At 41.3% G+C, this 71,267-nt stretch overlaps 3 protein-coding genes across 6 annotated transcripts; 2 read left to right on the top strand and 1 right to left on the bottom strand.

Moving 5' to 3' along the window:
* The first annotated feature begins 30,013 nt into the window (after positions 1-30,013).
* On the top strand, positions 30,014-38,742 carry LOC139649366 (scavenger receptor cysteine-rich domain-containing group B protein). The gene is made up of 11 exons (XM_071525749.1): positions 30,014-30,149; positions 31,669-31,701; positions 32,621-32,659; positions 33,312-33,626; positions 33,753-33,797; positions 35,564-35,878; positions 36,436-36,513; positions 36,862-36,930; positions 37,123-37,437; positions 38,230-38,304; positions 38,426-38,742. The coding sequence occupies exons 1-11, from the start codon at positions 30,014-30,016 to the stop codon at positions 38,740-38,742; spliced, it is 1,737 nt and encodes a 578-aa protein (XP_071381850.1).
* A 4,358-nt stretch (positions 38,743-43,100) lies between these two features.
* LOC139649362 (14-3-3 protein gamma-1) lies at positions 43,101-57,422 on the top strand. Of its 2 annotated transcripts, XM_071525744.1 has the most exons (3): positions 43,101-43,187; positions 43,326-43,328; positions 55,389-57,422. In XM_071525744.1, exons 1-3 carry the CDS (start codon positions 43,101-43,103, stop codon positions 56,043-56,045), a joined length of 747 nt encoding a protein of 248 aa, XP_071381845.1. In that variant the 3' UTR covers positions 56,046-57,422. The 2 variants fall into 2 exon arrangements, with proteins under 2 accessions (XP_071381845.1, XP_071381844.1); XM_071525743.1 differs by lacking the exon at positions 43,326-43,328.
* Positions 57,423-65,379: 7,957 nt separating this feature from the next.
* hspb1 (heat shock protein, alpha-crystallin-related, 1) lies at positions 65,380-69,926 on the bottom strand. Of its 3 annotated transcripts, none has more exons than XM_071525747.1 (4): positions 69,589-69,926; positions 69,411-69,555; positions 66,976-67,039; positions 65,380-66,272 (listed from the first exon to the last, which is right to left on the bottom strand). In XM_071525747.1, exons 1-4 carry the CDS (start codon positions 69,850-69,852, stop codon positions 66,116-66,118), a joined length of 630 nt encoding a protein of 209 aa, XP_071381848.1. In that variant the 5' UTR covers positions 69,853-69,926; the 3' UTR covers positions 65,380-66,115. The 3 variants fall into 3 exon arrangements, with proteins under 3 accessions (XP_071381848.1, XP_071381849.1, XP_071381847.1); XM_071525748.1 differs by having other exon boundaries at positions 69,411-69,610; positions 69,689-69,926; XM_071525746.1 differs by having other exon boundaries at positions 69,411-69,926.
* Positions 69,927-71,267: the final 1,341 nt, after the last annotated feature.

The raw sequence follows: 71,267 nt of genomic DNA, 5'->3' as shown, positions 1-71,267 counted from the left end.
CCATCCACTGCATTAAGATTTGAGATGAGTCATGGTGTCTTCTCATAAAGCAATAACTCATCTGTCACGCCAGCAGTGATTTCATGCTTGGTGCAAGTTAACAAATCATTGTGAAACCAATCAGTTAAACTCATACAGAAATTAAAGAACATGATGGTTAACTCCATCTGTGGTTGTTCTCATGGTTGCTATGTTTTAGCATCTCTAATGCATGGTAGGTATAATATTAATTATGGCAACTCATCCCAACAGCCTACAGATCTTGTCTCTATGTGAATTGTCTCAGGCTTTCCCCTCACAAAGCCTTTACAATGTTGGTCTTCCGACACAGTAATTAAAATCCATACTAGCCTAGCAAGCTGCTACCTCATCATCTCATAGTCCACAAATAAAAAACATCACATTTTCCCAAGCCTCCAAGGGGCTTAATAAGGTGTTAGACATGCAGAGGACATCTGGCCTTTTAAAAGTCAAAAGATGGAGAGCACGAGGGGTCGCCAAATTATTCCATTTAGTGCAATGTCAGCAGAAAATGGATAGAAGGGAGACAGAATGTAGTGGAGATGATTTGTCCCTCCCCCTACCCTCCACAGGCTGAACCCTGACAGCTTCAAAAGGATATGAGCCTTAATCTTGTCAAAGAGAATTGCATATGCACACAAGCCGCTCAACCCCCCACTATCACAGCAACAACTTAATTTGTGGTCTAGCATAACAGAAATGCTTCAAAATGGCTGGATGGAATGTGCTTTATCACTTAAAAACATATCAGTCATCATGAAGGGGAGAAGAGGCAGCATTCAGCTTTATTTAGGCAGGCAGACACATTCAAGTGCGCACACTCTGCCCTCATCCTCCTACACACAACCCTGCTAAGCTTACACCCTTTCAATGTAATATTCAAATGTTTTATTCACGGTTTCATGATGAAATCCCTTGCATACAGAATATTTACTTTTTCTCCCACAAAATTATTCTTAAATTAGTTTTTTTAGTTCCTTAATTTGTCAGTAGGGAATCATGAGCAGCAAAGTTAAATTAAAGAGAGACTGTACAATGGAATAACATTTAGTTATTTTGATTGCATCCATTTAGTGAATTAAAAGTCTCACATGACTTGGGTTAAACAGCCTTTGGTGATCGCAGCTTTGATGAAAACATCCGGAGTGACAAAAAACTGACAGACAAATATGGGCACACCATTCAACCAATTTCATTCTACGGACTGGGCCGACCTCCACAAGCTACAATTCATTCAGCCAGAAATGGAAGTGCATAAAATGGATTGAATAAATACATCCCACCAGCCCACAACAACCTCGTCACTTCTCTTGGTGTTGCCAAAACCACTCCTTCTACTCCGTCACTGTCATCATCGAAATGTTATCCAGCCAACACCTTGTCTCGCACTGCTCACCATGTTAAAGACTAATGCTCAGACTGAAAAAACCCACGGCTGTTTCCTGTGTAATCCTGATGAGAAACCAACAGTGGGAATCCCCACATGCAACAGCGTATCGCCGCAAATCATTATTATTTACAGAGGTGATTTAATTTACAGTTTGTATGCTATCTTGTTTACAATGGCTTCATTGTGTTGAGGTATTTGTTTCTTAAAGGTTAACACAACTTAATCTAAAAATTCATGTACTGTAGGTTCTTCCTATTGTCTAGGCCAGCCCAGTCAATATTCTTTAACATGTACCACTCTCTCTCCAAGCCAGAAACCAGAGAACAAAGACTGGAACCTGGGCTATCATGAAGATATAGGGGTACTGTACATTTCCTGGTTTGGAACTGATAATAATGCTTACCAAGAATATAACTTGTTTAGGTGTTAAAAAACAAACCATATATTGAACAAAACTAACATTCACCATCTAGAGATCAACTGAAGAGTTTACATCCTGTCGAGGTCACAGGTTCAAGTCTTTGTTCTCTGCGTTGTTCATGTTAAAAAATATTGATTGGACTGTCCTTGAAGATAGGAATCACAATAAATTGCTAAACTGAGCGGTATTCCCCTTAAGGGCAACAATCAAAAGATCACCTCAAAAAATATGAGGGGACATCAAGGTTGACCTTGAAAATATATCCCACTATACAGATAATACAGCAATATTGTCTAGAGGTGAGGCATGGCTATGAGGCATATACATTTAACATATTCAGAGCAGTGGGGAGGACCGGGCTTGGCCATTAATCTGAAGGTTAGTTTGCAGACTACAGACTGAGCCATTAACAAGACACACAGACACTGTCTAGGAGAGGACAGGAAAGGGTCAGAAGACAGTCAGTGCATCCCTGGCTGATAACAATAGCACACTGTTTGAACACTATTATAAAACACTACTGCAATTTTCCAATACAAACCTATAACCTATCACATTCAATAATTGTAGATCTGGGGGAGGTGCTTCAGTAATACAAGGCCCTAGTGACCTTTCCTGACATTCAGTGGGTCCACAAAATTAGTGTCCGTTTCCTCCCCCAGGCTAAAGCATTTCCCATTGTGAGGGGGAACACAGGTAATCATGGGTTTAATCTCACCAGCGTTTCGGGAGTAGGTCCAAATGCTGCAGAAATGTCATAGAGGGCAGAGAGCCCTTGGAGGATGCTGAAGACGTGGCTGTCTGGCTGCAGGCCTGTGAATACTAACATGAGGAGGGACTTCTAGAGACCCTCTGTATGATATAGCTAATGATTGGGTTAAAGCCTTTAATGAGGCAAACACTGCGGGTTAGGGTTAGGTAACCCTAACCCTGCAAAACGGAGCACAATAAAGAGAAGTCGACAACCTCAGCTGACGGCAGGGCTTCAATACAAAGTATTCCCCACCATGTATGCAGATAAAGGCCTCAACGACTTGTGGACCATGGTCTTCACATTTAATTTGGTGTCATAATTCAACTTTATGAGAGCATTATCAGGAGGCATGATGGTGGAAGGAAAATGGAATACAATAAATGGATACTTTAAGGACATTCACTTGCTGGATGAAGGTTAAGGGCCAAATGTGATGGGTAGAGATAGATTTATTCAATGGAGGTTGGGTTTGAGATGTTCAAGACAAAGAACAGGGGGTAGAAGAAATGTATTGTCTTGCCTTTGCTATGTTAAAGATGTGAAAATGGCAAGAGCTTCTTGGCTGTGGGAGAATACATACTCAAGGACTCATCCACCCTTTCCCCATGATTATTTTGTTGTACAGTTCTCCATTCTGTCTCTCTTAAAGACATCTGTCCAAAATCCGCTCTGACCATGCATATAGTCAGGACTTGTCTACGGTAAAGAAAATATTTAGTAGGGTGAAACAGAATATTAAAATAAACAAATAAACAAATAACACGATTAAGAGTCTAACAGCCCTGCAATGTTGAATTTTGCATCTCGGATCTCCCGCTTGAGAGTCTGCAGCCTAACTCCCTGCGGGCCACGTGACCCATAAAGTGGTGAACGGAGTGACCAACCGACCAAAGCCGCTCTCAGTGGTAGCTAGCAAACTACTCTTCTTAGCATTTCAATTAGCTCTGTCACAGCATGTCAATGCTATAGTAGATCTTGAGCAACGTTTAGGTGCAAAAATTTGCTCATTTAAGTGCCTAAACTATAGGATTAGGCACTAATGTGTGTGTATCCCAGATTTGTGGTGTGGCTGTGATGCTCAGTTTCTTCTGAGCAACATCGCTTTAATTCTAGCATTGCATGAGCTTTACTACAATGAACAAAATCTCACAAAATCTCACAATAGGGCATACCTAAATTAGGCAAAGTCCCTAATGAATGAGTTAATCAGGCCAAGTCAACTTTTGCTGAATCTTCATCTTAATACTATCTACAATAGGTCTACATCATTATAGGAAATTGGATCAAAGTATAAATAATAATCAAAACTCAAACAGGCTACAGAACCTAGCAAATAATCCAATCTCTCTGGACATGATTCAGGACAATGGGCAGAATTTTGCCTAATTTGGTGAAGTGCAATATCAGAAAGCTAAAACACACAAACAACAACCTTGCCATGCAGTGCTTACTCACCACTGATCTTTCCACACTCACAGTGGGCAGACTCTTGTGACCCCCCTGTGACCCTGTGTTCCATTACCAGACAGGGCCAGCAGCCCCCTCTAGACAGACACATGGTGATGTTTGGATGTATGGGGAGAGACCAAACACTCTGGAGATGAACCTAGCACTCCTCTGATGAATTATTCATCAACCATAACATCCTAGACGGCCACTGAAATACACCATCACACACATGCACACACACATACAAGTAGCAACTTGTGGTTTACAGGAGCCATAAAGAACAAGAAATAAGAATTAGACTTCCACTGAGGTTATTTAGACTGAACTTTGTCTGAATGGCTCAATTTTTAATTATTATAGTTTCAATAAGTAAACATGTCATTATGCCAATCAGTGCAATTCGTAAGGATAGCTGGATTTGTATAGCAAATTTCAGGTCATGCCATGTCCCCCGCACACCCTCATCCCACCTTGCATGACCTGCAAAATGGTGAACATGTAGGCCTAGTATGTATATAAATACTGAATTCAACAGAATATTAGAAAAAACAAAGAGAACCCTCTAAATCACTACAAAAACACCTCTGGGTACGAGAATATAGAACAGTTCACTACAAAATATCACAAACAACATGACTTCAATAATGATCTAATTCATCTTCCATCATCTCTATTCAAGTAGGGCTTTGCACAGTCTCATAACTTCTAATTTCATAACCATTATTTAGTGTTGTTATTTAGGTTTCATGATTTGCCAAGAAATCAAAAGATCTGTAATAGTCATGGCACTATAATGAAGAAATTAAATCATTGAGCCAAGTGAACTGTATTAATACAGTAATACATCTGCTTATCACCATCAAGTGTTTCTTTACTTCACTCCCTCAGTGGCAGCAGAGCAACATGTGATCAAAGTGGATGCCACGCAGCTGACAGACTCCAACAGAGATGCTAAAAATACACCCTCTTTGTCGGAGTTTGTGTCTCACTTCAGAAATTAAGGGCAGATTTTTGGTAAAATCTGACTATCAAGTCTTATATACTGACACGCTCCACTTTCCATTCTCCCATAGGTACAAACTGGGTCAGTGCTGAGCTGTAGGGCTGGCGTCACAGTCATGCGCTTGCTAAACACCCAACACTCTGCATTTAGCAATAGGTCAATATCAAAGGGAGCCCAGACACAAACACACAAAGCAGAGAGTAACTCGAAAATACCATGATCCACCAACTCTCCACTGCTAGGAGTGGTCTTTCACCTTGAATATTACACTGACAAGGCTGTACTTAGAATGTAATACCAACATATTGCAACAAAGTGTCATAACTTTGATTTGGGAATCAAGAACTGATTTAAATCTGGAAGCATATACCAAAATTTGTTGTAAATGTGGGAATAATAACAGGATGCAAAAACATGACTTTCGACTCTTTTGCAATTGCACTTGTCACAGAGCTGCTTTAAGCAGCATAATGTAGCTCTCTAGAATTTTTGCTGAGCTTGAGTCATATCATAATTTTCATGGTATGGCAAGTGACACGATAACAAGATGTCAAAGCATAGCTGTATTTACAAGTTAGATGAAACCCTGGCTGACCACAGATTGAGTGACAAGCACTCTGAAGTTTGGCTTAGTTTTACATGGTAGAAAATGCCATTGCTAAATGCAATGGTAAAGGCATACATTTTCTCAGAGCCAGAGCAAGTTTTCCACAAAAATACATATTCATTGCAAGTCATAAGACCTGGCCATAGATTCTGTTTTCCAAACTCTGAAGCTAAAGCTGTGGGGGGAAAAGGTAGCATGACTCCTAGCTAGGGCTGAACAATTAATCGAAATTTTATCGAAATCGCAATATGGCATACTGCAATTTTCAAATCGCAGGAGGCGCAATATTTGTTAAAGGCAAAATGTGTGTCAAAATACCATTTTAAATTAAATATTGTCATGCTGCAGAGATGTTCTGGCCTACACATCATATTCTACAGACTTAAGAAAACATCTTTGTTTGGTACAGATCCCCACAAAAATCACACCATAATCATTTTAATACGTTTTTCAATGAAAATGAGAATAATGATGTAAAAATTATCATTCCCTCTAATATCGCAAATCATATCACAATTGCAATATCAGTCAAAATAATCGCAATTAGATATTTTTTCAAAATCGTTCAGCCCTACTCCTAGCCACTGAAGAGAATGAAACACCACTACCACTGTTAAGGTGTGATGTAGAAGTATGTTTTTAATAAAGCTAGGGAGAAACCAAAGCTGGGACGTTTGTGCCTTTTATAGTAGACCACTGAACAAAAATATTGATTTCAAAGGATCTCTGAAACTGTGCCAGTTTGGCCCAGGCTTCATCATTTCCTGGGCTGTGGCTGAGGGATCACAGCTAAATACAGGGTCAATCAGATAACATGATTGTCTTCAGCAGGGTGGCTGAGGAGAGAGCAGGTTCTGTACGACCACTCATCTCTTTAAGCTCTGTTCAGAACTCATACTGTGTACAGCCAACAATCATCAGAGAGGCAGCCATATGGCGTCCAGACAGGTGTTGGGAGTGCAGACCACAGCGGACCACACAGTTAACTAGCTAATTAGCCTTCAGAGGAATCGTGCTTCTCTTTCCATGAAGTGAAAAGATTGGCACTTACAAATGCTTTTTCTAAGTTGTACTCACAGACTAATATAGTTTTTCCATATCTGTTCTCAACTAAGGATGCAAGTAACCCTAATCCTAACCTAAGATTCAGGGGAACTGCCTGTATTAAAAACAGAAATTACCGTTAAAAAAAGTAGCTGGCTCAAAAGGACTAAGTACTTGGCTATCTGGCCGGCAGCCAACACTTGTGTGTAACACTCCTTGCAGGCAGGATTGCTGTCCATTGTACCATTGTTATTTATGTCTCCCTTACCTTTATTCTTTAGTTAGCCAAAGAAGTATCTCAATTATTAATCAAATCAAGCAAGCTTGACTTCTTTTGTTAATATGCAAATACACCTTTGGCACATGATTGGACTGGGTGATCAGGACAAGACTATAGCACAAGGCTATACGTATGTTGTTATATTGCCAGGATAATATATTGGTGAGTTAATTTTTTCAGCATTTGCCATATCACAAAACAGACTTAAGGTGTGGATTGTGTTTATAGTGTTTTTTAAAAGATAATTTTCATGGCATTTCTGCTTGTGCGTCAAATCTCCACACTTCATTTTTGTGCTAGTGGAGGAGAAATGAGTTTTCTTCTTGTTGCATCTCACCTTATCCAACAGAGCGTCCAATTGTGGAAACAAATGTGAAACTTAACAGTCACTGCTTGCATGTGTTTCTTATGCTCGACAGTAACGTCACTCTTTTTAGGTGTCAGAGCTGTGTAAAATTGCCCCGCCAGCTCAACTGTGAATTAATTGATCAGTAACCCACAACAGGTCATGGTATATTGAAGCTACATCACAGTTAAGGTGAGGTCTGCAGATATGCGCACAGTCATCAATCTTTTAGCAAATCATGATTAGTCATCGTCAGCAAATCATAATTATTCTAATTTGTTACACCAAGCACATTAAAATAATTAAATCATTACGCAATGTATAGATTCACTAAAATAAAATGTATTTATTCAATTAAATCAAGGTCTCAGAATGCATGAAAAGACACCAAAATAGAGGTGCAGAAAACTATGGGAGACCATGCCACTGGACCCCACTAGCAGGTTACATTTTCTCTTTGGCTGACTACTCAATGTGCTTGTGGAAAACACTGCTACATGACCTGCAGAATAGTGCCCGACTGTAGGAAATACATCCATCCTGGTAAGTCTATCTCAAAAGCTTCACAGACCTTTTATATGGAACATACAGGTTTGTTTTGCATGCAGGTTTATAGTTGAGAAACTTGTTAATTAAGTGGTTTTCCATGCTTGGCTCCAGGTATTTAATTACACAACTCATAGCTCTGTCATAGTCGAATCTCATTAACTAGGCTTCTCGGTCATAAACCACTGCTCAGCCTCTCCTTTTAACCACCGCAGAATAAAGTTTGCTGAATGAATGTGAAACCGTTCTGTGATGTTGTCAGCAGTTTTAAACTGAGGTTCCCTGGAGATTGCAATCATGTCAATCTTTATCACGACAATAAACCATATCATCTGCCAAAGTGAACAGGACACAGACACACAAACCCAATAGCATTAGCAGTGCTGTTAGTGCCCTCCCTGTGTGTCTGGTGAAACAAAATTTAACAGCTTCAAATGAATACCGTGTTAGACTGGTACAACAAACCTGGGATATCTTTATGCTCTTTGGGCCAGGACACAAAGGTTCATGTAGAACCAGAGGACCATCAACATCACTTCACACAATAAAACCAGCCATCTCCACACACACTCCAAATACAAGCCAGCCATTTCACATGGGGGTTGGGTGGGCATAATGTCATTTTCATGCTACACTAGTATTACCCACCTTCCTCCTACAATAGCTGCTCTTCTTCTTTCATCCATGTTTTCCTCTTGTTGATACCATTCCTGCTGCATCTCCCTGTCTATTCTCCCCCTTCCTCAGGGTTCACCTGAGATAAGATGATGCCCATTGTGTGAGCAGTGTCATAAATCAGTTTGCATATGCTTGACTAATACCACCACTGGACCAGAGAGATTCATGGCATGCTCTTTAATAATGCATCCCACACACACAAACATGCACACACGCGCACACGCACGCACACACACACACACACACACACACACACACACACACACACTAATTATGGGTGGAACTGGTGATGAGGAAATAAAAAGACAGTTACCCCCACTGAACAGCATATAAATAATAATCTCCAAGACTGACAGCCCCCTGTTGAATAACACAACAGCCCACCCCCACTGGCCTGAAATGGCCAGATAATAATTTCTAATGCATCATTTAAATGCTCCCTTTCAGCTCCTGCGGCCACAGATCTACTCCCATGTTGTGCGTTGACAGTTTATTAGGGGTTCTACTAAAACCTGATTGTGCTGTTTATGGGGGGTAGTGGGGTGTGGTGGGGGTTTTGGGGGACAGCCAGTGGCAGAAATGATACTACCTTGTATGCTGAAATGAAGAAATGATGTCTCAACCAAGGATACATGGCCAACTCATTGAGAGAAAAGAGGACAACTGTACAACAGTAGCGGCCCTCCTTCAGTAGCTAACAAAGAAAATCTATCTAATCCCAACAACTTTTGTTCCATCCATGGCCTTGACAGAAACCTGAATTTTAAATTGATTTACCACGAAACTCTTAATGATTACAAACGATATACAAAAAGGAAATAGAATTCGGACATGGACAGAAATAGCCAAACATTTTTAATAAAGTTAATTTTGCCATTTCCTTCCAAGCAGTGCATGATCTAAGCTTCACCTGATGTCAACACCAATTGTAGCTGAGAGGTAAACATAATCTGATGGTAAAAAAAGACATGAAATGCTACAGAGCAGGGGTTTATGTGGAAGAATGCATGACAATGTTTTTCCTCAAAAGGCAAAAGCTGTGGCAGGAGACTGGCAGCTGAGCCTGGCCAAGGTTGATTCAGCTGCCTTCTGTTCAATTTACAGGATGTTGACACTGTATCTCCCGTTTCCCCAAACAAGGCAACATCTGCAAACTTTGCTGTTTGTCTGATAAATGTAATCTAACATTGCAGGGAAATCCTTAAAATTTAAATCAATGTTATTTCTGCCTATATATACTTAGATTTTTTATGTCAATTGCTGTTGTTGCCCAAATCTAATTTTAATAACATCAGATACTTTTTGACAGATCTGTATTTTGTTGGCTACATGGAAGAATTAAAGGATTCTAGTGGTTCCTTAATCATCATGTCTCTCATTTTACAAGCTGTACAAACACGCACCAGTTACATGAAAATCTCATCTCATCCCTATTGATATTCAATTGGCTACCATTAAACGGATCTTCTGCCATCCCCCTTAGGCTATGCAGAGGTGTGAAATTTGGGACAAGGTCACTATGGCTGAGCATAGTACCTGCCAACTCACAGTTTGCATTAGAGCTGCTACAGCAGTGCCCCAGATAAAACATCATGAAAATTTGCTGCATACCCAAGTCCAGGTAACTGAACAATAATCCAACAGAGATGACCAATGACCCCCGGCTTAAAATTGTAACAGTACAAAACTTTCAGGTACTTTTAGATATCTTTGCCTCTACAATCCATAGAATATGAAGAACCAGACAACTTATTCCACTTTAGACCCTGTAATGTGAATAGTGTTATAAATCTACAACCATCGTTTGAGTAATGTGTTCAAAATCTCACAATCAAAAATGCTAATGTTTCTGAGCAATCTTCACATTGTTTTGAAATCAGATTATTGTGATTCTGTAACTGTTATTCTCCAAAATTAGTGGGAGTTTATACATGAAATTAAATGAAAACCACTAGTGCAATTGCAAATAACCTTAGTAGGGCATCTCTGGAATGTCCCCAGGCCCTGTACATTTTCATAATCTGTCAACTAGCAGAATTGGTACCGGCAGACACTACAAAATGCTAGACGTACCTTTCTTATCCCTTCCACTTCAAAACCATTGAGGTTCGCATAAAGAGAGTGGTGCCTCTTGCCCAACATTGACGTTGGAGTGAGATTAGTGGTGGCTGGGGCTGCCTTGTCCAGGAGTCCATGGTGGCCGTCCTGCTCCTGTTGTGGTCCCAGGGCTTCAGCCTCCTCACGGCTCTCCATCTCTCTGTCTGCCGATGCAGGCTCAGGCTGCTCAGGCCGAGTGCACAGGTCATACATCACTCTCTGTCAAAGTCAAATAGCGCAGTTGGGATCAATATGACCAAATGAGGTGTCCAGCCAAGACCAAGCCATCGCTGGCTTTTCATTTGTTGAAGGAGAATTACACGGATCGGCTGAGCCAGGCTCACTTCAAAATGAGAAAGATGTCACTGTCCTCTTTTCCTTACCCGTTCTCCAACAGTTCACAAGACAGAGTAATTTGTTAGGACTAAGGTGAAGTGTCTGAGACCAAAGCAAAGCATTGTAATTGCCATGGTTGTCAGTAACCAAATACCAAGCCTCATAAACTTGTAAATCCCAGTCGAGGAGGAATTCAAAGTGACGAAAATAGCACTACTGGTGGTCTTGTTCCTTGCATGAAATATTCCTTACAACAAAATGGAATGTGCCATATCCAAGACAAAACCAGTTAGAGATAACCCAGGAGTTGGGAAGTACCCCCTCCCTCCCTCTTCTGTGACGTTTTCCGAAAAGAGGACAATCAGCTCCAGAGGGATTTTACATATTTTTGGCCTTGGCTTCTGACAGTAATTCTATGAACGTCAGCGTCCTTGTAGCGTTCTTCGGCATACTGTGATTAGTATTAATCACAACAGTGTAGCATGCAGATTCAGAGCCCTACTTACTACATTGGCAGAGCCTGTGTCTTCATGCCTTCCCACTCTGTCGTCTTCTAGAGTGGAATGGATTTGTCATAGCTAGATGTCCAGAGAAAGACAGACCAGTCCACTTCTTATTCTGAGTGACACTGAAACACTGCATGTAGGCCTGATATAGCCAACAAGAACAGACGAGAGAGAGAGAGAAATAGCGAGAGAATGATCTCACTAACAGGTCTCCACTCCAGTCCCCATTCTCTCATGAAGGCTGAGATGTGGGTGGTGTGTCGCGGGTCTTCAGCTGTGCGTTTGTCCTGATTGATGCCGCTGTCTCAAAAAGCATTTCTTCCAGATGCAATATGACTGGATGAGCTGCCTATTCCCATCTCCGTTACAGCGCCATAAAGGTGAAGAAAGAGGACGAAGGGAAAAAATGTGTGTGTGTGTATGTAAGACGGTGAGCGTTGGTGAGAGGAGGGGGTAGGGAGGATTGCTTCCATCGTCCTATCACAAAAAGGCAGGCTCTGAGACGGGGCCCAATCATGACTGCGACTAGAGCTCGTTTCCATGGAGATGACGCTGGAATGATGTTGGTTGCCTATTGATTGTTCAAGAGGCAGTCCACACTGCAACACAGGCAGGCTGCAGGAGGCAGGCAGAGAGAGTGTGTCCAGACTAATTCTATGTTTTTCTCCAGTTGTATATTAGAACAACAAACAGACACAAATACAATGATTGAGGAGGTGATGGGTGTTAGTGATGTTTTAGTAATATAACCTGCCATGGCTGCTTTTTGTCGGTGTACATAGGGCACTATAATGCTACAGTTGCATTGTATTTGTAAACATGGAGATAAAAAACATATAAAGCACTAGGCCTGATGCGGCAACAGATTATTTGGACACACTTTGTTACACTACACTATGGCAGTATACAAATGAACAGTGAGCCTAACTCTCCCTCTGATCCCACAAGATTCATATCTGCTAAGAGACCTTTCAGCTACTCCAGCTAATTGCCAATCAACTGGGCAAGCCAAAATGAATATATGGAAGCCTTAGGGATATTATCACATAGACATCCACAGTTGGTAAAATAGAGTTACAGATGTATTTTGGGTATCATTCTAAATAACTCTTAACTAGGTAAAATGTCTTAACCAGTTTAATACTGTATACTGTACTGTAGTTTTGCTTTCTGAAGCTTCATTGGACTGAGCTGCCTTGATTAACTGCAAAAATTCTTGTTTCCAGTTCCCTTTAAGGTGATTTTTACCCTCTCCACTAAAGAGAGGAGCAATGTTTGCAGTATGTTGAGGCTCAAAATTCAAAATCCATGGCAGAGCACAGCAAAGTTAAATATATATATATATTTTGCTACAGTTCCTTCTACCAGTGCAGTCAAACCTGGCACTGTCACATTTCAACATTGTCTCACACTGAAAAGAAGTGACATCCATTTTTCCCTAAACTGTCTATTATCCCAATTTAAATGCATGAGAGAGACACACAGCCCACAGTATCGTTGTGCAAAAGGGTCGATTTTGACAATGAGGTAAAAAAAAAAAAAACAGTCTCCACCATATAGAGCAAGCCCATGCATATCTCTCACAGCAATGAGCTACTTATTCACCCCTCAAACTGGATTTTGCCATTTCTATGCATTTAAACTTTAATTACAGTGTGTTCACAAGACCATGACCTTAGTATTGAATGAAACCAACCCCGACATGTACTCCACTGAATCCTATTTATATTCTGCTTCAGCTTCTTAATTTAACGCCTTGACTGGGATGAAAGGTGCTGATAGCAGAACAACCAGCAAAGTAAAGAATGTGTGAGAGAGGAACAGCTGCTACACAAGAACGCCACCAGCATAAATCACATGTTGTAAACAACACACATACAGTAAATACAAAAAATGTGTATTGAGCATAAAACAATTACACTTTATATTCTAGCAGCTTAACTTAATGCATGCCAAATAGCATATGCTCTGCACAGCCCGGAGCCTTAGCCAGGCCCATCATGGCTCAGTGGTATTGACAGGCTGTCACACTGACATGCGCTTTGACAGAGTCTGCCTGTCTGCCTGCCATGAGATTGAAGAGTATGCTCACAGTGAAATTTATTTGACGTGAAATTCTCTCCAAAAAAAATAGGAGAGGGAGGGAAAGGGGCTTCTCTGAAACTTGACTTGAAGTTTAGCAGTCAGATAACTAACTTTCAATAGCTGTCAGCTGACAGTGTTGTGTTACCATGGCATCGGCACACCTGTCAGATGAAGCGATAGCGGATTGCTCTAAAATATAATGGGAAATCTTTCTACTCAGTTACAAGTAATTCACTTTTTCTACAACACTTAGTGTCTGCAATCTGAGGGAAATCCTGACACACTGAGCTGTACATTGTTTCTTCATCACCTGCTGTGTTGTGTCGCACCCCCCTCTATTATTAATAATTCCTCTATTCCGCTTCATTCCATGTCTCCTAAATCTCTTTGGTTTTCTCTCTCTCTCATTTGTGTCCTCAGAGTTGAGCAGCTTGTCAAAGCTCGAGCACAGTTAAGGCCCAATCCATAACTGACATGCGGTGTCCCCTGTTTAACTCTGTCAAACCACAAATGGCTTTGTTTACACAGTGATTTACTGAATTGAGGAAATTGTTCGCACTCTTAAAATTGATTGACTAAGCTCATGACATAAGGACAAACAGAATGTCACACTTAAACCTGAGTTTTGCATTGTGAGATTGAAGGTTTGTTTACAATGTTGTTTGTAAATATTGAAACAGACCTGCATTTTAAGTTATGGTGGTTAAGAAAATTGCAAAAGCTTATTTTCCATCTACAAGTCAAATCTTTCAAGAACATGTGAAAGTAGGGGAATAATCAATAAATGAAGGACTGTATAATCATTGGCCACAAATTAAGTTAAGCCATCATTTTTGGAAAAATCATTATGATAACCTTGTCTCTGATAATGAATTGTATATCTGCAAATTTTCAGGTGTAGAATGCCCTTTAAGATAAAAAATTCCTAAATGGCATGAATCAATCCATTCATCATGCCCTTATTTTGGAATGGATGTCATCTTTTGTTTCAACATACAAAACACTGAGTGCATCCAGATGCCAGTTACTGTGAAGTCAAGGGTGATGCCATGGAAGTGCTGTGCATAAGAAACATGAAACACCCATGAGGCTGGGCACTGCTGTTTGGATACTGTTCAAACTTTGATTAATTATTCAATTTCCTCTCCATGAAAACTTGATCCAAAATGTGAGAGAAGGAAACACATTGACCCACTTCTGCCACCCGTCTCCCCAAAACAACAGGCATAACAGATCCACCCACACATGCTGCCCCTCCCCCTGCCAACATGTGGCAGACTTCACCTTCTTTCACAGCCTTGCTACCCATGACAACCGAAATTCACAAAGACACAGCTGTATTTCAGAGCATACAAATCATATTAAAGATGTCTCACATCATATAGTTAGCAACAAATAAGGCTGTAAAAATGACCACAGAGTTTGGTTCTCCTTTTCTGCATTAGCATGTAGTCTGTGTGTGCAATTTGATATAAACCTCTCCTCATGAATATGAATAATAGCTGTTGTTTTGTTCTCCATCTTGCTGCTGTTTTCCACCCTCAACTATCACCCTTTTACAAAGTTGTAGTGCCAGAGAATACTGATGCTTCACTCCTTTCTGGAAGGGTGGGGAATTGTCGTTTGGCTCAAATAGGGGGGACATGTTTGACAGTTACACAATGTCTTTGCTTGAGTGGGCCTACTTGGGATGCCTACATAAAAATACTGATTACATGTACGCTCACACTAACAGGAACATGGCAACAATAGATGTAAAAATTTTAAATATGGCTATTGGCCTATAAATGTAAAATTTGTTATTTTATTGACAAGAGCTGACAGTGGTCACAACATGGCCATAGTCATCATCTGGTGATGCCTTTGACCCCATTGTTACCAAGGTCTGTCTGGACTGGGCATGGGTACTGGTTTTTAATACGCTAACTTCTGTGAAGCTGCCGGCGTTGTGCGTGCTCAATCAATATCATATTTGTCTGCTTTATTTTTTTTTGTTCATATGATCATAGGCCTAGTTAGCCTGCCAGCTTCTGTGACATTAACTTCCTGTGTGATTATCAGCTTAATGTTTAGATAATCATAAGCCTAGGTTTACATCTATATGTAATGAATGTTTCAGAGGAAATTATGAGGCTTTTCAGGAAATGCTTGTCAAGCTGACATTTGAAGTTGACGGACAAGCCAAACCCCACTGCAGTACAAATCACATTTTCATATTTTACTAATTATTAATAATTTAGAGCTATATTAAGCATATATATTCAGCATGGAGTAACGGCAGTAGTGTTGCACTATCAGTGACAGACATTTTGCTGAACTGCTTAGCTACCACAGAGCTACATTAAGAGAGTCTGAAAAACCTTGCAAAACCTTTGAGTGCATTTTGTCTTTTGTTCGGGGCAGAGAAACTTTTTACAAATTGTAGTTTGATATTTTTTTGTTATTTTATATTATTTTGTTAATCTGATTTTGTTCTTCCATAAATTTATATAGGCCTAAATACAAACAGCATCTTGTGTGCTTACTATTAGTGCTAATATTAGTGTCAAAATTCTATGCTTCAGCCATTATACCATAGGACTGAATCACCCTTATCCTGTTATGACACTTGTCACCTCAAGGTGCATCTGAACTCTCAAGGATTGTGTGAGCCTGTGTGGGTTACAGAAATATTGGCAGTTGTTCTCATTTAAGGCAATATCATATTTGAATTCCGTTTGGGAGTAAATTATTCCTTTAAATCACTTGGGTTACGCTGCAAGTTAGGGCCCAAGGTTTATCATATAAATAAGATGTCAGGCAATCCAGCCTGACTACCTGCTTTTACATGCCACAGACAGTGAAAGGGAGAGGTTATGATGTGATCTGAAACTTTGATCTGGTTAAAAATGATTAGCCTACCAACAAATGTACAGGATAGGTTATAAAAATATAGGCTCAATTATTTTACTGCTAAGAGTCATTGAGGGTTTCACGGTCTGTGTAAGTGTGTGAAGCTACCAAAGCAGAATTGAAATAGACACTTTATACAAGAAAATGTTCTCTCCCACATTCCAAACTTGCTGCAAGCATGAATACACAGTGCACATTAATACTTTTTTTATGAAGGAAAAAAAAAACTTCTCCAAACCAGCGCATGCCTATGCCTCATTTAATGCAACAGGGCTATTCATTTTAGGATCAATTTTTCCATTAATGATCCGTACCCACATTATAACCTATTAATTATTAAACAAACTTATATAGTAGGAAGAACTAGTAGCTTGTACATAAGGGTTCAGACCTCCATCTGCCCCAAGGCAAGAAAAACACTTCAACACTAAAACGTTTTTTGTTGTATGGGACCCATGGGAGTTCTGCAAACAAGCAGCTCTCTTAGCTAAGTGCAATCTGCAACATGACTTGTGCTCAAAATCAGAAATATACTTTATACTTTTACTTTATTAATGCTTAGCAAACTCTGAATCATGGTGCATTTTTTCCACTGCTGCTATCTGGCTACTTTGAAGACGGAACCCAACACTGGACTGAACCTTACTTTCTGAATTAACAACTAGTGAAAAGGTTGAAGAGTAAATGCTCGTAGTACAGTAATTACACACCCATTAGACAAATTTCAAGTAAAGTGTAACCATGTGAGGAATTTGGAAATATGAAGCAGCTTACCTCCTCCATGTTTTTGTCCAAGCATTTGGAGCAAGATGACCTGACCGACCCAGAAGACTCAGAGGGCTGGAGGTCCCAGTCTGCATGAGGAGCGCTCTGAGGGTGGCAAGTTTCCGGGGAGCTGCTCCGACAGGTGTCCCCTACCACAGCAGTGGAGCAGTGGTCAGCTGCAAAGATGTCCCTCCCTAAAGGCTGTGTTTGCCGCTCTTGCCTGGCTTTCTTGCTAGGCGAGTGGGAGGCACTCAGGGATCTCTGTGACGAGGCCCTGGAGTAGGTCAGAGGTGGCCCAGTTTGACAGACACTTTTAAATCTGTGGCTGGGATGCCCTGCTCTCTGCCTCCCCTGCAACAGTCTCCCATGGGCCTCTAGCAGGTGGCAGAGAAAGAAGGCCTTCTCCAGCTCCAATTCCTGTCTGTGATGCAGCTTGTAGACTGCCTGCTCACCATTTATCTTCTCATACAGCGTCAGCAGCTGCTCCAGCTTTTGATAAGTTTCTCCGCCGCCCAGACCAACAGCCTCTTTCCCTGTGGTCTCAACCTTACTGTATTGTCCACCGTCTTTAATGTTCACCTGCTTAGCCAGCCGACCCTGGGGTTTTCCGGGATGCCCGACGGTGTCCTTTTGGCATTCATGCCTGGCAGTCAGCTCCCTCAAGGCCCTCTGCTGTTCCCTCTCTGCCTCTTCCCGCAGGTGCCTAAGCTCCACACAGAAGTGCCGGCGGGCCTGCTGTCTTCGGCCCTTCTCTGCCTCCAAATCAGCACGCAGCCTCTCTAGCTCTCGTCCATGGTCCGTCTGGCCCTGGCATGGTTTCTTGGATGAAAGTGCCAGAGGGTTAGCCTGGTCTTTCCTCATGATGCCATATTCACAGCACACCAGACAAGGAAGAGGGGACGCCTATTCACTTTCTAAAGAAAGGCCATGCAGCAGGACTGAGAAGAATGATTATTGGGCTCATGAAGTGCAGATGGGTGATGGGTGATTATCAAACATGCAGCATGCAAATATCACACCAGGTCACTGAAAAGAGATGAGACAATGGAGGATGTCAGAGCATTGGAGGTTTAGAGTAGGGCTGAACAATTAATCGAAATTTTATCGAAATCGCAATATGGCATACTGCAATTTTCAAATCGCAGGAGGCGCAATATTTGTTAAAGGTGAAAGGTGTGTCAAAATATCATTTTAAATTAAATATTGTCATGCTGCAGAGATGTGCTGGCCTACACATCATATTCTACAGACTTCAGAAAACATCTTTTTTTGGTACAGAATACAGATCCCTGCAAAAATCACACCATAATCATTTTAATACGTTTTTCAATGAAAATTAGAATAATGATGTAAAAATTATCATTCCCTCTAATATCGCAAATCATATCGCAATTGCAATATCAGTCAAAATAATCGCAATTTTTCAAAATCGTTCAGCCCTAGTTTAGATTAATGTTCAGGTATTTTAAAAAGTTTTAGAATGTAGAAACAAGAAATTCAATGATGGTAGCATGGTGAATGTATAGGTGATGATTACGATATTACTTCTCCCTGATAGAAGGATTCAGATCAAAAACAGGGCAGTAATCTGATTAAAAGGTTTAGGATAGGTAGCACAATTAAGGAACTAATGTATATGAATGAAATCTTGCAAAGAATTAATAAAAGGAGAAACAATACGCCTCTCAAAACTCTCTCATCATGCAAGACGGGGCAGGAATCTGTATCAGCCTGGCAAATGTGTTTTCTCTTGTAAGTCCAACAAGTAGGCCAGTTGATTGTTTATCTGAATGCCTTTTCACGCCAAACAAGGTGGTCATGCAATGGCTCATTACAGATACTTAAACAAGTTACCGACATATTTTCTACATTCATACTGTCAAAACCTGGCTTAATGAAGAGATGTCCACATTCACGAAAATTTGTGGCAGACCAGACTAGGTTGACACCCTTTAGTTACCCAGACCAGAACAAATAAACTTATTATCCATCATCATTTTGCTCAATAGGACACTTGATCGACAGAGCTTAGGTTTACATACAAGCATGGTCATTTATAAAGAACGATGGTCGGCTGAGGATGCAACAAGTTAGCTTACTGGTCAACTTCCATTGAAACGCGCAACAACGCGGTACCGTTAGCTAACATTAATGATGAAGCGAAGCTGATTCACCTTAACGCAAGTATTTTAACCTAACGTAGCAGACACATGTCCGAGGAAATACTAGCTGAACTCAACTGTGTCCATGTGTATATTTTTAACGAACGCTGGTGTAGCGTTCATGTTACCGTGAGGATGCACTAGGTCAGTGGCTAATTAACTAGCTTACGTTGGCAAACAAAGTATTATTCAGAAGCTGGTCAAGTAATGTCAACATAGCTAATTAGTAAGTGCACATGGACCGCTTGTAATGGCATTGTAATAAGCCAGGGTGTATCAACTAATACGCCCTGCTAGCCAACGTTAGCTTAAGTTTAGCCATAACTTGTATCAGACTCACCTCTCAGAGTTAATATTATGAAACTTTTCATCAAATTAGCTTACGTTATCTTCTTCTAGCCAGTGTATTTTCGTCGACAGCACAATTAGCTAGCAACACTGACACTGGTAGCGGTAAAATGACCATATAACCATGCAAGACGGGGTTTGTTTATCTTTCACAGTCACCCGTGTCAAACTGCATGTAGAAAACACGACGGCGTCTCAGCGTCATTGGAGCAACTGTCCTGTCCAAGAATAGTGATGCCTTCCCGTGCTCCTTGTAAGCTAGTACGCCCGAAATTTAAAATCGTAAATACGACTTGTCGCACATTTAAATGCCTTTCGTCAGAAATGATTACAAAATGGATCCTGCAACAAAAACCGTTTTTTGGTTACTTCTTTTGTTTTGGAAATCAAGCGACAGTCCTAATTTGTGCTGCAGCGGCAGAATAAAGAGGACAAATTATGTAGCCTATCAGTCATGTAATTGAAGTTCTAAATAATTTAGTAGCCAAAAGTTGTTGTAGGCTATACATCACTTTTACCATCAGTTATTGACACGGCTTCCACGCCTTCTGCCCCGAAAAGCTCACACCTCAAGTACCATAGAAAGTTCCACCTTTCCAGGGGTGTCCAGTCGTATTGACCGACTTATTGGCTTGTTCAAGTGCGCTTCTCTGGTAATTACAATATTTCCGACAGAACGAGAAGGCAACATAATAATTGAGCCCGACCAACTGGTGTGGGATGGATGACCACTAGTGGCTATTGGCTGCTAGTGCTGAGTTACCCATTTACAGTGGCAGAAAATGGTAGGTTAGTTTAATAATATAATCAGCTGAGGGAGTTGAGAGACATTTTATTTAATTTCATTTCATTTTATTTTATTTTATTTATTTCAGTTTTTGTTTATTTGTTGCTTTTAATTTTACATCAACTAGACACATGGCATCCAAGAGGCTCGTCCTCCATGAGTTCTGTGCCTAATATGAATAAAATGTAATAATTTTACGAAAGCAAAGTGTTAAACTGTTGAATTTGAATTATTGTGACTGGTTCTCAGTTAGTCTTAGAGAGACTGCTTTCTTCTTGTTACAAACACATGCTTGTGCTCTGTGGCTTATGTACACTGGACATATGTACATAAAGGACATATGTACATATGTCCTCTGGGAGAAGAAACCAATGTTATAAAACCAATATACCTTCTCTGGAGGAAGAACCCAATCTTATAAAACCAGTAGACCTGTATCTCCTCTGGAAGACGAATCCAATCTTCCACTGAATTGCAATGTTAACACTGAACTTTCTGTCAACAACTGTTTTGATTTGTCATCTCTCCCCTATCGCTTTACTTGCTCTATGTGGTGTCAGATGTCTGCACAGGGTTTGATGACAAGAAGAATAACTGTACTGCTCTCTTTTGTCTGTTTCATAGCAGTGTCATGCTTCCCTTGCTGGCTTCTTGCCCTGATTTGTCATTGCCACACTCAGAGGCAGTCACATTATTTCTAGCCGCTTCACCATGTTCATGTGATCAGATGGCAGAGGTCTTCAAGTTTCTCTGCAGTGTGGTGAACCTTAATATCCTACCTTCCCCTTAACCAGGAAACAAAACCCTGTTTATGCTTCGCTCATAGTGACATTTTAACACATCTCATCAGTTGGATTGTCAGTGGGACAAAGACAGACAATGTAAAGAAATCACAATATTTTTTTCCTCTTTTATGGTATTGTGTTTGGTTGGAAAAACCAAAAATACTATTGAGATGTATTGAACGAGGCTGATATCAACTTTGTTAGCAAAAAGGCAGAATTGTTATAATTCTGGTAATAGGAAAATACTGTTGAAAACATATGAAATACATCCTTAAGATAAAGCAATTTAGCCCCATAGAAACTTTAGCACACTAGAATTTATTTATTTATTTTTTCCTAATATTATATATGCAAATATAAACATTTCTTTCTTTAAAAATGCTCCTGATATTGTTTTGATTAGCAAGCTTTCATTCTTATTGCTGATATTGACTATGTTAGATGATAGATCTGAGGTCTGTTGCAGCATCCATTAAATGCACCTGCCAGCCCATGCAACTGAATGGTGTCCAAATGTTGACATTTTCTTTCAATGTACAATAATTATTTAAATAATAAATTGTGCAATTTAAATCAGTAGCCTAACTAAATTTTCCAAGTGGGAAAAATAATATTTGTTCTCACACTTTAAATCAAACCTAATAATTTCAGTATTTGTACAAAACAAGTGTCCATTCCTCAAGGTCATTATCTACTATCTTGAGGATCATCAAAAATAGACTTCAGAGGTTTCAGTAATTCTAAGAAATTGTTTTCTGACATTTTACAATTGACCCCACATCATGGGATCAGTTGTAACATCCACATTATGTGGCTTAAAGTTGCACCTGAGCACCTTTCATTTGTGAGGACTCTGCAACTAGTTAGTAGATAGATGTAATTGTATCATGTTTAGAATGGGCATGTCTAGAGTTAAAAGTGTATTCTGGTGTTCCATGCATTTTATGGTCCCCAGTTTGATTATGAAATACTGGGCACAAAAGCTAAAACACATGTTGCTTAAGTCTATGTCAACCTCTCATTATTATCAGTGGAGTGGCTCCACAACATTTAAAAAATATATATGATTATTATTATTAGTAGTAGTAGTAGTAGTAGTAGTAGTAGTAGTAGTAGTGTTGTGTCACAGTATGCTCACCTCCTCAGACATTTAGTATATGATTACCACTACCTGGGATCATCCTAATGTTCTGTTCTGTACTTTTTTTTTCACGTGAGGATATAGTGAGCAGGAATGCACTGTATAACATGATACCTGGGACCTTGATAAAATGCTTCCTGAGATTTCATTATTTGGCAAAGGCAGTGATATTGAAATGTATAAATCCCCTAAGGTATGCTACATACCTTTTCAATATCATGTTGCCAAAATCCACCAAGGGGACAGAGCGTACCGTTTGTGACCACTGGGTGGCGTTTGTGTCAACAGCAACAGGGAATAGGCCATTTGATCTATCTTCTGGCAACAATAATCACTTATGCAAGTGTATTAGTTAACAGCGTCTCTCGGGTTTGTGTGTGTGTGTGTGTGAGGGAGAAAGAGACAGAGGTAGACAGAGAGAGAGAGCTTCAGCATACCCGTCTCTGTTATCAGGGTGTCCTTGGGCCGCTCCCTCTCTCATTCCCATCTCTGCCTGTTCACGTGTGGCAGACTGTTGGCAAGAGGCAGAAACAGAGCAGAGAGGGAGAGAAACTGGGCTGCAAGACTCCCTGTTTCCCCTGCTGAATCCCAGTCACCATTTAATGCATAATTCTGCACAGTAAATGCTGTATTCACTATCCCCAGTAATGATATGTGAGCAGATAGAGAAGTATGAAGAAACTAGAATTACATTTCAAGAAATCTCTGCAAAGAAATAAGTGTTTTTCTCTGTTACCATGTTCTGCACTGTACATCTGCCTTGACCTGTATATACAGTATTTCTCTACATAGCTGAACCATTGCACATTTCTGTACTTCCATCTGCCCTGCTTGCAAAGTCATGATCTGTGGCCATGCACATGACTTGTACATATTCCTGTACATGTCTTTCTGGACACATCTCTCTATGAATCCTAATACCATCTACAAATACTAACAGTGCACATTGGAATGTCCAGACTCATTTCTGTGCATGTACTTTTATGTGTGAATTTACTGTTAGGTGATTGTTAAATCTGGTAATGTGAATATCTTACAGTATACATTTGTCTGTCTGGAACACTTCTGTATAGACATTTTTCCATCTCTACACCTGATAATGTGAATAGCGAGCGATGCATACTTGCTCAAACCTGTAAATTTGTTAACAAAGACAATGTCTATTCATTTTGTTATTGTATTATTCTCATTATGTTCAATTGCTGTAATTACCTGTTGTATTATCTTTCATACTCTATTCTTATCCTATTCTGTGCTGATGCGTTGACCCACCTCCCCCACGGGAATCATCTGGTTTCTAATCTACTGGGAGAATAAAGTGGCATTTTGTGGTGATTTAAATTTACTGGCAGCATAAAGTGCTTTGTTTGACATCAACATTGAATCTGCATGATGTATCACCCACCGTAATTTGTATTGAAATAAAATTCCAAGCAGATCCCCTAGAAGTTGCTCTCATTCACAAGAGCCAAATGACCAGAGGGAGGTATAGTGCTGTCGTACGGTCTTTTCTTTCCAAGACATTTGAGTCTGTCTTTTTTATTTTGATTCATTGTACACCTTGTCATGCATGGGCACTGTGCTGCAGTATTTGCATGGCAAGAAGCATTTCAAACGAAATCCTGTGCAACACTGCTTTTCATTGCCATTTTTAATAAATACAATATCTTCAAGGGTAAACTATGACCAAATTTATTTTTTAGTACAGGCAGCAATCTGTGTCTATATATATATATATATATATATATATATATTCAAATGAATTACTTAACAGTCTTGGTATGTATGATAATGGAAAACTGTGTCATAGTTGTCACCACCTAGGATACAGAATACTCCTTGTCACCATGACCCATTTAGAACTGTTCTCCAAGACAAAGGTGGCAGGATGTCGCACAGCATTATTTGTGTCAAGTTCAAATTCAAGTCCCACATAACTTTGTGAACAGAGATACTGAAATAACTCATATTTCTGTGACAGTGGGACACCATGACATAACTCAGGGTGGTCTTTATGCTGCTACTCCTAACCCCTTCACTACTGTACATGTCTCTGAGTTATGTAAGATATTCTCTGTGGACACGCACAACGGCTGACCTCACCAAACCAATGAATCACTAGATTGCACTATGTTTTCGCACGAACAAAGGCATTTAAGACTGTGCACAAAAAGTGTACCCTAGAAGGTTCATAATTCATCATTCAGAAAGGTCCATTTGCTGGGATTGTGTGTCTCTGCCCTGGACACTAAAGTGAGAAAAAAGAATCATGGCTCCCTTGGCTCTTTTCTTCCTTAAGGCCTTTTGTTTGCAGTAGCTTGAAGTTTCCTCTTTCATCACAGACCTATTACAGACCAACGCAAGCTTTGCTTGGCACCCAAGAAAACTTTGATTGCATTGCGTTTGTTTGTGATGTATATGTATCAAGCAGGTTACCAAGCTAGACTGGAAGCTGATTAATGGACCTTGGGTTTGAATACTTTGTCCATCAACGCGGTAAGCAGCTCAACCAAAGAATGATTTTCTCCTTTCAAGTTGTTTCATTTGAGTATCAAAAGAGGTCTAGAGGCTTACAACTATTCAGCATTTCACAAGAAAAAAGCAAAAATTAGAGATAAATCTGAAAAAATAGATATCATGATAAATTTGTATAGCCAAAGGGTCCCAACCCCCAGGTTGAGGACCACCGATGATTGATCTGTATGGAGGTTGTACTGTTCAAGAGAGAAAGTGTCTGTCAGCGATCCCATTTCAAGGCCTTTAGTAGTGGCCTGGGACGTTGACCCTGCTCAGCCACAGGGCCGGATCAGGCACCATCTAATCACTGGTGACCATCTCCCCATCATTGTATGTCTTATCACAGCTGGGAATCCGAGTAATATCTGTCTGAGTGCGTCCAGTGACATGTGAACCCTCCAACACATGCTTGGCTGTCACAAAATGGAAGAGGGATGTCTGCAATAGATAACACATGGACTCTATCTGCTGCCTAGGTGGCTGTTGTCTATTATGAGGCAGAAAGGAGATACTGGTAACACTGCAGATGAAGTCAAAGCATTATTTCCTAAACATCAAAATCATTACCATGGTTACTGTGAGTCCTATAGGCCTATAGCTGTTTAAATCCATCACCTTTTTCATGTTGTATTAGGAGGAAAAAGCATGAAGAAAAAAAACAGAGGCAGCACACTCCCAGGGTTTATAATTTATTGGCACTTTGGGGGCAGAAAACAATGTGCAGAACCTTTTTTCCTCATATTTTGTATTCTGTCCTGTATCTGTTGTTGAGGATCAAGTGTGCTGGTTTCTCCTCTTTCATTTTGTATTGGCACAGCACAGTAAACAGAGCCTGGTGAGTGTGGTATGCAGTAAGTATGCAATGCTTATTTATTATTCCTAGAGATACATTTATTATGCGCATCCTTCCTGAAATTCCACTAACCCTAACCCCTACGTTTTGACAGTGCAAGTTTTTCTCAATTTGTGCATCTACATTTTCCAGATATTGAATCATCCTGAAGATTTTTGTGGAGCCATACAGATACATTCACAGCTGTGAGCCTCCCAGTACCACCACAGTCTTCTAGTGTTGGTCACTGAGCAGCTCTACTAGCTCTTTAGTAAAGAAAAAAGTGTAAAGACACCAAAAGCTAAAAGAATTCTGAAAATGGAGCCATGCAGGCTACTGGAGGTGTGGCGGCGAAATCCAAAATGTTGGCGAGAAAATGTGCAACCTTGCGCTGTGCGGGGGGTGTTTTCTCCAGCCCGTCCTGGAGGTTCGGGGGATTAGCTTGGTGTAACAGAATCCCTGTATTTTGTCTCATCCAATGATTCGGGTGACACCACAGGAAGGAGCCCTGAATTGGCCCTTGAAAACCCTGACAATGGGCATGAGCAGCCAGCACGTTTCTCCACAGCTCAGGAAGGATTAGTGTTTTGAAGGCAATCGCTATTAGTGTGCTACACAATTCAGAGAGGCCCTAGGCTTTTTCTTGAGAGGAGACATGCAATTGAAAGAACTGTATCGCATCTCACATGTCTGAAATGTTACTACTTTGAGGCGCATTAAGCCTCTTTACTCCCTCTGTAGCTGAATAGAGAAGCTAGCGGGTGTTGGAAAATGGACGACAAAAGCCGTAATAGCCTACTAATAGTAATACTTCTTTCAGAGGATGTACAGTTGAGATTATGTTGGGAAACCATCATGATAAAACAATCTTCAAGTAAACCAGAGAATTGATATATTGTTCACTCAGCAGCTCAAAGGTTTCGGAGGTGCTGGAGGGACACATAAAGGTCAAGCACCGGACATCGACCCCACCGGTTGTGCTTTTATGTCCTCTGACAAGGATATAAAAAGCACTCAGCCATGATATTAGTGCCTGCTTTCTCTTCTCTTTTCAGTTCCGATGCTGTGGATCCTGTAGCAGTAGTTTATGCCTGTCTAAGTAAGGACCAGAGGATTTTTTAAAGTGGAAATACTCCAAGAAAATTTGATTTACTCAAAGGCCTGATTCCTGAGAACTTGCACAATCTTTTGCACAATCTTTTGCTTTAGAGTGGATCTGTGTGGGAGAGTCCTACACACACACACACACACACACACACAAACACACACACACACACACACACACACACAGGACCTCAGCCGCTGCCCTGTCTCCCTCTGTGAGTGTGTATAGAGATGAGCAGGACCGCACCTTCTGTGAGCACTACCTGAAACTGGAGATGCTGGGGTACCTGTGAAGGGTTAGCTTTCATTGTCTCTTTTTTTTTGCTCTTCCCCCTCCTGCCTCTTTTAAGCATAGACAGTTACAGGGCGTTAGGATATTAACATACAATGCTCTTGTCTTTATTGTTTTACGTAATCTCTGTCACTGAAGCCAGGTACTTATAGTCACGGAGGGTTAAGGAGATGAAAGACCTGGTACACGTAGCGCTGGATTAATGCTTTTTCCTCCCGCTATTTCTACACAAAGTTTCTGTTTTCTGTGTGACTTTTGGAATTAAGCTGCCTGCCATCTGAGATCCAAGGACAATTTGGTTTTTTGAGGCTCTTTTTGGGAGGAAACCTATTTTATAATTTTTTACTGTGGGAGAGAGACACTTACAACAGGTATGTATTTTCTTTAAGTTGTTTTTGCTTTGTGCTGATGTGTTTATCATACTCGACTATGCGTATTGTCCTTTTAAACATTAATTTGGCAATATTACAAGTCAGTGACTGGAAAACTTCTTTGAATTCAGCCTCTCTGTGTCTCATTGAAATTCGCTTGTGTGCAACTGTGTATTCATAAAAATGTGATAAGGCTCAACTTTCAGGGTCAGGGATTGTTCTTACTGTACTGTGATGTTGCACTATAGATATTCATATTTACTGTTACAGATTCCACCAGGGAATATATAAGGAAATGTCTTTAGTTTTCAGCATTCTGTTTATAAATGTCTCTCTTCTGTTATACTCGTCATATTCCACAATAAGGAAATAAAGTGGAATGGAATAACACAATGCTCAGATCCACATGCTGACAAATGCAATGAATCTCTATTTAAATGGCTCAAAATCCTTCCCTTTTAAGCGAGTGACAGCGTTATTCTCCGGTTTATCTCGGACATTAAGGGGTATTTTTGTGGGGCCGAGATCTTTCAGCTATTTCTCAGCAGAGGGAAGAGAGAAGGGAGGGGAAGCACAGCCGACACAAAAGGCAACATTATTCCCCAGCGGATCTGCGCTACATCCCACTATGAATGGAGTATTGAAAAACATAACATTGGGAACTAGATTATTTTTCATCCCTCATAACTGAGCCATTTGTCCCGGAGTTTGGAGTGGTTTGTTGGTGCAGTCTGCAGATGAGACAGCCGTGGCTCTAGAGCGCTGTGCTGGTGTTAAAATCCCCACCTCCCAATTGGATATACAATGACTTCTCTGTGGGCCTCTGGCTCTCTGCTCCCCACCTATTAAGTCAATGCAAAGGCCGTCAAAACAAGCAGTGAAACAGGATGAACACTGTATTGTCCAGAGGTTTTTTTGTTGTGTTTGGCTGCTGTTTAGTGTTGTTGTGCCATTAGTGGCTCCCATGACCTCTCTGGTATTCTACTATGGAGGCCATGTGAAAGTGCATTAAATTGGACAAGCTGCAGAGAACTGTACATATACAGTACAGAGGAAGGTGGATTTTAACCCCCCCCCCCCCCCCCCGCCTCCTGCTCTCCAAAGGAGACGAGAGGCGCCCCTGCGGTGTCATCAGGTGCCTAAGCGTTTTGGAGGGTTCTAGTGACAGATTGCAGGAAGCCGTGTTTATGCCTGACGACGGGGACCACGGAAAGCAGAAATGTCTTTTTGTGCCCCCTGGGCTCGGAATGTCCACTATCTCCAGGGGCCAATATCAAATTCTCCCCTCATCATCCCCTAATACACATTCCAGTGTAAGGTCAGGGGGGATTCTGCATGAGCAAGGAGACAAAACAGCCCAAAGCCTGGTCCCACACACTGTTCTCTTAATGATAACATGCTAAGATCACACTCTTGACACTTTTGCTTCAGGTTACATTTAAGAGCACAGGTGAAATTGGAAATTCATTCAGTAGGTACTTCTTATCCCTCCAGGTACAGTGACTGAAATGGTTGTATTGTATTTAAAATGGGCTGTATTGAGTTTTCTTGTATGCATGTATGCTAAAACGCAATACTGTATGTTCTATTTTTCCTATCTGTATCATACTATAACTTTCTCTTGCAGTCCTGGACAAGCGTGTCTTTCGTCCCAGTTTCTCACTCAAGAATTCATTCAGTGTCTGATTACAGCACTATCCTCTGATTATTGAGTGATTGCAAATGGATCCCAATATCCTGTGTCTAAAGGAAAGCCCCTTGATTATCCAACACCATAACGCAGGTGCCCACCTCTGCATGGGACACGAGCCCGCCCCAATCTGACTTTGATGGTGGGAAATATGTGAACTCATCTTTGTTCCTCGCTGCCGTTAGCTTATCAGTGTAACAGACCTTGCCCTGATTCTGTTGTTGCGGCCGCTCTTACCTGCTGCCAGGATGATGCATGGCGGCCATTTTGTTCCAACATGCTCGCTGAAGAACAAAACAGTAATGTAACTCAACTCTGTGCCTGGTATTTAAGTGGCAGTGGTTGCCCAGATCTGTGAAAATGGTCTTTAGAAATGCCACTGCATGGCTTCCTTACATCCCTTCCTTCCCTTCCTTTCAACATCATCACTTCCATGCACTGATTTCAGCCATCACATGATCTCTGGAAACGACCACAAACTTCCCTAGCCTGACCTTGGACTATCATCAATACCTACTACCACAACAGCAGTTTGGCTGCAGGGTCCATCAGAGAAAACAATCCAATACTACAATTAGAGTAGCAACCAGAATGAAATGAGTGATTATTGTTTCGCAGTGGGAGACTAGTGGGGAGCGCAACTCTACTAAATTTAGGATTCTATCCACACAAAAGGGTTACAGCTCAGGACTTCAGGAAACCTGGTAGGGGGACAGAAAGAGAGAGGGAGACTGAGAGTGTGTGTGTGTGTGTGTTGCAGGAGGATGGTCAGTCAGGCAGCCATGCGAGGCCAGCGTGCGACGGAGAGCGAGCGTAGGTGCTGGAACCCGGCCGTCTGGCTCCTGCTGCCCCTGCTGGGGTCCCTCTTCTTGGTGGCCATCAGCGTGCTGCTGCGACTCGGTGAGTGGGTGGGGGTGAGGGGTGAGTGGGTGGGGGTGAGGGGTGAGGGGTGCCATGTGGGGTTCTTCCAAAGCTACAACATCTCAAAGCCACTCCCTCCAAGCTGCCTGACCGTCGGAGTTGGGCTTTTCAGCTTCTGCCATACAGCATAGTCGGCTAGATATGATTTTACACATTTATATTAGATATAGACTTTCATTCCAAAGATGAGATATGCACCATTTGAGAAATGTGACACATATTCTTATGAAATGATTGGTGGCATTAAAGCAACCTCACTCTGGAATACTATACTTAAGACCTTCGCTCATATTTGTATTTGTATTAACAAATATATTATTGAAATAGCGAGCAATATACATCATGATTTTTTTTTTTCAAAAATGGCTATAGCAAAACTCTTCAATCGTATTTGTGATACATTTCCATTTGTACATAGATGGACTTTGGTGGAAGTGCTAAATGGCATGTATCAGATAGAGACTGTTTGCTTTATTATTCCCTAAACTGGTGTTTTTTAGAGACTGGCTCAGGACACAAAGGTAGGATGTTTCATGGATTAAGAAATTGTTATCTAAAGCTACTATGTTGTTATCATTCCTGGTTATACCCCTCCCAATTCCCGGTTTTTTTAAAGTCACAATGAAACCGCATTTTGAGAGCATCTTGCTTCCTTCATGTGATGTATTTTCTGTTGAAACAGGATCCTGGGGTTGGCATAAAGTTTTCAAAGGATCATTCAAAACTTAAAACCAATGGGATATCAGTTAGGGAAAGAAAGGTATCATTGCTCATTGTTGTGATGGTTTTATTGGTTGGATTATGTAAACTTCCTGGTACCCAGTGAAGTCACCAGGAAGTTTTCCAGGAAGGTTGTCATTGTCATTTTTTGGCATATAAATAAATGAAATATAAATAGATGTATGGTATAATACACAATAGAACAAGCTAAAAAGTCAATTACAGTGTGACTTTAAGGTTGGTTGAATAAAATATTATGGGCTTGTAACTCAGTACCCTAAAACAAAAGGGTACATCTTTCTGGCTCGCCTACTTGATAGCCCACTAAATCAGCGCTGGGTTCCATGATATTTTGAAAAGGTGGTGGAAGAGGAAAAGTTAGAAGACCACTGCCCTAGACTGATGAGAAAAGAGAATGTGACACATGAGCTGTTTTTTTGTTTGTCAGTGTGTTACCACGTGTGTGAGGCCTTAATAAAGCTGAAGAACCGGGCGTACCTGCAAGTCAACTCCCTGTAGATGAGCGCCTTTGTGTCTGCAGCCACTGTCTGCCCAGTGTTTACCAGTCGTAGCTGGCCAAAAGCCCTGCAGCTGTTTTTTAAGGGAGTTAGGATCAATTCCACTAGTTTAGACATTATGGATCCCCAACCCACAAATAGAGCATGTTAACTGTAATTCAAATGCGCTGATGCACATTTATGTTATTTTGTCTCTTGACAGATATCCAACAGATATCCAAATGTGTGTCTGACTAATATTTGTTGTATTCTGATTTCAGGAGACGTGAAAATAAACAGGCGGGCTGTACCCAGTGAGTATTATTCAAGTTAATCACATTTCATTTTTCTGACCCTCTTTGGAAAATAATTGTTTTTATACAACCTGTTTCTGCCCTGAATACAGCAGAGTTGGAAATAACCTGCATGTGACACCCTAAACAGCTGAATTACTAACCCACATAGCTAACATAGGTATTTTTATACATATACTGTACATTTGGTTTCAATGCCACAAGTTACAATGGGAGAAGCCTGTTTATTGACCTACATTGGGTGTGATGCTTAGAAAAGTCCCTCTGGTGTCTTTGTGAGTGGTTGAAACCCAACACCACAGTCTCCAGGCATTAGAATGTCCTCTATACTAGGCTGCAAATGTCTTCTACTGTGTCTTCATGGACTTTCAGGGCAACATGTGCTGCATCAAGATATTCACATCTCAGGAATGTCTGATTAAGCGGTAACACCCAGATCACAGCCTAGTCCTGCGTGGCCTGGTTGAATCGATCTAGCTTCTGCATGAATAAATATTTTGTCATTGTTCCCATTCACAGAGCAGTTTGCTTTTAATTAATTTGCTTGACGTGGAATAAAAGATAAACATCAAATTAAAAGTGCTTTCGTTCAGAGCACAGTTTGATTGGAGCTTGTATCCGCCTTGGCATGAATACGATTTTATCTTGTTTCTTACTTTTGTCCTTCACTTTCAAAATAAAACCCCCAAAAGAAATCATAGGAATGGGCGAACACATACTGTAGTTCTGTTGTAACTCCCCTGCTGGTGCAGTACGTGGTCTAAATAGGCTTTCTGTTGCGTTTCAAGCTGGGTCTAGGGTTACAGGAAAATAGATATAGTAGATATAAAGTACATGTACTATGGAAGGCCAAGAACCGCCTTTCAACAAATAATTTGACCAAACTCTCTCTCATATTCCCTCCTCCCTCCTGTTTCAGCCAATAGCATGCAAACCTCCGAAGAGACGCAATACCAAGGTAAGCGTGAGCCTCCACCTCCACCTCCACCTCCACCACACCAGCACAGACACTCACGTTCAGCAAAACATGTCTGCATCCAGGCCAGGCCGTGAAAGCCTATCTTTCCAGTGGCTGGCTGTGCGACAGGGAAAGAGAGAGTAAAGATGGTAGATCAGAGCCTGGGGCTTTCTAAACAAGGCCACTTCCCCGGCTCTCCAGTTCCCTAATCCCCTCAATTACTTATTTGCCTTGCACTCCCCCCCCTCTCTCTCCATCTACCTACCTCAGGTCCAAGGAGTCATGTGGCTCATTCTGTCCTATTTTGTGCCTTAAGTTGGTAAGGATTAGACCTATTCCAAACGGATTTTTCTCGCTATTAACTATCATTATTTTAGAGCCACACTAATCTGTCTTCTCATTCCATTATTTTCCAGACAATAACACATGCTACTCTAATGTTCCTCGGACAGTAGACCTTTTATACGCCTTGGACTTTGATTTTTTTGTACTGTGGCACATTCACAACCAAACAAACCAAAAAGGCTATAACTTTACAGAGAGAAAAATGAATACCCTCAGTTCACCAAAAGACAGAGGAAGGAAATTTTGCAAAGAGATTCCTGATTAAATGTGTGCAGCCATGGCAGATATTATGTTTATCTCTCCAAAGTGCAACTGGTGAACGGACGTAACAGGTGTGAGGGCCGCGTGGAGGTGCGCTACAATGATTCGTGGGGTACGGTGTGTGACGACAACTGGGACATGGTGGATGCCAACGTGGTTTGTCGGCAACTGGACTGCGGACTGGCTGTGGCCGTGGGCAGCAGCTCTCAGTTCGGACAAGGCTCGGGTCCCATCCTGCTGGATAATGTGGACTGTAAAGGAGGGGAGACAGACCTCAGCCAGTGCGGCAGTCAGGGCTGGGGCATCCACAACTGCTACCACTACGAGGACGTGGCCGTCACTTGTAAAGGTGAAGCGCTTCGTTTAAGGAAGTGGTGAATCATTTCTCCATGAATAATAGTGAAAAGCAAAGACAGGAAAGTTGCTCAAATTTCTGTTTCCTTTTCATTTGTCTTCTGCCGGGCAGACACATCCGTGGAGCCAAAAGGTCAGGACGAGCCCACCACACCATCCCGTAGGAAATCAGGTTTACGTAAGTGGCCTGCTTTTATCTAAATGAGACTGGTCTTCAGCCAACCTGAGAGGTCACAGAGCTGGATTTATCTTTAAAATTAAGTGCAAAAGCAAATGGCAAGAATCCAGATTCAAAGAGACTTGTGCCAGTTAGACATTTCAAGAACTCACTTAAGATTTTATTAAAAGCACATAGGATATATTGAAATATACCCTATGTGCTGATCCTATGTGCTGGCAACTGATACATTTGACGTGATAAATAAACTAAGAGTTCATTTCTGAAGAATTAGTACACATTTAATGGCCATAATTTATGAAACCACAGTAGAACTTATCCCAAATTTAAGCATTGAGATGATCATAAGACACTTGTCATGTTTGACCTGTGAAACTTTCTTATAATTTGAACACAAGAGACAGCATCAAACAGTATTCTGGAGAAAACAAAACATTACCCTCCAATAAATACATATGAAAGTATTCGTCCAGCTCCTCAAATGGAATCATGCAGGCAGGCTGATTTGCATATAAGTTTGAGGACAGATGTCATATTGTCTCTCTGCTATATCAGTGGATCAGAGCAACACTCATTACTCATCTGCACTTCTTTCTCATTCCAATGCATATGAGATGCAAAAAAACCCAAAACAAACAACAACACTCAGTGTGAAATAACATCATAGAGGCATAATTTGTTTGGAGGAATTAAACATTAAGCCAGCTTTTCTGCATTTTAATTTCTGTAAGCTATGATTTGTGAAACTCTATGAATAAAATAATAAAAAAAAACATCCATCTAATAGACAGGTGGCACAACAGCTGTTACTACAAACTGCAGTGGCAGGTTTCATTAAATAATGAATGCTGGCTTATTTTGTCAGTCTGTGGGTCTAAGAGAAAACCTCTTCAAATAAGCACACACATTCAGAGCAGACACGAGAACGATCTCGCTGGTACGATCAAGGTCATTAATGAAGGACATTTTTTTACGGGGGAGAATGAGTAGATTAGATTTAAAATTGAACATAAGCTCTCTTCATAAATCAGGGCCATCGTATTTCAGTTTCACTCACTCGCTCCAAAACTGTGCTGGACATCAAAGGCTTTTTGGCTCAGTCGAAAGTATCCTGGATACCTTTAAAGAAACACTACAGGACACCTCAAAGGCCTCCCAAATTCCAGGCCATGCTTATTGTTTGCTGGGTCTGCCTTTGTTGTGGTCGCCCTATTGTTTTCACTCTTAAATCCCAAGAGGGTCACAAGACACCTGGCATGGGCCGCATTTAGTGGAAATGTGACGTATCTGCCTGGTTCTCCAGAGGCCGTCCTGAGTCCCACCGGGAGTGCAGCGAATCCTCATAGATCCATGGTTTCCTTAGGTTGGGAGAGCTATTGTAGATTATGGATACATGAGAACGTCTATTGTCTCTAATAGGTGTTTTTGTTCAGCCCATGGCATGAGATGACAACATCTGTGCTTAGTGCAATACTAGCTCTTCTTCCGCTCAATCTCCACTTTCCTGCTTCTTTCTCTCTGTTTTCTCTGGAACTGTATTGTATAAATTCACACCCTTTCTCTCTCGCTCTCTCTCCCTCTCTCACACACACACACACACGCACACACACCCTTGCAGCTAACATTTATTCTGATACCCCCATTTTAAAGTTGACACTGACACCAATTCTTACGTAAAACCTATTTGAAAATGTGTTACCCTTCACTGTATGTAAAGAAAGATATATTCCACATGAATTCCTATAAATCCCTCCCTCTTGGTTTAGGAGATGGCACCATCCGTCTGGTGGCTGGACTGGACAGCTGCCAGGGTCGGGTAGAGATCTACTACCAGGGGCGCTGGGGGACAGTGTGCGATGACGAATGGACTGAAAAGGATGCCGAGGTGGTGTGCCAGCAGATGGGCTGCGGCCACGCCGTCTCGGCCCTCAGCAGCTCCTACTTTGGCTACGGAACAGGCCGCATTCTACTGGACAACGTCAACTGCAACGGCAACGAGCAGCAGCTGTCTAGATGCTATAGCCTGGGCTGGGGCGTCCACAACTGTGGCCACCATGAGGACGCTGGGGTCATCTGCACTGGTACGCTGCTCTCAGTCGTGCAATCTACATCTACACAAGTAGTAGTGATATAAACCGGATCATACAAACAAACAACAAAAAGACTGCATGACAACCCGTTATTATCGTGACTGTTATTACAGCTATTTGTTAATTTCTTCTTCTATTATAATGATGATACTATTATTATTATTATTATTATTATTATTATTATTATTATTATTAATATCATTATTATTATTATTATTATTATTATTATTATTATTAATATCATTATTATTATTATTATTATTATTATTATCATTATTATTGTTAGTAGTAGTAGTAGTAGTTCTAGTAGTAGTATTAGTAATAGTAGAAACAATGGTAATAGTAGTTGTAAAGTACTAGTAGTAGAAGTAGCAGAAGAAGGGATAGTAGTAAGAGTGGAAGTAATAGCAGTGGAAGTAGTGATACTAGTAGTAGTAATAGAAGTAATGGTAGTGGTAATAGTAGTAGTAGTAGTAGTAGTAGTAGTAGTATTAGTAGTAATAGTACATATATCAAGTCATTGTCATTCCTACCCTCTTCAGGTTCAGGCTCCACTACTGCGACTCCTCAGAACACTCATACAAACAGCAAGGGGAGAAGTTTCTTCTTCACAGGCACCACTGCAGGTAAGAAACCAGCCACACCATTAACATGACTGCCTGGTCAGCAGTAATGGGAGATGTTAACTAGTAAGCAAACAAGTCCCCTGGCTGACTGCCCATCTGATATATGCACCTTATTTGTTAGGATTTTTGTTCACATTTGTAATGAAATCTGCACTTCTGCCCCATGGCCAACAGGGAGTGCTATTTACTCCCCATTGTCTCAGAATGTATCACACTGCAGCGCCACTGAAACATGGTGGTGAAAGTATGCAACAGCCTAACCCCACCATGATTATTATTAGTACAGTTTGGCAGTTTGGTTTATTGGGTGATAAGGTTATTCTATCATGTATTACATTTCCCCTCCAGCAATAGACGGAACAGTTCCAATCACCGAGCATACAACAACTGTCGCCACAACTTCTCCGACAACAAGAGGTAACAATGCAAGCTGATTTTTACTTGGTACACAAACCCAGACATTTTTCCTTTTCAAATGCACCATCAACACTGACTCACCTACTTATAATATAACATTTTATTCAACCATCAGAATTGAGTTTGAAAAAAGGTTCCCTCCTCTCCTCTAAAATCACTACAATCTACGTCTCTGTCTGTGTTCCCGCGCAGACCAGCATACCATCCGTGTGGTGAACGGTAACAGCAGCTGCCAGGGTCGTGTAGAGATCCTCTTCAGTACCGTGTGGGGGACGGTGTGTGACGATGAATGGGACATGCTCAACGCCCATGTGGTGTGTAAGCAGCTTGGCTGCGGCCCGGCTATCTCGGCCAAGGCCCTGGCCTACTTCGGCTACGGTTCGGGCCCCATCCTGCTGGACAACATCGACTGCACAGGCGATGAAAGAGAGCTCAGTGAATGCTTCCACCTGGGCTGGGGTCAGCACAACTGCGGCCACCATGAGGATGCCGGAGTTATCTGCTCACGTAAGACTGGGCCTCTCAAGCAGGAAGTGGCGCTACATCTCTTAGGTGTTAGGCATACATTTGAGGACATGCACATGTACAGTAAATAGAGCATAAGTGCACTTGTACATAATATGTATCTATATAACTAGATGCTCACACACATATACACATCCACCTTAGTCATCCCTCCCACAGCAAGCCCATAGTTACTATTCCTCCAGCCATCTATGCCCGCCCTGCTGGGCTGTCTCTTTGCCATGTATGAGTGTAGTACTCTGAGGAACAGACAGCCCAGAGAGCATAAAAAATAGAGTGGAGGAGTCAAGGCTCATCAGCATCACTGGATGCCCGCAGGCCAAATTTCAATTCTTTAAGGCTAAATCAAACACACACAGGAGAGAGAAAAAGAATCTTCCCCTTTACATACATAGCACATTATTTGTTTAAGTTTGATAGGGAAATATATGGTTATGCCTCTGATTTTTAATCAGTGCACACCAATAATACTGATTTAAGCAGGAATGAGGATTGGCAAGTGGGACATAATCTATGCATAACAGTGGGGGCTATAAGCATAAAAGCTATGATTAAAAATATTTTACACACATAATTGTGTGGTAAAATTGCTCGACAACTTTGCTACAAAATATTGTCTATGTGTCATGGCATTAAAAGAACAAAGCAATAGGCTCTGTATTGATTACTAAGTAATGATGAGGAAGAGAGCTTTGCTAATGTTTTTGTGAACTGATATTTCCTAAGTACTCCAGAGCGCTGAAGCATTACTCTGTTTCCCTCTGCTTCCTCTAGCCTTCCAAAACATCCGTGGACATGGAGGCTTTGGGATAACAGACATGGCTCCCACCACCAAAGAACACACTCAAGGTAGGTCCCAGACTGTCACACCTATCTTCAGCTAGGGTGTAGGAGCAGCAGTTCATTATGTTTTCCTCTGGATTGGGTCCCAAAACATGAATATTTGTAAGACTCTTCTTTCTTTGTGCAGGAGAATTGAGGCTGATGGACGGCCAGCACCGCTGCGAGGGCCGGGTGGAGATTTTCCAGGAGTCCGAATGGGGCACAGTGTGCGATGACGCTTGGAACCTCCTGGACGCCCAGGTGGTGTGCCGCCAGCTGGGCTGCGGAGAGGCCACGGCGGCCCGGGAAGAATCCTTCTTTGGCCCCGGCACGGGTAAGATCCTGATGGACAATCTCAAGTGCACTGGCGCAGAGGCCTCGCTCCTCGAGTGCTCCCATATATCCCGGGACGTGCACAACTGTAACCACTCCGAGGACGCGGGCGTCACCTGCTCGCTGTCGTGATTTCAGCAGAACCGCACTCCCATCTCCAGGAAGTGGGGGTTTCAACCCGGGACTTGTATACATTATGTAAATAACAGCTCACACATTGCCGAAGGAATACTCCACCAACAACAACAAAGAAAACAACTAATATAACAATATATGATTACATACTATAGCTATCTATTCCTATTAAGCACTTTATAAATAAATATATATGATATAAAGTACAATGTACACAGTTTTCTATTTGATAAACAATGAAAACCAAAGCTTTTAACTGTCTCTCTCTGTCTCCTTTTTTTTTTTTTCCCCAAAATGCTAAAATATTTACCGTCCATGCCTGCCACGTGGTAGTGAATTCTCTGATGATTAAGTAAGGTATGCTGGAGGAAGTCCATCAATTATTCATAGTGTAGATAAAAGGAGTCATCCCACTAGCCTCTACTCACCAGCACAAACTGCCCAGCCAGAGGAAGCTAGGCCTAGGCACAAACACATGTCACACACTCTTTGCCTGCTACTAAAAACAGATGGACGGACAAGGCATGAGACCTGTAGCTGGTTGCAAATTGATTTTTTTTTTTTTTTTATTTATTACTGAATAAAACTAGAGGTGGCCCTGATCATGGAGACCTCCAATCTGCCAGAAAATTGGCTAACATTGCATAGAACAACATCAGCACCTTTCTGTATCTGGAATATTCACTTCTGCCTGCAGCTATTCTTCCATCCACGGAGCACAACCTCTGATTCAGTTCCTGCATTGAATTTTATTGTTTAATATTGGCTTAATTATGAGCGTGACTCCTCTACCAGACTGCTATTTCAAAACGTAGGTTGAATGATCTAAGTTTTTACTGCCTTAATATAAAAATCAGTGCTATCTTAATTTGCAGTTTGGGCCTCGCAATTGTAATGTTTTAGGAATTTGTTTTAGTTGTGTTTACTTCCCAGTGTATATCTTATTTGATCTCTGTGTGAGGGAAATGGAGTGTACACATGTATCTATGTAAATGCATATATGTGTTTGTATGTTTATCTCAACATTTCAAGCTAACAGTCTGTAATGCACGGGGGATTATAATAATATAAAGTTAAACTAATCAGGGTTGACACCTGATATTCTTCTGTTCTGATTTTTTTTTTAAATGGGGGTTATGGGGATGGGAGCAAGCAAATCATATTTTGAATGAAATACTCAATTACTTGGTATGGTTTTGCCACTCATGGCACAACAATTCTCAGGTTTGAAACAATGCTTTTGTCTTACTACTGTCTTTATGAGGCCAGATATAATGTGTGTATTACTGACCCCAGAGCTCTGGAGTGTGCTAGAATGGTGCCAATTCTATGGAAACAATAAAAATAGTACAATATCACAAGGATCCCGTAGATCTTCATTCATCCTCCTGTTGAAATCGATGTTAAACAATGTTACTGTGAGCTGTTAATATATTTAACTGGGAATAAATTTCACTCCAATGCAAAAGTTGGCATAATTCATTTCTGATTCCTGGTGGCAGGTTTCTTGAATGTTGTCTCTGTGTGTCTTTGTGTGTGATATGAACTGCTTTGTGTGACTGACATGCACATCCCTCAACTAAGTTCATTTGCTTGTGTTTTGATGATTTTGACCCTTGAAACAGATGAATGTAGGTGTGCAAATTCAGAAGGCATAATTCTATTGAAAATACCTCATCTGCTTGACAGCGAGGATTTGGCTAACGTGCAGCTTGCCAACGGTGTGCTCAAAGTGACAGGTAGCCCATGGACCCTGGATACTAGCTCAATGCTCCAGTGGGCTTCAGGCCGTTGTCATTGAGGGTCTGCAGGACTCTGAGAGCAAAGCTGCTGACAGGTCTTGCATGGATTACCAGACGACCCGGCAGCAGCCATTTGGTGGGCCCTGTTATCGGAGCCAACAAAATCACTCATCCCCAGACAGCTGCTCACTGTGGCTGACATGATGGGCCAGCGCTGCCACCTGCAATGAGAGGCTGCTGCTGTACTACAAAACAGTATTTCTCAGATGCTGTAGAAACACTGAGGAGTCTTAAAAGCTGTGTTTAAATACACCAAGGTATACCTGGTTTGATCTAAATCAGCCATGGAATGATTTCAATTGGCCAACAATATTGCCAGGCCAAGTCATCAGAGTGGCCTACAATAAGGAAAGAAATTGAGAAGACAGAAGGGGAAGACAAGTCTGGTAGAATTTAAAGTCCATATGCGGTTTATGGCAACTAATCATCACAGTGCCTGACATGACTAAATCTATTTGTTGAAAGAGTAACAGGTATATATGCAAGGCTACACACTCTGGTGAAAATTAGCCCTACAAAGAGCCAACAACAGGATGCAAATTCAATTACAGGCAGAACAATAACAAGCTAAGAGATACAGTGCAGGACTAATAACTTTTGGGTGAGTGCAATTTTCCAAGGTAGGCTACATAATCCAGACTGTATCCCGACTCTTCTCTTCTGTGGTTCTTTGGTGATGGAATAAGTTACCAAACTCCATTCGATCCGCAGAGTCCCTCTCAATCTTTAAGGCTAAAGACACAGCTCTTTAGCGATCACCATGGACTGTGTAATTGCTAAAAATAAATAAATAAATAAATAAATAAATACATAAATATTTATATTATCTGCCTCTATGCACTGCCTCGTGGCACCTATGTCCTGTCAGACTAGAACTTAGCTTTATGGCGCTTACTCTCACTTGTTCACTTGTTACTGGCACTTGTTCTCTCCTGACTAGATCCTTGCTTGTGTTGGATTAAAATTTCATGTGTACATCGCTTTGGATAAAAGCGTCTGCCAAATGGGAAATTGTAATTGTAATAATCTAAAGATATAATGTGGTTATCAATACCGAGAAGTTATCAGTTAGGCTATCAGTACCAAGTGGATATTTGTGTCCTTGTGGAGAAGGTTCTTCCAAGTTGTCTTGGGGAGAACTAACTTCTGAAGAACATAAGCATCTCCACCGTTAGAGATGAGCTGTGTGCTTGAGGTCACGCCATCAATTAAGGCACACAGGTGTTCATTTTCCCAGCTGTTTGGACCGGCTCTGCATACAGACTATAAGGCTCGCTGTTTATTTGTGGCAGCTAGTTTGGACGTGATGCATCACTCTCTTAATGAATTTTGGGGCTTCCCATTTGTTCTCCTCGGCCAAGTCACCATCCATGCGTCCTTGATATTTTGAGGTTGACAAATAAACTTCTGGGGCCTTTATCCATCCTCCATCCTCAATGTTCTTTTGTTTTGGAACATTTAGGTATGATGTCAAACTTGTCATGGAGAATATAAACGCTACTGGGAAACACTTATAGGTTGTTGTTTATTATTAGGTTGTTTGTTTTAAATTTACCCGTGTGTAGGCCTATAGCTATTTGAGATTTGGCTAATAATAAGAGCGGTTCGCAAACATAATGCATGATTGCTTGAGAGTTTCTCTTCAAAGATCCAAATAAAACCTGTTAGGTCATTTAAACAATAAGCTTTCACAAAACTGCAGTAACACACCATTATGCTAATAAAGAAAGAACACAAATGTTTTATAAGTCTTTGATTTTTAATCAATGATAGTTAAATAACAAGAATAACTGTCATGCTGTTCTTCCGCTGAGCAATATAGTTCTCGACCAGTAGCTAAAGAGCATGTACCGGTATGAGTGGTGATTTTCGGTCAGCGCATTAATATTTAAATTGGCTGCTCTGCGGTCACAGGTGTGCGTTTATCAGCAATTTTACAACGGCTTTGAAGGTGACTCAGCCAATCAGAACTGAGGACTATCCGTTTTATCAATAAAATATCCGTTTTATCATTTCCTACTGAATAATAGCCTAAATATTATCTATCAAATAGACACAGCTGTATTGAACATTTGCGTTCGTTCCTATGTAAATACAGCAGTGTGTTGCAGTTTAAAAGCAAAAAGGCCCTGGATGCAGTGCTTTAGTGCTTTCCAGTGCTTCTGGTTTTAGCAACGCCTCTTAGCTGTTCTGAAATCACTGTAAATCACGGCCTCTCGTGGTTTATTGCTTAAATAACTGTAAAATTTCAAGTCGACCCCCCCACCCCCCAAAAAAAGCCCTGACTGTGGGGCAATAGGCTATACTGTCTTTTTGTGGGCTCCCAACAAGAGTCGTTACATCACTCTGAGAAGACACGCCTTTTTGGGTGGTGACACAACCGAGGGAAAGTGCTCGGAGGGGGAGGGGTGTCCCGTCGGCAGGCGCAGACAGCAGGCAGCAGCTGCAGCAAGAAGACCCGGTACCATTACACTGCATTATAAAAAAAAAAAAATACATATTACGATTTTAGCTCGAAATATATAGGATAGAAACACACAGCCGACATCTAAAATGGTAGACCGTGAGCAACTGGTGCAGAAAGCCAGGCTGGCCGAGCAGGCAGAGAGATATGATGATATGGCAGCTGCCATGAAATCGGTAAGTAGGCTTCCTCTGTAATGATCTTTCTCCTCTGGATCACTTTTGATCATGATAGCCTCATCAATATGTGCGTATGTCATTGTGAGAAATGTGTGAAGTAACGGGGCATATGGCAGTAACACACTGACAAGGGAGTGTGTCTGCATGGGAGAGCACATAGGCTATTTAATCGCATAAGCCACACAAAATTGGTGTATGAAAGTTATGATTAAAGATCACAATTATGAGAAACACACCGTTTTGAGCATGATAAGGGATTGACATTATGCGATTTCGGCAACATCATTTTGAACACAGCAAGGCCCGTAAAGCCTATGTTAACATTTGGCCCTTTTCTTTGGATTTCAAACGTCATTTGTTTTAACTTTTGGTATCTCCGAGGTAAATGTCTGTCTAGAAACACCGACTCGCAGTAAAATAAAGCGTTTTATTTGCTGTGTGCTGCGGTGGACTGTGGTTGTCTGAGGGGCAAAATGCGGACTGTTTGATCTTGGGGCGGTGCCTTTTGCCAGGCTCCGTTTTAAACGGTCAGGCTGCATGGCTGTAAAACGATTGAGGGGAATAAAGTGCAGAATCAATAGTGACAACGATAAGACATGCTTTGATCATTTATCTGAATCGAGTGAGGGGAAAATACGAAAGACTGGTAAAACCGTCACGTCAAATGATGCGCATACTGGCGGAGCAGAGGACGAGGCAAGTGGTACCATGATGAAAGTGACATCGTAGGCAGTGGTGTTGGTCATGTTCCGGTTTACATGATGCTGAGCACGAAACAATAAGTCGTCGACTTCATGTAAAATGCCCGTTTTCTTTAGCTCGGTGTGGGGGAAACAATGAGGTAATGCCTCCTCACATCTACATCGTTGGCGCATCGGGAAAAGCAACGTTGGCTGAAGGTTGATCGCAATCGATTTGCGCAGCATCAGCCTCTAAAATATGAACCGTTCACCTCTCAGACGTGGGTGTTGCTGGATGCAACCCTTTCCAGAATGTCCCGTGGTTGTCATACTGCAGTAAACGGCGCGTTTTCTGCAAAGTGTAGCATGATGGACTGGTGTATTAATCGATGCCGTGTAGCAACCGCATCCTTGCGTCCTCGACCTCTTACAGCAGGTTCCCACACAGAGGCGTGTCGCAGCATCTGCCAAGATGCAGTATAGGCCCACCCGTAGTGCACCATTTCATAGCCAGCATTTTAGCACACATTCATATAGGGCTGCATCTCACAATAACATCACTATCTGGACAAGATCATAGAAGGCAACCCAAATTGACGGGGGAATTTAAGGAATGCTGTGTTGTCTGTCTAGGCCCAAGACTCCCTTATTGAAAAAAAAATCACCATAATATTCCTGTAGGGACTCATAGTGTGCCTGTGGTATTCAATAGTGAGTTTCTAGTGACATCACTATAATATTTCTATAGAGACTAATAGTTTTGCTGTGATATTTGTATAGTATCCTTCTAAAATGTATGGTAGGATTACTATAGTTGTTTTTCGTAAGGGTCATATCTGCATGCTTGGGTCAAAAAGGCCAATCCCACCAGCAGTAGCCACACCATGTGAGCCCAAGCTGTGTGGGGAAGTGGCAGTGTTTAATGATGGAGGGAGCAGGAGGAATACTCTCTGTCTACAGCAAATTCACCTCCAAGAGTCAACAAGTAAGGCGTGGAGGTCTGGAGGCCTGTCGGCGTGTTTAAAGGCCACGGCGGGCGCTGCTCTCTAGGACCGGGCTGTGCTGGTAATGTCAGAGGGGCCCGGCTCCACCCCTCGCATTTATGCCGAGTCAGAGAGGGCTGCCCCTCACCCAGCCAGTCTCTCTGCAGCAGTGGGCAGCGGGGTGTGTCTGCTGCCTCGCCCATCAGTGGAGGGGAATCCCTTGCCACTGCAGACATGGTAACCGCCCGCTGGCAACTGAACCAAATCACCAGGATGACAGTAAACGAGACTGCACTCATCCACAAAAAGAATTGTAAGAATTCAATTGAGTAGGCCCAATCAAAATGAACAGTCATGGTGATGGGCTGCTGTTAGTGCTGCAATGTCACTGCTTCCGGACCTGTGACTGTATTCTAGTACATCACAAGGTTTTAACAAAGTAGATATTACTGCTACGAATCTCACCATGAACTATTTATTACTGTATCGCCAATCTAGTTTCTGGCTTCTTAAAGAGGACTACATTTGACTGAAGAATTTAGCAGTTATTCTTGTTGTCTGGGACAATCCTGTCAGTGTTAGTGAATATTAACAACTCTGTCAAAGCTAGAAATCATAAAAGCAAGGCTTTATTCTGCTTTATTCACAGATTAGCATGTCAGCGATTTAAAAAAAGGCAGGATCATTTTGAGCAAGTATAGTGACAAAATTGGACACTACAGTGATATTTCATCACTGCTTCTTGTTTTTTTATTTGTACCCGCAAATCATACTATAAAGCAAGGAATCTCTGTCTGTATGTGTGTCCTTCGCATATCTCCAGAACCGTTCGTCCAATCTACTTCACACTTGGCGGGTGTATTGCTGGGGACCCAAGGACGTGCAGTGTCAGATTGGACACGCGACACGTTCAGTAATAATAAACTTTCAATAAAGAAGTGAACAGCGCTCTGTGCAGCAGCGGGGCTCAAAGCAAGCGACTGGAAGCGCAGTGTTGAGTGTTAAGTTGTTTGGATGAGCGGTTCTCGAGAAAGCTGCAAGCAGCAATACCGGTGGCCAAGCAATCGGCCCGTTCCGAACAGGCATGTTTTGAACGGGCACTGCACTAGTACTATTAAATCGTATTCTCTTGAGAATTTGAACTTGTTTGATTTGGCCTCCCACCATTTAACTCACATAACTACTGCTCATATTTCCTTTGTTACCAGAACTACATGTCACAAAATTAGATCCAATACCTGGGATATGATATTTCTCAACCCATGAGGGAAAGTCATCATATCGCCATCTGGTGGTCAGGAGAAGTCAAGTCTTTCCGTGAGAAAGGCTTGACGGCAAGTTTATTTCTAAAATTATATGCTGGAGTACATTGAATTAAACATGTCAGGGATTCTGTATCCATATTTAAACAATCTGCCTTTATTGTTTGTAGGCTGTGAAATACTGAATTGAGTTTTTGCTAACTTTTATTGCAATGAATCTTATTGTATATTGTATTTAGAATCCTTTCTATGCAAAAAATACCTGTTCTGGTGAAGTTCAGGCAGTTGATTATTCATGAGAAACTGTTTTGTATTTGACAATGGGAAAATAAGTCGACATTTCCTAAAGAATGAATACAACCAGCAGGGGCGTTAGTTGTCACTTCCCTCCCCATCGTATATTTGAGTTTATTAGCGTGTAGATGAGGCTTCCAGTTGTCCTTTTTGAGAGTGACTAATACATGCCTCATTAGGTTGTGCAGTTATGTGTTTCTTTGAAATATTAATGTGAAAACAAGATCAGAATATGCAATGAAAATACTGCCTCAAAAATATCCAGATGGGCACAGCTCCTTATCTTCCTCCTTTTGCTGTAGTGTTTATTTGAGTGTGTCACTGCCAAAATTGACAGAAGCTCAACAAAGACGCCTGCCTCTCACAGACACCTAAAAAGCCACATTTGGCTCCCATGAGAAGAGAGAGTGGAGAGAAAATATGGGAAAATGTCAGAAAAAGGAAATTAATAACCCAATTTTAGTGTAAGAAATATGACTTTAGACAGAACTGTTAGAAATTGTTTTGGGTAAATGTGTTTTTTACCCAGTACACCGTAATACATGATGCAGGTCCATTTAAAATGAAACATATGACTTTATACAAGGTATAAACGAATACATGTAAATATATAAATCTATGTAAAAATTGCTCAATCAAATGAAAAAATATTATATTCATCATGTAAAAATTGTATGTTTTAATAAGCAGGGAATTTGAATAATTTGCAATGCAGGGAGAGACTGTGTTACAAAGGGATAGTTTGACATTTTGAATTTTAGTTTCTAAACTTTTTCTTCCGTTTAGCTTGTGGCTAGCAGTGCCCCTTGGTTTGAGGATTGAGAACAATGCTAACAAGCCATTTGTAGGGAAACCGAAGGACAGTTGCAGACAGAGTGTCCAGTGAAGAATAAAACCAAAAACTCTAAATGCCAAGTTATCCCTTCAAGCATTTGAAGCAGTAAGACCAAATGTAAGACCACAGGAGGTTTATAATTCCCTGCTTCTGACATGTGTGGTCCCACAGCAGAAACAGCCATGAACCATTTTCGGTTCCAGTCCACAGTTTACGCAATACTATCCTGCCTAAAAACAAAAGAAAAACACACCATAGAATTCATACAAAATGACTAACATCTTTAACAGTACTATCAATATTTGTCTAGTTTTGTGGACTCAGGGTTTGTTTGAGCTTTTGCACCCAAAATAGCTCTATTTCACAGACAAACTGACAGTTCTGAGCCAGGTTAGGATTCATGACAGTTGGTCAAAAATTGCTTGACTGAAAAGAGTCAAAGATCATGTAGATCTTAAACAAGTTAAGAGTTGTTCATGCACATAAATCAACCGGTGCCCTAGTTGTGTATACATCTGGACTTGTTTTACAAGGCTTCTCTACAGTTGTTCTTCGATAGAAGTCAATTCATTTCAACTGTGAGACTCACATCACTGCATGAACTGCATTACCAGATGCATTGCGGTCATTGCATGTGTTGGATGTATTCTACATACTGTATGTATTAATTAAGCTTGCCCAAACACAAACGAATGCTCTAATACTACAATCGATAACCATGTCAAATCAGTTTAATCTTAGTGTGTTTGAGCTCAGAACCCTTGCATAGTTGGCAGCAGCATAAATGCATTACAGATTAAGGGTGACAAATTGCTGTGTTGGGTAAAATTTCATTTTTGAAATGACACCTGACAAAATAATCATGCGATTTCCAATTTTATCATGCATGGCTTGGCTATAGTTTTGAACACCACAGTGCAACAATATAAGTAATCATCAAACTGTCTAAGTTTGACTTTTGATTTAAAGGATAAACTTGTACAAACCTGACAAGCTGTAAAACCAAGATTTTTATATGTCAGAGCAGTTGCAGTTATTTATCACATGTTCAATCATGTCTAACTGTGACACCTTATTAAGCCTAACTGAGATGCAATATTGGCAATATCCTTTTGTCTGTTCCAGCATTGAGTGATCCATTTGGGACATCTATTTGTCCATGAATAAATGGTCTTCGTGAATGAATGTCTAACCTATGCATGTGGTCTATTGACAGTCTAATGACTCATGCATTTGCATGAATACCATTGTAAAATGATGAGAGTGTGAAATGGCCTATTATCATTACGAGTAAGATAAGCAAGACTAGCCGATTTGTCTTGTAGTCTAGACAGAAATGAAATGTTTTTCCTCATGTGTATTAATATCATTTGGACTCCAAGGGATATATAACTTGAATGCCATCATTTTATAGTTGCACATTGGCCATTCAGTATTTGCATGTTACACCTATTCCCATTTTCCCAATAATGAGCATGTTTTCCAGAATAAATAACAAAACAAGTATTCATGTTTCCTGTTTAATACAAGAACTAAAGACTCAAACAGAAATTTAAATTGCACGATGCAGCTTCACAGTGAATCCATTTGTCAATCCTAAATACTCAATCAGCAAACACCTGTCTTTGAGTATGTGCAAAATTTGGCTCATTATCCTCAAGTGAGTGAGCTTCATAAACCAGAAATGTACCCATAATCTGCGGAAATCACCCTGCTTACTGTCACAATATCCGCAGTTTTTTTTTTCATTGTCAATGGAGCTTCAAGTATCACTTGATGACATCACAGGCCATAGCCTTCGCTATCTTGTTTACAGCTTTGAGACTCTGATAAACATAACATCTAGACTTAAGTGTCTGAGATCATAAAGATTTAAGATTTCACATTATTCCTGGGACTTTCATCTTTGATGTCCAATCTATTGTGTCATCATAATGTGCAACAAGATGTGAATGGAAGACTGACTCACCGAATGTCTGTGATTTTACACCTAAAATGAGCTTTACTTCACACTTTACTTTACTAACCCTTACTACAAATTCTGAACTAGGAAATGGGACTATAGCCCCAGAAAATGTCCTGTATCTTCTCACAGTCACCCTTCCCAGCCTCCCTAGTTCATTCTCAGTGGAGTGATTCATTGATGTCATAGATTAGGGGGCATGGCAAGCACTTCTCTCCCATTTCTTTCTTTCTGGTTGGCAATGATATTTCAAATCAATGAGGTACAAATTTCTCTTAAAATTAAATGCAACTCCCTTTTTTTTCTAATGGATTGTCTTGCACATGCTGAACACTTCTCAAAGCTGAAATATCACCTTGAAAATGTGGATGTCCTGAAATGAGTCTTGAGTGGTGAGTCAGATAGGCACGACAAAATTGTAACACCCCCTCACCCACCTACACACTCATGTCTAATCAGGTATCAGGTTCATCTCAGAACATTTGAGCTTGGGATCCTTGCACATAGTTCAATTAATTGATTGGCATTCCCCTTTAAGGTCAACAATACATATATATATATATATATATATATATATATATATATATATATATATATATATTAAAAACGCTTCCTTGGTATATCCTTGGTTATATATCCTTGGTTAACAAAGGATAGAAAAGTCTGTACTGGGTGTGTAACCTTCGTACCTTGAGCATGATCCTGGGGAAGAAAGGACAGCTAAGAGAAGGAAAAAGTAGAGAACATTCAATTAGCCCTTTTTCTGTGTACTGCAAACGTCATCTCAAAGTGCTGCAGGAAAAGAAATTGCAGACCAGAGTCTGCTCTCAGTGTATTGGCGTCAATGGGAATGTTGCAAGATATGGCCTTCTGTTCCAGATATCTTCTGTTAAGAACATCTAACATCATCTATTTGGACCAAAGAGAGTACTGTCAACATCCAGAGCTGAAAAGTGTGGTTTAGGATGATTATCTTTAAGGCATTTCAGTTTACAGTGAAGAGAGATTTTTTGACCTGGCTTCACCATTTGAATCAAGTGGTGGATCAGAGTAGACAGAGCATATTCGATTTTAATGATCATGTAGTGCTGGTAAGAGAGGAGCTTGTGGTTTGAGCTGAACACAAAACACCTGCCAGTTCTGCCAGTGTGGTTGATACTGTGTGATACAGCCCCTCAGCGTAGGCTCACTCCTGTTAAAAATCCTCTACTTCGGCATTTGAATTTGATTCCTTTCAAATGGTGGATTAGATGCGACTAACCCATCAACATGGTGGTAGTGAGTGGAACGTTCATGTTTCGAACTGGACTGACGGCTGGTGCCGAATGTTCCTGCCTGTATCCAGTGACACTGATCACACTGGCTCATTGTTTTCTATGGGACCATTATAGAGACCATTCCACATTCATTTGTAAAACAAACTATGAGCTTTGTCAGATGTTACTTAATTAATGGTCACATCGCCTTAAATCAACAACACTTGCTAAATCATCATTATGCTAAATATTTCTAAAATGATGCAATCGCGTGTCCCATTCGTTTAGTAACAGCCATGGCAAATTTTTATGATGTCAGTATGGCAATTACCAGTGTACCAGCACATAATGCTTTCCAGCATCCCATAAAACGCAGGAATGATCAGCTAGGATTTTGAATTTGGGCCAAACAAGGAGACCTTACCACCTCAATTTCAGCATGGATCTTTAGAGTTCCAAGACTTACTGATCACTTTTACAGCACAGTTAGATCTGGCTCCAAGCTACATTGCAGACCTTTTAATCCCATACGAGCCAGAGCACAGCCTAAGATCCTTGTCTGTGACTCAAAACTAAAGGCGGTTTGGCTTGTGTCATCAAGGCCACTAAACTGTGCCACAACCAACCACTGCAGTTAGCAAAGTCAGTGTCATCTGCTGATGCAACAGCTAATGCAGCTGTTTTTGAACATTATTTTACCGACTAATGTGTAGATAATGATTTCATTGCTTGCTTTTTTTTGTTCTGGTGTTTATTGCTCTTCTTCTTCCTCTTCTTACTTGAAATGACACTGCGTTTCATGTTTAGAGACAAATGGTAGACGATATTGCTGTATTGCTTTGGCACCATGATAGGGGTTATTTGTTTGGGATTTCATGCCCCTGAATGAGTTTACAGGGTTATTGCAGACCTGAAAAATATGGCAGTACCGGAAGTGTTTTTTGGCAATATCTAAGTGACTAAATATAAAAGTATGGACCGATCCAAAAAAATATAAAAAAGTTTGAAAAAGTCTGGAAATTCATTGCGAAACTGAATTGCTTGTCCCTGAGATGGTCATCACAGATAACCGTGAATGAAAACAAATTACAGTGTAATGTCATTACTTCCCGTCAGACCTGTAAAATTAAATTATGTGTTCTGTCATACAAGTGAATGGGATGGGCCATCATAACCCACCTTTGACCTCTGGCAAATAGCACAGCATCTGCCTTTGACAACAACAGCTTGCTTAAGTAACGTTTAAATGAGTAAATGAGTATATTGAGGAAACTGCGGAAGTCCCACAGAAGACCCGTCTACAATGGGATTCATTCATCTATGGGTATCAATAAGCCATTAGTTACTCATAAGTGATACAAGTGGGATATGTACTAGCATGCCAGATTTTTTTACTTTTAGTATTGGCCACTTTTTATGTTGCCTTGCATAAAAAATTCAGTACTGTTTCTTTCTCGCTTCTTCTTTAATACAGATGACTCATGCGAGCAGAGAAGCTCTCAGCTTTCATTCACTACAACTTGGCCTTTCTCCATACTAGTCCAGTAGCCTAGTTAGGTCAACACATCTTTCTCATTACTTTTGAGCGATAAACCCTTTATGTGTTTTATTTTTGGAAGCCTGCAGCAGCTGTAATCATTAAAAAACTATAGTCATATGTGGTTACATAGCAACAAAGAGCTACTTGAAGTGCTCTGCTCTCCACCACCATCACTAAGACACATAGACACATGCTGCCTTGCATCCCCTTTCCCAAGCACCGGGCTCTTCTGTGGCTAAACCAGCTAGCCCCATTCACACCGCCAGTGACGTCACACAGTGCACAGCGCCTTTGTGCTCTGCAGCCTGAATGAGGGTCAGTGGAGGGGAGGGGAGGGGAGGGGAGGGGAGGGGGGGGGGGGGGGGGTGTCACATCAGTTTAGGAGAGACCGGGGGAGACAGTGCAAGCAAATGAGCAAGAAAAGATAGAGGGAAAGCATTGAACAGGAAGAGAAATGGGGAGCTGGGGAACTGCGGCTAACCTTCATTATTTGAATTGTAATCCATTAAATCGAAGTATCAGGCGGCCGGTATTCAGTTCTAAGCCTCCGCTCAGGCCAAGCACATCCCTCTAGCCCGCACTGTGTCTCTCCTGTGGATATTAATGGCCACGCAGAGAGCTGTCAGAGAGGAAGTTATTGATTGTCCTTCCTGGCCTTTGTTTGTATTAACACACAGTTGTTTGGAAGTTTGACTGCCTTGTGTAAGGATGAGTCACGAGAGAGCAAGCGCGATTGATGAGCTTTATGGGTAGACAGAGCTCTATTGTCATCGCTGCACCACAGCTTCCGTCAGGGCTTTCTGCACACCCTGCAGCCTTCTGAAACAAAGGCAGCCATGTTTTTACAGACGGGTTGTTTAGGCCTTGTTTTTCTGACCTCTCTGGTGCTCTAGCACTGACCTGCTCTGCTGCTTGTATTTGCTGTAGGATATGGATATGGTTTACGCTAATTGTCATTTAATGGGCTGAGGCGTACAGCAGTATAGAGCTAAGCAGCTAAGACTGCTTCAGGAATGACGAATGGGGGTAGGGAAACTTTGTCTTCGGCTTGTTAAGTGTGCACATTATGCAATGGATGTCATTTTACTGTTTTCCTGTCTTCATACTGTTCAAGTACAGAGGTCATTTTATTTATGGCAGTTGTAAAATTTACAGTGCCTCATGCAGAAACACTCTTCAGTGAAAAGTACTGCTGGACTTCAGTCAAGAGGCTGCCTGTGGCTGTTGGTTTTCTACATAATTTCATTTACAGTGTGTTACTTGTTTGCTTTTGAATAATTTGTGTCCTGTTTTGAGCTGTAAAATGCGGATTGTTAAAGTTCACTTTTAAAGTCCAATGTACGAGTCGACTGAAAGGTGTGAGATATGAAATGGCCTATTTCCACTTGAGGGGCAGCTGTTATCATGTTATCCCCACCCACAGTCCCGCTGCTTTCTCGATACCCGTCGGCCATGTCAGCCTCCATGCTATTAGCAGTTTGGGGCCAATGTCTCCAGCAGAGATAGTCTGGCTCTCAAAAACAAAGCAGATTTTGCAGTCTCCATGGAAACAGCAGATTGCATGATAGATTGCTCTTTGCCCTCCGCTCCCTCCCTGTTACAGTGCAAGTAATCTCGCTGCAAGGGACAGTTAGGTTTATCCTGATGTAGCAGGAAAGGGAATTTAATTGTTGCTTTGACATTGCTGTGCATCAATGAGTGCAAAGCAGAGCAGTGGAAGACGGGTGCATGTAAGGACTTGTACAGTATATGTTGACAACAAGTTCATCAGATCAATATCAGGATCAACAGAGGTTGCAGTAAATAGTTTCTATAGTGAATTATCAGTTACATCTGAAAGAACAGAAGAGTGTCTCTGGAGTGACTAGTCAAATCAAAACAGAGTGACATGGCGGCTAGCTGTTCACAGTGACTGTGCTGCGACTCGAAGGTCACAGGTTTAAGCTTCCCGCACTGTCAGTGTCCTTGAGCAAGACATTGAAGCTCTGCCTGCTTCCAGGATGCTGCAAATGGCCGATCCTGCACTACAACCTCCAGTGAATATGTGTCTCATGGGTTATGTGATAAAAAGCTTGAACACGTAGGAAAAGCAAACTGAATACTACTTTGACAGGAAGAATAGAATAAGAGTATGTAGTCAAGGCAAGTCATGTCTTTTGAAGTTTCTCTGTTAGATTGGGATGTGACTCATCAACGTCCTTCCCACATTGTGAGTGTGACCCCACTTGGGTGGTTAGGTGAAGAAACAGACACAGTCACTGCTGTGATAAACATCTTTACAGTAAGAATGATATACATTTTGGTCTTTAGTGGGACATTTTAAGAAATGTTTACTAATGCTTCACAGGGATGTCTTAATTATTTTAAGGCATAAAAGATCTGGTCAGAGCATTGTTGTTGAATAATCATGTTAACAAAATTTGTTAAAGTCAAAAGTTACTATTTTCCAGAGGCACAACATATTTTTAGGTTTGGTTGAAAAAAAAAATCTAAAGCCAACATCATCTAAATGCAGATGTTTTTTTCAAATGTGATTATATCATTATATTGTTTTTTTCTGGGGCAATTTAGTAAGAACAAAGCAGCTTAAGAAGCAAGCAATCAAGCCAGCCAGATTAATTTTGCCCTTTTTAGATGTTTAAGGATATGAAAATCAGCACAATCTCTTCGGTTTTAAGTACACAGAGTGTTATTTTTTGTTGACCAATATTGCATTCAGTAAACGCATTGTGAAGAGGTATTTCGCGTGATCTGCAGGGGCCCCATGCTTTGGTATACTCGTGGAACTGAACTCTGTCCTGAAAAAGAAAGTAACAACAGGCTTTATACTCAGAAAGGTCTATAAAGATGCCTCTGCTGCACAGTCCCAGTGGGGTATAAAGGATTAAATCCTCCAGCCAGACACAGGCCTGTGAAAACAAAACAAAACAAAACAAGCTTTCAGAGCTGAAGGAAGCCAATCAGCAGTAACCTCAGGGGATGATGTCAGCCTTCTGTAGGCGTGGTTCACCCTGCTGGATGCAGTGGTCGTTGCCTTGGGTGTAGTAGAGCTTGGCTGTACCCATCTATGACCATATTCAGACCTGAACTGTCAGTTTGTAGTACTGTCTCTCTTTCCTTATGTTGATGACCATCTTCAGTGGTTGTTCAGTAATCAGCACCTTGTTTCTATGATTGCTCCAGCCCAGCTAGACTACTGCACACTGGATTTAACTCGTTTGTTTCTGCGAGGACAGTTATGCTCTGTAGCATCTTTAATAAGTTATGAACTTCCCATTGTCAAAGGAAGCATCCCTTAAATTCATTTGACAAAAATAACAGACAGCTGAGATGACAAAGGACCTGCTAATGTCTGTATATGCCTCTTTCTCTCTCTCCTTCTCAGGTCACAGAGTTGAACGAGGCACTATCCAATGAGGAGAGGAACCTGCTCTCTGTGGCCTATAAGAACGTGGTGGGGGCGAGGCGTTCATCCTGGCGCGTCATCTCCAGCATTGAGCAGAAGACGTCGGCCGACGGTAATGAGAAGAAGATCGAGATGGTGCGGGCCTACCGGGAAAAGATCGAGAAGGAGCTGGAGGCCGTCTGCCAGGACGTGCTCAACCTCCTCGACAACTTCCTGATCAAGAACTGCAACGAGACGCAGCACGAGAGCAAGGTGTTCTACCTGAAGATGAAGGGCGACTACTACCGCTACCTGGCCGAGGTGGCCACGGGGGAGAAGAGGGCCACCGTGGTGGAGTCCTCCGAGAAGTCCTACAGCGAGGCCCATGAGATCAGCAAGGAGCACATGCAGCCCACCCACCCCATCCGCCTGGGCCTGGCTCTCAACTACTCCGTCTTCTACTACGAGATCCAGAACGCCCCGGAGCAGGCGTGCCACCTGGCCAAGACCGCCTTCGATGACGCCATCGCCGAGCTGGACACCCTCAACGAGGACTCCTACAAAGACTCCACTCTCATCATGCAGCTGCTACGAGACAACTTGACACTGTGGACGAGCGACCAGCAGGACGACGAGGGAGGAGAGGGCAACAATTAAAGAGTCCAAAACCTCATTCTGCCAAAACAACACAACACGCGCGCTCACAAATGACGACAACAACAAAATAATAATAATAATAGTAAAAAAGTTCTTAGAAATTTAAAAAGGGGGGCCGGTGGAACTTCGGCGGCCACTTTTGCCGATGGTACTAACACGGCTGCTGTTCTTTATTTTTCCACAAATTAAAAGTGAAAAAGGAGAAAAAGTAGGAGGAGGGCAGACAATTTTAGTTTGAGAAATTACTTACAATTAAAAAAAAAAAAAAAAATGAATGAAACCCCCTCCTTGATAGCCTCTGCAACATTTGCCAAAATACCACTTAGAAGCAAGAGGTATGTCATTCATCACAGTGTGGCTATTGGGTAAAGATACCTTCGCACTGGCAGAGACTGTTCTTATCGCGCAAATGAAGCTGAGCTGTCTTATTGTATTTGGTGAGGGAGGAGCATTCAGAAATCGAGTTCGATGCTTGAGCAACAAGAAAATTAGAGTAACCTTGAATGTCATCGCCTTGCTTAATGAGAGAGAGACAGAGTGAGAGAGTGAACGGGTTACGGAGATGAAGACAGGTTTTAGAGGTGTTGAACTTCATCAAGTAACTTCAGACATACCAACATGGAATCTTTAGGTGCACCACACTATGGTCGTTGAGAGAAAAGCAGGTTGTCTCTGTTATTGAACATACATAAAAAAATGTTTTGTTTGCTTTGTGTCAGGTATGTGTCCAGCTCAGTCACACAGTCATACTGTAACTAAAATACAAATCCATGAAGTAAACTTAGTGCAGCTTGTCCCTCTCATGTGCTGATGTGCTTTATTAAATAAATTAACTGTTTTTGGGCACCTAATTCTTACTGTCAGTATTGTTGTTACTATTACTACAATTTCTATTGGCTCCTTATGCTTGTAGAAAATCATTTGATTCACACAAATACGTAAATTCAAATATTGAAACAAAATTAATGGAAATTATGCAAAAATCAGGTGTTGGAGAAATTATGATAAAACAACAAACGTCAGCCCTTACTCTATAATTATGCTATCTTCATAACAATCAGTAGGATCTCTGAAATGGCACAGGAACACCTGGAGCCACATACTTGATTAGTGGACTAAGTATAATTTGTGGACAGAGCACATGCAATGTTAAGTGGAAGATCTAAAAGCAGATTTGAGGTTTGTGGATTTTCTTTGTGTTAAGTTTCTTATTGGTCAAGAAATGCACTTGCCTATTATACTGTTTCTTCAGTGTAAGATGATAACTGCTCCAATATTCTCCATAATACAATATTGTGCATGCTGGTGATGTATTTATACAGTAGCTTGAATTTATTAACTTATACTGTAGATGTTATGTATTCATATGAACATGGAATTACTAGACTTCAATCGGATTATTTTCTATTTATTTCTTTTTATTGGATTGTTAGCTAGACCTTCTTTTAATCTGTGTTTTCTTTACTCCATTTGCTGAAGTACGCTATACCAAAACAGTGATTGTTAACAATAAATTGATCTGTTACGGACATCGCTATGGTGACATGCAATTCTTGGTAAGGGTGGGAAAAAAATGAAGAAAGCATATTGGCTTTTAATATTTAATACTTGTTTTCACAGAGTCGGTGTTTCTATAAAGGCCATAATGTATTTTCTATAGCTTCATCTAGCTTTATACTTGCAGATCTTCCCTGATTAATTAGTCCATTAGCAGTCAAACCATTAGAGAGACAAATACTGATAACCATAAAAAATAATTTAAAAGAATCAGTAGAAATGTTGCAGAAGTCTCATAGCCACATTTCACTGCTTGCTTTGTGTAATAAAGGTCAGCAAAGGATTTTGACCTTTTTGTGCACCATAAGAAGTAAAGGTGTATAGCAGTACCAAATAATGGCTCTTTGGCCCATAATCATGAGGGAAATGTTCTTGATTTTACAAAGAACTTATTTCTAATGTGCTATTTAGAACTTTCCTTACATAATATTACACATGACCAACTTTAATCCTGAAAAACATGCATCCACTATTCAGTCAGTATGATGGAGATGATTTCCTGTGGTTCAAACTCAGGACATTTAGTGGCCAACTTGGTTTACAAATGCACCATTCAGATACTCTCGGTCTAAGAATGATGGCAGATGCATCTAACCATTCATGGCGCTGTTACAACGCCGTGAGGAACCATTTGTAGTTCATTAGCCCCTCAGTAACACAAAACCACTGAAGAACCACTTGGCTCTGTATGGAAACACTAATGATTCTTCAAACAGCAGGGAGCAACCGTTTCCACGCTCAAGTGTTCCTTGAAAAAGAAATGTTTCTACAAAGCACTTCTACAAAGCCTTTTTGTGTGTTACTGTAGTTATAAACAGGTTAATACTATCATCAGATTTGGTCACCAATCTTCTGACCAGGGTTATAATGCTTTGATAATATAATGTTGCAAAGGAAAATACTGCACTTCATGCCACATTTAAGAGGAAGACAGACACAACAGACTCCTAGAAAGACAGATAGATAGACGGATAGGTAGGTGGAAATAGGTAGGTACAACAGATAAATACATAGATAGATATTATACACTGAATATTATCTCAGTTAATAGCATTATTGTCCATGGAGGGCTATGGTGTTGTAGATTTAAAGACAGTGCTGTACTTAATACAAAAGAGCATTCTCAGCTCAGACTGATGAAGCCCTTTCTACAAATGCTCCATCTAAAATGGTATTTGGCATGTAATCATCATTAGTAGTTGTGCAATGCCACTGAAGCTCATCACTTATCTCATCCCCTACATCACTGTCTTGAGTCCAAATTAAGCTGGAAAATCTCTTGTTGTTGATTTCTGAGAGGACATTGACCTGTGACCTTTCCACACAGGTCAGGAGGACACTGCTCCACTAACCTGGAAATACAGAAATCAGAAATCAGTGTGTCTGTGATAAAGATTTATTCACTTATTTACTTTGATGTTTTCTGTTGGTTTCTGTTTCTTTTCTTTTCTTTTCTGTTGGTTTCTGTTTCTATTGCTTGTCAGAGCTGGATTCACATTAAATGGCAATGGACGTACAACAGAAGGCTACCTGCAAAATAAAAATTTGCTGGGTTTATTGATCTGGTATTGCCATAATTCCTCACTCAAGAGAGGAAAGGGCAGGCGATGTAAGCAACAGAAGGTAGAAGATGAAGAAATTAAAATAGAAGTCACCAGATTAGAAATCTCAATTCTTTATCTCAAAAAAAAAATACCCATGGCTGAGGGCCAGTGAATTATCTTACAAGTTCAACACTGGTATGTATTAATAAAACTGATGGTTCATCAAAAATCTTGAATACAAATTATTTGATTTCTCTCTGTCTCCCTCTTTCTGTCTCTACCTTTAAATGGCAAAAATATAGATGACATCATTCAGGAACATTACATGGACAATTTTAGTCAAAATGCAAACAGATCTATATTTCCTGGAGCCTCTGAGACCTTAATTGAATGGTTTTCTCATTATTACTGTAACTGACCATATTCATCAGTCCAAAGTAATGTGTGGTGGTGGAGGTAGTAGTGCCAAACTGAAACAGGGGGCTATCATCTGTGTAATACACTGAATCCCTGAGCCAGCCCATCTAACTGTTGCATTATTCAAAAAATTGACAGGACAAGGATAGTCCTAAAACCATCGTGGCATCCCTCCAGGTTCATTTCTATAGAACACAGGCTTTGAAAATTCTGCTATTTTTATTATGCCTTACATTGTCAGCCAAAATCTCATAATGTGAGATTATCTAATTAAATATAGAAACTTCCATAGTGTCAAGAGGCAGGTAATAATACTGAAATAACAAAGCAAACTTGAGTCCTTCAAATACAGTAAATATGAATTTTCTTCAAACCAGGAATGACCCTTTCCCCTGTAGAAAGACTGGAAATTGAGTCAGTCAAGGGCAATTATTTCCCTAATTAGTGCATCTTCAGCCAGAGAGGGGGGCAACTAATTAGTGAAATCAGCTGGTGTAGTGTTTGATTGGTTGAAAACCTACATACTACTGGTCCTCCATGACGTGTGATTGGACACCCCTGGTCTAAGGTGTTGGCACTAGCCAATCCTGAGCTGTTGCTAGGGGTAGAAATGCACATCACCTGCTCTGATCAATGTAGCACTGAGAGGCCTGCAGTCCACACACTGCACACAGTAGTCATGCTCACTAACTGAAGACATCAGTTATTTGTAGATCTTTTACGTCTTATGTTCTTTAGTTTTATTAAAACATTATATTTCATATAGCTAAAGAGTCATGGTAATCAGACCTGAAACAATTATACCATACATGTCATTAATTACAATTACAATTAGCACTTTAGTTGACTTAATTTTGGGTATGTCCACTTACCTTATTGAAGAATTTGATTTGAGGAAAATGCTTTTTTGGAACTTTCTCACCATCATACTGTAACCCAAAATATAGGTGTATTTTACTCCAGTTTTCACCAGCATACAAAACCCTTTTACAGCTCCAAAGCACATTTTAAACATTAAAGGCAGTCTATAGAAGGTTTTCACTTTAATCCTACATGTAGAGTATTTACTTTAATATAGCATTCTCAAATTGATTTTGATAGCATAGTATAATGGCTATAGAAAAATGAGACCATCTTGGGGTAAATTTGTTAATTCTATGTGTGGCTCTTTTGTGTTTATTCTATTTGTCCCCAGCCAGGTACGATTTGGCATGAAATGTGCAGGACTGACCTCCAGCACAAAGATACACCAAAACAGAGAGAGGACAGTTTCCGTGAATAAATACAGACAGTAGTGCTACAGGTGCTACAGTCCCTTGGCGCCTAGCTAGCTGTGCAGCATCAACTGTTGCTGTAGTTGCAGTTTTTACAGTCCTGGAATAATCAGGATAACCACATCATCACATCATTCACCGATGTATTGTCAAAAGAAGAGATTTGCTCTACTGCACTGTTACGTTCTGGTAGGTTAGCTGTCTTTCAGTATCGTAGTAGCCTGTTAGCCAAAATATTTCGTTAGCATTGCCCAAACTCCACACCTGTTATGCAAAACTGCCCTGCTAACTCAATCTTCTTGTAACTAAAAATATTTTTTTTTTGTCACACAAACACACATTGCAATACTTACACCGCTCGCTCGCGAGCATCATTCATGGAGAGAGAATCGTTAGCATTGGGCAAACTTCCACACCTGTTCAGTAGTTGTAACTAAGCTCAGTAGTTGTAACTAAAATATTCGCGGGCAAAAACTCACATCTTGCAACGTGGGAAAAATAACTTCCGTCCTTACACAAGTTTATTCCAGTTTCAATTTTCATTGTGGCAGTTTTACATCACCATTTGTCTTCTCTCTGCTATGGCAAGCTGCAGAGTGAATGAGTGGCAAGTGTCTTTGCGACAGTGATTTAAACTTTACCACTAGGGATTCAAGGGGTTGCCAGAGTCATCAAGTTTCAAGTGCTACTGGTAGAAGCTTTAATATAGTATAATAATCTTAGCGTAGCTCAAAAGATATGGTGGAAGGATGAACTTATATAGAATCTATTCATTCCCCATTTGGCTTATTGTTGGTTTATTGTTGTTAATGCCATAAATAATGGGCCAACGTAGTCTAGTTTGATGTGTGATGGCAAAATTATTAGCCGTGATGGTAATAATCTATAGCTCACAAGCCGTAGAGTGTAACCCATCTGATCCCCAGAAGTTATTTTCACAATCAGTGTTGAACCTTTTGAGAATCGATTGCCTTGTTTTTCTCGATGTAGGCAGAATATATCTTCAATCCAATAAATCACAGGGCAAACAAAGCCAGCATTGGGGTGACAGTGTTCCAACAGAGGGCACCACAGTGTAATCACATACTGAGGCTTTAACATCTTGAAAATATATTATTCTCATCCCCTTGCACCAACTTTCACTGGTGACAGCTATAAGAGGTAAGAGGGAGCTGTAAGAGGGAAAAAACACTAAAGCAGGGGGAAATTTTATTATCACCCTATTTTAGACTATAGATGAAGAGTTTTGTTCCAAAATATGATATTAACCTTTTTTTTTTTATGCACAGCACACAGACACAATGACCAATGACTGATAGCACAAAATGTAAACAAATTACAGTACTTATATAATGGATAAGTGGAAGCTTATGTGTTTGATAAAATAATGCAGTAACATCTTTGCAGACTGGATCATCTTTATTTTAGAGCTAGTGAATCATCTTTAGATTATTATATTTTTTTTTTTCAGATGGGTGACGGGTCTAGTGTTTATTCATTTTATTCTAGAGCATTGGAGTTTGTATCCTGACAAGGTTTAGCAACTGGTAAATTCCCATATGTATGTCTACTACTTTAAGCAACATGTCCTTAACACTGGGCTGATTAGTTAAGGTTCATACTCTTCAGGGCGGTGACTATCCCTTGATTATACTGCAGGTAACCTACATTTGGTAGATGACCTGTAGATGGTAGATAATGTCTTACAACATGGGGGAATGTGATAAGGCGGGCTTTTCAAAGGACTATTGATTAGTTTGGAGGTGAGATGTTCAACACCAACACTGCACTGACTTGAAAACACAGAAATTAATTGGCAAAACGTGTCATTTTATACAACACACATTGCTTCCATAACATCTCTAGATGGAAGTGCTTGGTGTTTCCAACCAGCAGCATGAACTTGGTCTCCAGATCACATTAGAGCTTCCTTGGAAAAGCTGGCCTACTTAGGCCTGTCAGCCTGAGTGCAGAAGGGATGGAGAGATCTGAGAAGAGTCGAATCGGAGGCCTGGTAGCTAACAGCGCTTCACACGAGGCACTTCCCTGGTTTAAGGGGTGGATAGCGGCTGGATTGATGGGGATTGGCATGAATAATTTAGCCCTGCATTAAACTGGAAGGAAATGGTGACTCATGGAAGAGGAAAACTTGAAATGCTAAGTGGTTTAGTGACTGCGCCCTTGTCTTAAGTCAGTGTCTGCATGGCTTCCATTGCTTTTGAAACAGAGCTTCCCCTAAGCTCTCTGTATCATATACTGTATGTTCCATACTCTATCTTTAAAGATAGAGTATGGAACATATATGATAGTGTATATATATATATATATATCTATATAAAATGTATAATAAAATATTCAGACAGTCGAGAAGTTGAGCACACCTCTTGAATATGATTTTCAGCAACTGGACATCTGTTTGGGCAGATGTTACGTACTGCAATACTCTCTCTCTCTCTCTCTCTCTCTCTCTCTCATATATATATATTAGGCCAGTGCCAAATGGGAGGCTACTAGTGCGGTAGAGATGTCCCAGATCTAGCCATTGATAACTGGTAAGCAGCCTATTAGCCAGTACAGGTCTGGAACCCAAAGAAAAAAGCACCACTGCATGTCAGATAGCTACCCTGTGTAACTATACAACATGCTGGAAGCTCAGTGCATAGCAGAGCATGCTATAAATAGATCTCCCCTGCAGCTTTGGAGTCAAGAGTAGAGTTAGTATGTGCATTAGTAGGCTGGCATGCAACTTGAATGACTGGAGGTTGACGGAGAGACCAAAAAAAAAAAGCTATGAAAGCAACCAGCTACTGAGTACGTCACAGCCAGAAACAGTTGTGATAGCCTCAGTGTTTCTCTTGCTGCAAAGTTGTGGATTTGGCATCTTTCAACTTGCAGTGATGATGAACTGGAGGGACTGAAGCGCTGAAGCGTGCAAACGGTGGACTAAATTTCATGTAGTATTAGCTTTGGAAACAGTTGTATACTTAATATACAAAGGTTTCTTAATATACAGCAGTGATGAGCATTTCAACAGCTGCAGCTGGCCCTGCTCTCCTGATATCCTGCCCACATGTCAGTTTTCCCCCTAAATGTGTAGTAGTAGTTGGTGACAAAATTTAAATTTCATTTATAGAATGCTATGAAAATTCAACATGCATGTATTTGGTATCGTTGGAAAGACAAGTTTCTTACAGGACTTCATGGAAGTGCCCTTCCCTTTTGATTCTAGGTCTCAAATGTCAGAAATATCACATGAGTATCTAATGGAGGCTGCCATAATGACTGTTTTCAGTGTCAAACTACATATTGTAGCTTCTTTGTCATGATTTGCTTCGTCTATGTAGCGGATACACTGTAACAGAGAATGTGTTGTAAAACTCTCAGTACTGAATCTTTTAAGTGTCAAGTTTATGCATATTGCAATTTATGCATATTACAGATGTATTACAACATGGAGGCTATAAGTTGATGACATATGGGGTTTTCATATGTGAGTAGCATGCACTCAGACACCTTTCAGCCCAGACAGACTGTCTCCATAGTATTTTTGTCTGCCACTAGCATCCGTGATTATTTGCCTGTTACAATTGTTTCAAATGACCTTCCTCAGTCGAGAGTACAAGAGTGAATCTCCATCAATTATGTATCTGTCTGGGCATGAATAATTCATCAGAGAGATTTTGTAAAATGGAGTTATGCAATTTTGGGCATTTTGACACATTTCAGAGTCCAGATACAGAATAGAAAAGTTCCTATATCTTCACTGTAGTCCATTGATCAGTAGTCATGTCAGTCCCAGGATGCCAAGGAAACAGAGCTGGACTTAAACCCCAGCACTGAATGAGTCTGGATATCACTGGCTGCTGTTTTTCAGTTCATTATGATTCATTTATAAAGACTGAATTGCATAACAGTTATGATATTAACAGTTTCTATGATAGTAACAGTGTAACTATGAGTCGGTAACACATATTTATCCCCCACGGGATGTAATCAGATGCATCTTCACACTGTGTTCCAGTGTTTAAAAAATTAAACTGACTAGCCTAATGGGGGTGCTACTATAATAAAAGTTAAATTTTTTAACTCAAACGTGATATCTCAGACAGCACTGGTCTGATTTTGACAAAACCTGGAGGGATGATGCATTTTGGCACTGTGTTCTGGATGGGGGCGCTGTTACTAAATGTCAAAATGTCAAACTTCAAAAGGTAAGAAAACCAGTCTGATTTTGATGAAACTTGGAGGAGTTATGCATCTTGTTACTGATTGGCCCAAGGAGTGCCTGCATCATTTGTGTAACATGTTTCACTTGTTCTCTTTTGCATGACTGACCATCAGATGAATAATTTACCATAACATTAAGAGGCTTAGCATTGTCATTTAGTTACTATCTCCCGTTTTAACACACTCACAGTAGCTGATAGAAGTGGGCCCAAAGTCAGCTTCAAGATTCCATTTACATAAAGAGGAAAACCATTTGCGTCATGTCAACAGCATGCTAATGAAGAACAGAAGACATAAAAAAGAAGAGACTCAGTGTGTTGTTTGTTCTTTTATTCTCTGCTTGCACAGCTGAATAGCGCTCTCCAAAGGCAACTCTAGATGAAACCAGTCTATTCCCAGTCCTGGGAGAAAACGGTGTGATCGTGTTCTGCAGTCAGAGAATGAGGGTGGTGGAGTGTATGCTCTCCTGGGACCTTGGTTCCTTAATTTGCAATATCAATGCTGCTACGCCTCTCCTTGCTGTTGTCTCTGCATTTGCACGTTGATGATGTGGAAGGCTGAAGGGGAATCATTTAATAGGAATGACAAGTGTGTGTGTATGTGTGTGTATGTGTGTGTGTGTGTGTGAGAGAGAGAGAGATAAAGAGAAACGGAGAGTTTGTGGGCAGGGCTAACTGGAGATTTTCTCCATTCAGATGAAGGGTGTAATTACAGCAGAAAGAGCAGGCATATGGCACTGGTGCAGATGTGTTTACACAGTGCACACAGCCGGGGCTGGCTCATTAACAGAGACAGAGGGAAGAGAGAAGAGCGAGGGCAATCCTTCGCTTTCCTCTCACAATGATCTTGGCATGTGGACAAGCCAGCTTTAGACAGAGAGCTTACATCTGAGGAGGCGATAAGCTGCTTCTTTACCCTCTCTTTCTTGGAGCCATCTGTTGAAATGGGTAAAAATGTGTGTTCATATATACATATATATATATATATATATACATATATATATGTGTGTGTGTGTGTGTGTGATATGGAGACACTTCAATGCTTTTTCTTCCTACTTCTTCACCACATCAGTTTTGGTGCCCACATTGACGGGGATGGAAATCTCAGAAGCCTCAATGGCCGGTCTGACCAAAGGAGCTTCCACAGTCAGCACACCCTCGGGCGACAGGCTGGAGGTCACCTTCTCAACGTTAGCGGTGGGGGGGAGGCTGCAGGTGAGCAACACAGCGTCATCACATTACAAGTCACACAAACCACTGCAGTGAATTGACAGAGGTCAGCGAGTCTTAATCTAGGCGGCGCTGTCAGCACTGCTCAGGCTACATAAACAAAGACTGAGTGCAATATCAAGGCTTACTACCAACCCTTAATAGGGCAAATTCAGATCCCAGACCAGCTCATGTTGGTCTGGGCTCTCAGTGTGTGTTGCGGCCCCTGGATGGCAGCAGAGCCCTATGAAGCTAAACTCAGAGGAGAGAGGAGGCAATAGCTGCTGCTGCTTTTCAGAGCATGAAACTCGGCTATCAGCGACAGCCAGCCCTCTGCAGGCCGGGCCAACCCTAAACTAAAGAGATTCACAGCAGCAAAGCCGTGATAAGAGGAAATCACAGAAATCTGGATACAGCCTGAGAAATGCATTTCCATCATGAAAAAGCTCTGCAAAGCCACCATGGAACAGCCAAAACAAACCTATTCTTTGTCAGAACTCTGGAGGTTTTCGAAGTATTGCGTGGCCAAACAGTAGCTCCCTTTCACCAATGGGACTACGTACCCATGAAAAGTGATCAAGAATAAAATACTCTTTTAGGTAAAATTTAATTCTGCATGGTACTTCTCTTTTTGTATTTATTTAATTTATGGAAGCAGTGGCATCCCCGATGGTGCTGACAGTAAAAACGTCGTGCCACTCACGTGTATTTCCTGGTGAAGCATCTGGACACGAAGCCGTGCTCGTCCCTCCTCTCCTCATGCTTGCCTGTGGACACAGAGGACATGCTGTGACTACATGGGCCAGTCACTGACTAATGTGGAAACTAGATTCCTTTGATGGAGCGTGACTAAGGGAATGTTTTATGATGTACCGCACATACAAGAAAATTTCTGTATCTGTAGAATGTGTCATATTAAAAGGATATAGTAAGAATAAACTCAATAGGATAAGGAAAAGGATAAGGAACCAGCTTGGTTCACATAGCACCATCACAAGAAAAGATGGTTTTGTGGGGTGCATTAGTGAGAAACCGTTCCTCTGAGACAGACTTCGCTGCAGAGAATATTCACTTTGTGGTGCCTCAGTTTTAAAAAAAATCCTTCTATCCACTGCACAGACAAGATACAGACTCACTTTTTAGCATGTTTCATAATAGTCATCCCCCTACAAGAGGCTTGAGAACTATTTAACTCCGCTGGGCCAGATACATTTACACATAATCAACATTTTTATCCATAACACATTCAATATGAACCTATAGAACAGCTTTTAACCTGTTAAATTCAAGCTAAACTAGATATTCTGAGGATTGTGAAAGCAACAATCATGCCTGGAAATGTGGTTAAAACATACAGTTTAACCCTGATGTTAGGTGTTATCATAACAAAATGTCGTACTTCATACATCAATCTCTATTGCTGTGATATATTGTATGTTAGATACAGCATCAGAACATAAAGATATATAATATGTGTATTGATCTAATAATGTATGTGTAACAGTACAGTATCTTGTGTTTGTGGAGGGGTTTGTGGCAGTATTTATATCAAGGGACGTCACCAGTCTTAATCAGACCCTGTCTATCTCTCATCATTTTCCAGACACCTGGCACTAGTGATGAAATACTGCCCCTCGTTCTGGCTCTATAATATGTTTGTTATGACAACGGGCAGATAAAGGCTGTTTTCCTCTGGGAGCTGTCCTCTTTTCAACAGGACAACACTGCCAGTGTGAGTGTGGGTCTGTCTGGGCCAAGCAGGCACTTTTTCAACCACTACATGAAGGGCCATTAGTTGTAAGCATACATGAGAAGGAGAGGGGGGGGTGCAGCATACAGCATAGAGGCAGCACATTGATATGTATACAAAACTCTTCACCAAAGCATATCATATTACTTTTGAACATATCGTCCTTGTTCCCTCGAGGCACATGAGAAATATTAAATGACAATTAGAGGCATAGAGCCGCTTGGACTTGGTCTTGTGCTTTGTTTATCTTCACTGTCCCCCGCTACTGCCAATCTCTCAGCAGTGAGTATGAATATGGCCTGGACCTGGACAAGAACCAGCAGTCCATTTAGAGTAGCACACACAGTGGGTGAGTCACATCTAAAGCCCCTACTTTAAGTGGTTGATACCTTGTGAGATGGCAGACAGAGAGAGAGATTGGGAGGATTGAGAGAAAAGGAGGCAGTTCAAGGCTTCAGAAAGCTGCGCTATTATATGACCCGTTCCACACTTTCTGCAGGTGTGTACATTTTTGCTTTGTTCCTTGACATGCAAGGACAGACTGTGAAAAATATTACATGCCAAGAATTGAAAGGGGTTATTTAATATGCAGTGTGGGCATTGTATTCATTTCCCAGCCGCTGTACAAGTCCACTCCCACATGTTGAATTGTGTGTCTTTTTTATGTGTACATGACTGAAGAATCTGGGCGGTGAGGCTATCTAGCAGAATGGGATCCAAAAGCCCCCTCCCTCCAGTGTACTGGAGCTGTGCATATTGTCTCATGATATTATATTATGTAACTCTGCAGCACTGCATCTGCCTTGTACTTGACCCAACACAAAGGTTTCCTGCCTTTCTATGTTGTCACTTAGCTATGTGTTCTGTAGCAGTGTCTCTTACACATACATGGAGGACAGGCGCTTCAGTACAGCATGTACGAGTGAGACATTCTGTTGTAGATTATGTATCAGTCAGAACAGGGCAGCTATCAGTTACCTTGTGTAATGCCCAAAGACATGTGAGGAGTGCTGCTGTATATACACAAATGTTAGGTGCTACCCATGCTAGCAGGGACTACAACTTCCTCTCACTCTCTGGTCTCAAACCCCCAGTGTGTACCTGTCAAAGTGCCCTTGAATTTGCAAAAGGACAATATTTCTACTGTAAAAGTGAGGTTAAAGTACTTCCTAAACTCTATTACTTGCTTTGAGAAGGTTAATGACCCAGCAGCAACCCAAAAAATCATTCACCCTGACAGAAAATCACCTTTAAACCCCTAAATTATTTGAATCTAAGAAGTTATAAGAATATTGTGCATAGTAAATCAGCATGTAGGAGGGAACAGTAGAAGCCACTGGCATTGAAACACAAAAAAGAGGGATAAGTGAAGGAGAAGTGCGGCTCACCAGTGATCTCCACGACACCGTCCTTGGTCTTCACCACCAGCTCCTCGGGGGAGAAGTGGTTGACGTCCAGGCAGACCTTCCAGTTGTCCGCGGTCTGCTTGATCTCTGACATGCCGGTGCTCATCTGGCGGGTCAGGGCGCGAGCCTGCTGGGCCATCATGGGGTTCGGGGCCATCACGGCGGCGGGGGCCATCATGGGGCTCGGGGCCATCATGGGGCTGTGGGGCATCATGGCCTGGGCCATCACGGAGCTCATGTCTGGGGCCATGACGGAGGGCCGCAGGTAGCCCGGCCAGTGGGTGCTGGGGAATGCGGGGAAGTCCTCGGGCAGGGCCGGCATGCCGAAAGACTGGTCGAAGATGCGGCTGCCCTGGTGCCAGTCACGGAACGGGTCCCAGCTCGGGGTGCGGAGCAGGGAGAAGGGGATGCGCCTCTCGGTCATGGCTGCTGTGTTGAGGTGGTGGAGGAGTGAGAGCTGCTGGCTGCAGTGGAAGACCCCTTCGGTCTCTTTGGAAGTGTTTCCCAATGTGCTGTGTGCTTCTCAGCTGAGATCTTTTATACACACCCCAGTCAGCAGAGCCCTCCCTTCTGACTCGAACCCCCCCTCCAACACATATTTCTGGAAGGTGCTAGAGTGTCTATTTGTGGCAGACGTAGCATTAGAATGGAATCCAAAGGGAAGGCCCTCCTCTATCGCAGCTGCCCAGGACAGTGTAAACCTCCCTCCGTCCTGACAGTTGTAATCCTCTCTCCCTGTCTGGACGTCACAGACAGCCAGAAGAATCTGGGAGGCTGCTGGGCAGTCAGACAGGCCTGATCAGCACATGCAAAGGACAAACGTGCTGTTTCCGACAAGGCCCGGTATAGACATGATGTGATATACAGGTACATCCATGCTAATCGCAGTCTTATATTAAAGGGTAACTTCGGTATTTTTCAACCTGGACCCTATTTTCCCAACTTTTTGTGTCTAAGTAACTAATGGGGACAACAATTTTTGAAATTGGTCCAGTAGTTGCAATAACAATCTGAGCCTGTCAGTGGCAAAAACAAGCAGTGTACGTACATTGACGGTTCGTATTTGCCCCGTTGGATTACATTGCAGCCTGTTTGCAGCCTGCTGACGCGATCTTGCTCAATACTGGACCAATTTCAAAAATTGTTGTCCCCATTAGTTACTTAGACACAAAAAGTTGGGAAAATAGGGTCCAGGTTGAAAAATACCGAAGTTACCCTTTAAGGATGTGGAATCTCAGATATCAGGTCGTAACATGGATACAAATGCACATTACACACACCACACACACACACACGCACACATACATGTACTGTATACTCACACACACAAAAGTAAACTCAAATCAAACTAGACAGAAAATGTAAAATGCAGCCAACAATTTTGCGATGTTGCTTCACCAAATTGCCAAGTTTCTTTCTCAAGTCATCTGTGAAATAAGGACACTCAGAAGGATTAAGGGGCAACTGAGTGTAGGAATTGAGAACACAAATGATTTGGTTTGTGAAAAATTGCCCGTTATCACATCGATTCAGTGGCGTTTGCTGCGACCCTTTGTGTCATTAAGTTCATGAATTGGGAATTAATAAAGGGAATTGGGAATGAATTGCTCAGGGCCTCTGACAGCCTGACAGACCCTCTGTTGCTGCAGGTTGTGGGTTTTATTGTATATCACAGATGTGTTCCTACCCACTTAGTCAGCACTGGCACTCACATGAGATGTTCTTCATTTGAAAAGCACCCTGTCACTACTGAATTTATAGGCTCCAGCTATGAAGTGAGTCAGAGTCTATAGGGAACCCAATGCCCCCACTGATTCCCCAAAGTGGCTTTTGAGTCGA

The sequence above is a fragment of the Centroberyx affinis genome, unplaced genomic scaffold (assembly GCF_046629955.1).
Source record: "Centroberyx affinis isolate AG114_WGS23_722 - 3 ecotype Tasmania unplaced genomic scaffold, CSIRO-AGI_Caff_v1 ptg001334l_1, whole genome shotgun sequence".
Taxonomy (NCBI): Eukaryota; Metazoa; Chordata; class Actinopteri; order Beryciformes; family Berycidae; genus Centroberyx; species Centroberyx affinis.
Note: the sequence above shows the minus strand (reverse complement) of the source record. Positions and strands in the feature narration are given on the sequence as shown.

Coding starts and splice junctions, on each gene's coding strand:
- hspb1 (XM_071525746.1), bottom strand. CDS start 69,852: ATGACCGAGAGGCGCATCCCCTTCTCCCTGCTCCGCACCCCGAGCTGG. Junction 67,040..69,410: donor CGGTGTCGTGGAGATCACTG/GTGAGCCGCACT, acceptor CTGTGTCCACAG/GCAAGCATGAGGAGAGGAGG. Junction 66,273..66,975: donor TGCTTCACCAGGAAATACAC/GTGAGTGGCACG, acceptor GCTCACCTGCAG/CCTCCCCCCCACCGCTAACG.
- LOC139649362 (XM_071525744.1), top strand. CDS start 43,101: ATGGTAGACCGTGAGCAACTGGTGCAGAAAGCCAGGCTGGCCGAGCAG.
- LOC139649366 (XM_071525749.1), top strand. CDS start 30,014: ATGGTCAGTCAGGCAGCCATGCGAGGCCAGCGTGCGACGGAGAGCGAG. Junction 36,514..36,861: donor CTTCACAGGCACCACTGCAG/GTAAGAAACCAG, acceptor TTTCCCCTCCAG/CAATAGACGGAACAGTTCCA. Junction 37,438..38,229: donor TGCCGGAGTTATCTGCTCAC/GTAAGACTGGGC, acceptor TGCTTCCTCTAG/CCTTCCAAAACATCCGTGGA.